Below are 72,089 nucleotides of genomic sequence, written 5' to 3' on the forward strand. Positions count from 1 at the left end.
GGCACATTTCTCTAGGAAATTGTCAGCCAGGCTTTTGCCTTCACTTGATAATTCATATCCTAAGAACAGGACTGTTAGATGGGCTATTCTAGATTTTTTAAAGTTGAATTTGTAACCCTCTGCTGCGAACCCAAGTATTATGGTGTTCACTCTCTTCAAGTGAGTATCCAAGTCATCGTCTGTTAGGTATATGTCGTCGACATACGATAATGCTTCGTCATCATATGTTTGTAGTAACTCTGTTACTCTCGCTGAGAATAATCCTGGGCTGTTCTTGTACCCCTGGGGTAACCGACAGAATTGTTTTTGAGCGCCATTTATTGAGAACGCGGACAAATATCTGCTCTCTGGTGCTATATTTTGACAAAAGAATCCATTAGAGATGTCTAATGTTGTTTTGTATTTTTTGCGCACTATGTTATTCATTAGTGCAGCACTATGCGAGTTTTGCACTGCAAAAGTTTTGCAACATGAGTTAAGGTGTCTGTAATCCAAAACTAGACGATATGAATTGTCTGGTTTGGAGACAGGAAACAAAGGGTTGTTCATTTGTGAGGTGCAAGTTTCAATCACCCCCTGGTATTCTAGTTGATCTAGAATTTCTTTTACCTGTTTTTTTGCTTCTTGCTTGATTGGATACTGCCTTTGTGCAGTAGGTTGTGATTTTAACTGGATTTTGTGAGGAGGAGAGTCCTCATCCCATCCTACATGATTTTTATATAAAGCAGGAGCTTGAGCTACTGCCCACTTTCTTGCAAGTGTATATTTTTTATGAATTGGGATATGATTTGAGAAGGCAGGCATAATTATTTCTTCGCCATGAGGGCAGTCCCTGACAAACTCTGGTGGCCAATCTTTTTCAGCTAGAAGGATGTCATAGCCCTTGGAGAGATTATCCCAAAATAGTCCCCTTATTTTTCTAGTCTTATCCCCTTCTATACGTAAAGTTATTTCATATATTTTGTGAGGTTTGCTAACTCTGGTGTCTGCAGTTTCCACTTGAAGGTATTCATTCGTGTCCACTGTCTCCAGATGATTCATAAGGACTTTGCGAGCTATGCTCACTTCTGCTGCGCTGTCTAGCATTGTCTGAGCCCATTCTCCGTTTTTCAGTTGTGTCCTCAGAATTCTCGGCATTGTTAATTACTTTAATACTGGCTACCTTCTTTTTTGGAAATTGTAATTTCTTTTTTAGATGAGCAGGTTCCTTGTCTTTGGACTTGACGTGCTCTTCTCTTTGTTCTGATCGTCCTCTTCTTTCCGATTTCTGCGAGGAAGTCTGAAAAGATTGAGAGGGGCGTGTATCAATTTCTTGATATCTATCAGGCTTCTTTATATTATCCCTATTTCTAAGGTTGTATTTTTTCCCAGAGGGCTCACTTTGGGGAAACCTGCGTCCTTGGTTCGGAGATCTTTCTCTCCGCCGAGGAGACCTTCCTCTGGACCGGAATTTCTTTTCTTTAGGATTGGATTGTTTGTTTCCATCCCAGCTCTTTTTTTGTGATGTTAAATTATTATTAAAAAATACTTTTTCAGGACTTTCAATCAGTCGGGGTTTTACTGGTATTCCACCTAAACTATCTCTACCTAGTTCCTCATACGATTTTTCTATAATTCTGGCAATTTCAGCTGGTTGGTCTGCTAAATCTGTCTCTTTCAACCTTTGGCGGATCGCCACGTTTGCTGCTTCTCCCTTTATGTTGGCTAGTAGTATTGCCGAGACCTGCTTGAAGTCTTTTAGTAATTTCATACCAAGAGTTAAAGCGGGTTCTGGACCGTATTCATCTTAAATTTGTTTTAGCACATCTGGTATTACCGAGATGGATGGAACACCATGCGTTTTTGTGTAAATGGAAGCAAAGACTGTACCCCAAGTGTCACAGTCCTCCACGTGCGGTGCGATTCCCATTGGAAGACAGATAGTCAGAATCCTGTGTTTATCCACAGGGGTGGTGTTTGGAAACACCGCCTCTATTTGGGTGATTTTTTGTGCTAACCAGAATGGTATTTGTTCCCGTTTAGCTGGTACTTTACCTAGGCAGGACTGTATGTTCTGTGGTGTAATTTTATTTGTGTTCCCCTGATGAGGGGTCAGCTGTGGAATTTTAATTGCTGGTTGAATTGTTGAAGTCCGCATTACATATTGGACTAATTGTCTATGTACTTTTATTAATTGTTTTAGTTGTATTAAAAGATCTGCTGCAGACATTCTTTCGATGTCTGGATGTGGTGTGTATCCGGCTAGGACCGGCCACGTTGCTCCTGGTCTACCTAATGGACCGAGCCTGGTGATGTGATTATTATGTTTTAGGGCGCCATTAAACAAGAGCAGGTGCTCTTGAAATTTAAGTGGTACTTCCACCTCCTCGAAAGGAGTGTACTCATTAGGAGGTTCCTCTGTTTTGTAATAGTGGAAGTGCTTTGTTACAGCATTTGCTGCTGGAAAGTTTATCCATGAATAGAATACCTCTGTCTGCCGATATTCGTGTGCCTCAATTACGAATATGACTGTGCCACCTCTCGGTGTCAGTCCATTTTCTATAAGTTTTAAAGTTATAGATTTTCTTATGTTGACCGGGATGAGTATTATCTCCGGGTCTGCTGCTTGCATAGTAGTATCAGCTGCTACGAGTTCAGCTGCTATTCTAACTGCCTCTCTTTCTCCTTCACTGTCTGACATTGTACTGTCCAGAAGGTTATTCTGTTTGTTTGCAGATCAGGCTTCTTATGGAAACAAAGATTAGATGCACAATATTTTGGAACAGTGTATCCTTCAACGTTGATTGAACCAAGAACCATACATAAGAGTTACCTCCTGCGAGGTTTGGCGGATATGACCTTTCACCCACTCCAGACGTCTTTGGAGTATTATGGGAAAAAAAGGGGTCTGAGTGAAAAAGCACGACTGAGTTACTCTAATGTCTTGCGTTAGTTTTATCGCCTTTCCAAACGTTTGGGCGCCATGTAGTGTAGTTCCTATTATCCCAATAGGCTCTGCGCATTGGAATAATACCTCCAATAGTATAGGCCTAGACCAGACGTTAACTAGGTCTTCTATTGTCGATATTAGACTTAAAGTTTTGGGTTTGCCAGCTAGCTCAGAGTTCACTAGAAACTTTCTGGAATAGGCAAGGAGGAGTTGAACCTCCCTGGATAGACAAGAAGGGATTTAGTTTCTGACAACCATAGAACATGACAACTTTGCTCTCCCCTAATCAAGAGTGTATCTCTAGAGTCGTGTGAAAACAAAAGACAACTTATTTTACTCAGTCAGTACGTGCATTCTTAGTCTCACCAGATTGTAGAGAAAAGGAAGAGACGGGCGTGTTCAATAAAAGATGTTATTTATTGATCAGTCTCTTTTCTCATACAAGAGAAATGAATCGATATTATCGCAATACTTATGGTTAAGTAAAGTGCATACAATAAAAGCAGAAGTATAAAATAATACTGTAAAAACATTTATATGGTTTCTAAGCCATATGGTGGTTTAAAATGGATAAAATAGATACATACACATATACATTTGACTAATCGTACTCAACTGGTGTTTCTAACTACACCTACCCCGGTGTACCTGACCTAAGCCTAATACGTGGGCGGGAATAGAAAGTAGCAGTTTAAGTTAAGTTTGTTTTGCCAAGTGACTGACTCAAGAATTCTCTGCAAGGGGTTATTCAGTTCTGTACCTGGAATCTAGGATGGTTGAGGGATGGTATCTCTCGTCTTTGGTCTCGATATTCCAGGCTGCCTGCAAGGGCTGCTCGGAAGCGCCGGAGCTGGATTTCTCGGCAGGAGAAAGCAGCGTCTCGTTCTCAGCGCGTCAGGAAGGCGGGGCTGCGCCAGCGGGGTCTGCTCTGCTCTGGGCTTCGGCAAGTCTGGCTGCTCCGATCTCGTCACCACCGCTTGTGTTTGCTTAAGGCAATACCGGTAATATTTATACCTGTAAGGTGCCGAGATTGACGTAAGGATGGACATAGATACGTCAATAAGGATGTCATACGAACTGGTCGTTAGCACATTCTTTTGCTGAAGTTCTCCGTGAAATCAAAACAATGGCCGCAGGCTTTTTCCCAGGTTGTCATAGGTTTGATTTGTTTTGAGAACTCCGTATGCCTTATCAGGGGCTGGAGGAATATTGCTTTGCCTAATTAGATGGCAAGCGTTATGACCTAATCAGATAACGCGCTCCTGTGCCGTGGTCTGGCGTAATCAGATAACGGTTTCTGCATCATGGGATGGCTGCTAGTTAACTTGTTAACCAGAATAGGGTCAGAAATAGGGGGATCGATACAGAACCTATAGGAATACATCACATGATCATGATGGAACTACTATCCTTTTTGATTACTGATTCAGATTTAGGTATGATATAGAACATGAACTAATTACACTACTACATTCAGTACACTGTTTTTTGGGGGGATGCACGAACATCCTCCATGTATATCTACATTAGGATTATCTATAAATCCGTTCAAGTTTGTGATGGTTTGCAATATAAACATAAATGGAGATTTGATGGAATATCAGTCCGTCATGTTCATGAGGAAACTTTCCTATCACATTCTATGAACAAGTTCCAAAATAGCGGCGACCATTGATGCACCTCGCCAGGGAACGTTTCGGTCCAGACCAAGGATAAACATGTGATTGGCAATCACAGCGAACCATTGGCATGTTACAAAAGGGTGTATTCCCGAGACACACTCCAAACTTCAGAGGGCAGCGAGCTGCAAGATTGAGAGGAGTCTATCCCTTGATGATGTGAGTGTTTTACATTTTCTTAGGGTGTTTTTTAACCCCCATGTTTAAAACACGAGGGGCAGAGAGTAGTTACTATGATGGTACAATGGGCTATTTTAAAAAAGTATATCAAGAAAACCCGGAGAAAAGTTCTCAACTATGGGGAATGACAAAGTATGCCCCCGGGCACTCCCACGCATTTAAAATTAAATGCATGAACTATTTACAATATGTTCAACATGACATTTACAATGACACACAACACAGAGAAGATTGTATTTCTTGATGTGGTGCTATATGTTGAAAATGACAGTATTAACTGTAGAATGTATAGGAAGGACACAGCTTGTAATTCTTTGCTGCACGCAGCCTCAGCTCACCCCAAGAAAAGATTTACTCTATACCATATGGAGAATTTTATGGGGCACGTAGGAACTGTAGCAAAGATTTTAATTCCATGATTGTACCATTGATATAAAATGGAGATATCTAGCAAGGGGTTATGACAAACAAGTTATCAACAAAGCAAAGAAGAGAGTATATACACTAGCTAGAAATGAGACCCTCCAGCCTCGAACTATTAAAGCTACGGAAGAACAAGCACCAGTGAGAATGATCACCAATTATCATCCATGGTCAAACAAAGTTTTCAATACTTGGAAACGCCACTGGCATTTACTAACAGCAGACCCACAGTTGCAGAGACACATTACAAAACACCCTAGTATTGCACATCGCAAACAGAAAACTATCCGCAATATGGTATGTCCTAGTTACCCTAAGATGAACACACTGGGTCATACATGGCTACATAAATGTAATTTGGGATCATTTAAATGCGGCAATTGCAGTATGTGTAAATTTGCCTTGACTGGAATATGTGATTTCCAATATAATGGATCTAGAAATTACCATATAAATCAACAGATAGATTGCTCCACTAAATTTGTAGTTTACATTATTGGATGCAAGTGTTTTACATTTATGTAGGGAGCACCATTAGGTGCCTAAAAGAATGCATTTCTGAGCACTTTAGAGCACTTAAAATCTGTATGAGAGATACATTATTATGAACCATGCGACAGAATGTGTAGAACAACGTAAACAAATGTCATTTAGGGGGCGTGGCCACGGCGGCGAGCGGAATGGCGGCTCCGCAGTGAAGCTCCTCCGAGCGGGCGCCCTACTAAGGCACACGGAGAAGTAGACCGGTGCTCTTGAACACTCCTCACGCCTGTAAATGCCTCCGGACGACGGCGGGCCGCAGTAGAGCCATTTCCGAGCCGCTGGAGCGGCTGGGCGCAGAGATCACGGCGGAGGGGAACTGAAGCCTCCGGGCGTCGGTGCCATCTTCCCTCTGCGCTGGAGCGCCGGGTGAGTCCCGCTCTGCCTTGTCGGTCGCGGCCCCCTCCCTCTCGGTCACACTCCCTGCTGGACTGTTGTGGGCGCCGCTGCTGCTGGGCGGTCCCCGCTTCCCGGGTTCCCTGATCCCTGGCTGCGGTCGGGTCCTTCGGCCCGGGCGTGTGAGGGAACCGGGGCCTGGGGTTCGGGCTTGCGCGGCTCGGGGGTGGTGCCTGCGAGGCCCTGCTGGGGGTGGGGGGGGGGGGGGGTCGCGCGGCTGCCGGTGGGGCTGGGAGCTTTATTCAGCGCTGCCCGGCGGCCCCGCTGTGCCTCTGTGTTCCACGCTACTGTGCTGCCTCGAGGAGCTACACCATAAATACTAAGTGCACACCCACGATTGAGGTGGCGACGCTCTTCACGTGGTGCCGGCTCGGAGGCGCTCCGTTAAACTACCTGTGACTGGCCCGCGTCTCCTTACACTTACTCTCCTGATCTGCGTCCACACTACTTGCCTGTCACACTTCTCTGCTGCAGTTGCCCAGGCGGGGGTTGAAGCCGATCGCCTGCACTACAATTGATCCCTGCTCTCCGCCATTGTCGCTGCGTCTGCGGCCCCGCCACACATCTGCAGCGATGGGGAAGAAAGACCCGGCCCAGAGGACGCTCAATTTTGATAAACCACCACTGCCTGCCGCGGATCCCCCTCCGGGCGCGGCTTCAGGTGCGCAAGGGGCACCAGATACTGGCGACGCAACGTCCATGATGGCCGCCTTGATGGGGGAGATGCGCGCCGGCTTTAAGGCGCTGGACACTCGCTTTGATAGTTTGGAAAAAAAACTGTCTGACATCGGCTCCACGGTGCAGGCTCACGATAGGCGCCTGGACTTAGCGGAATCAAGGATATCTGATTTGGAGGACGGGTCATCCAAGGCTCTGAAAAGGCTGGAACGGGTCGAGAAGATTCTTAAGGACGTGGCCATCAAGAATGAAGATTTGGAAGCACGGAGCCGGCGCAACAATATCCGAATCCTTGGCGTGGCGGAGACGACTGCCACGGGCCGGTTTGACATCTTTGTGGAGAAGCTCCTCATTGAACTGTTTGGCAAGGACACCTTCATGGCCGGCTTCGTGGTGGAAAGGGCTCATAGCTCTTTGGGGCCTAGGCCGAACCCGGGGCTGCCGCGTCGGCCCATCATCGCCAGGATCATGAACTTTCGAGATCGCGACGCCGCCCTCCGGGCTGCACGGGAGATGGGGGAAGTGCAGTGTCAGGGGAGTAGGCTGTCCTTCTTTCCGGACTACACTTTGATGGTGCAGGAAGCGCGACGGAAGTACACCAGTGTCAAGGCGGCTCTCCGCAATCTCGGCCTGAAGTACAGCATGCTGTACCCTGCCCGTTTAAAGGTGGAAGTTCATGGCAGGTCCCGCATTTTTGATTCCCCAGCTGTGGCTCAAGACTTCTGCCGCTCATACAAACAGGGTCCGGGTTCGGCTTCTGACTCCAGGCCTACATCTCCGCAGCAGCCGGACACACAAGCTACTCTGGCCGGGGCTGATTGACTGTGACACTCCAGCTGTGGTTTCATGTTTGTTAGATGGGGTGTGTTGTTACATCCGGATTTCCATGCTTGCTACTATCTCCAATTTTGTGCTGTTGGGTTGCCCACTCGGGGCATGGCGTTGCTACCCCCCATGGCATATGCCTATGTGTTTTGCTCTTTTTTCTGGGGCGTATCACGCTTCAATCTGCAGAAATGTCCTGATGCTTTGTATCACTGTTCCTTGTTGTTCTGCACTGTTGCTTTGAAACTATTTGGGTTCTGCCTCTCTTGGGGTGCGGGGAGGCTGGGTGGCGGGTGGGGGAGGGGATGTATGTGTTTTTTTGGTCCCTTTTTTTTTCATTGTCGTTTACTTGCGAGGCACATGCTGTTGGTTGCTTACATGATCGCTTATTGCTCACACCTCTTGATCTGACGCTATGGCCCGGGTAGGCTTGCAGGTTGGTCCGTCGAGGCTGACATTGATGTCATGGAATGTTAGAGGGCTAAATTCCACCCGTAAGCGGAAACAGGTTCTGCAATACGCTGAGAGGCATAAGTCTGATGTCCTTTTGATACAGGAGACCCACATGATTCAGGCGGACACGGCCTCCTTTGCTAGGGGCTGGGGTTCCCACAGAGTGTTTTCATGCTACAGCAGATATGAGCGTGGGGTGGCAATTCTGATACATAAGCGGATTCCGTTTGTCTTCTTACATAGCAAAACTGATGGCGAGGGCATGTATGCACTGATCTCTGGGCTGTTGTATGGCCATAAAATTGCTTTTGTGGTAGTCTACGGTCCGAATGTCGACTCCCCGGCCTGTTTTGAGGACCTGTACCTCTCACTTTTACACTCTGACATAGACATGCTGGCGATGGGGGGTGATTTCAACGTGCTGATGGACACCAGTAGGGATAGCACGTCCCCCTCCCCTGATCGCAAACCACTCGCCCGCTCAGCAGTGGCGTCCATATGCTCCCATTTCTCACTTCTGGACATTGAGGCCCAGCTACACTCTACCTCTCCTGTTTTCACACATCATTCCGGCTACCACAACACCAGCACCAGAATAGATTACTGGCTCCTTTCTCCGGGTTTGGCGGGTTGGGTCACGGATCATTGCACTCTTCCCCACACACTTTCAGACCATTCCCCCGTGGTCCTGTCCCTCGCAGTTCCTCGATTGGGCGGCTACGAACGGCAGTGGAGGTTTCCATGGGAGGGCGTTAACAGACCCGGTCTTTACAGAGGGGGTTCGTGCTGCGATTGAAGACTACTTCGAACTGAATACTGGATCGGTGACCACCTGGGCCACGCTATGGGAGGGGTTTAAGGCTACCATAAGGGGGGTATGCATCACCAAACATGTTGGGGCGCTGCGAGATATCCGTGCCACTCTGTCCCGCCTGGAGAGGGAGTTGTTGGCTGTCGAGCATGTAATCCTTGATGACCTTCCCCGAGCCACGAGGCACGTCGCCTTGAACTGCTCCTGGAGTTCAGGGACACGGCAGATGAGGAATTGAAGTATTTGAGCAAATACCACACGGCGCGCCAGTATGGTGAGGGTGATCGGCCGGGTAGGTTGCTGGCTCAGCTCTTGCGCCCTCCCCGACAAGCGGCGTATAATACTGAAATATCGGATGCGCAGGGCGATCGCCATGTCACTACCCCCGCCATTTGCAGCACCTTTTTGGCCTACTATCGGCATCTTTACACATCTACCCTTACGGCGGAGTGTCGCGACCCGGGACCGTACATTAATGAGATCGCTATGGTGTACCTGGAGAAATACATGCAGGACTTTTTGGCCCATCCCATCACGCCGGAATTGATCGCGGAAGCGATCGACTCCTTGAAGGGGTCCTCAGCGCCTGGCCTTGATGGCTTCACGGCTGATTTTTATCAAGAATACAAGGAAGAACTAGTGCCCATTCTTACGGAGGTGTACGCCGAGGCTCTGGGCTCTGGCATTCTTCCTCCGACTCTTCGCGAAGCGGTCATAGTTTTGTTGCCCAAACCAGGACGCGACCCCACGGTCTGCAGCTCCTATCGCCCACTTTCGCTTCTTAACCTGGACTATAAGATCTTAGCCAAAGTGTTGGCGATGCGGTTAGCGTTGCTGGTTAACACCATTATATCACCGGCACAATCGGGCTTTGTCCCTCAGAGGTCAACATCACTGAACCTTCGCACAATTTTTTCGGTGCTACACAGAATCGATCCAGCCACCCCTGCTGCCGCGGTCTTTTTGGACACCGAAAAAGCTTTCGACACGCTGGAATGGCCCTTTTTTCTGGATGTGATGCGCAGGATGGGCATGCCCGCGATGTTTGTCGCGACAGTAGAACTGCTGTACACTGCTCCCGCGGCCCGCATTCGCATAAACGGCACCATTTTCGACAGATTTACTGTATCTAGAGGCACCCGCCAGGGATGCCCCTTGTCCCCCTTGCTTTTTATTTTGACAATGGACCCCCTGGTGCGACACTTACAGGAAAAACATCTCCACAGAGGGCTGCAGTTCCGCACAGGCCCTCTATTGGTCTCGCTCTATGCGGACGACATGGTCTTATATGTCCGTACTCAGGAGACCAATCTACATCCCCTGCTATCTGAGATTGAACGCTTTGGCGAATACTCTGGCCTTAGGGTCAATTGGCACAAATCACAGTTGTTTCCCTTACCCCCGCCACCGTGCAATGGCCCTGCTCCCTCAAGCTGGAGTGGTGTGAGGAGTCTGTTAAGTATCTGGGGATACATATACACCTTGATACAGTGTCCATTATTCGCTTAAACTATGGACGAGCTCTTGACTTTCTGGAGGACAACACCGACAGGTGGCTGCGTCTCCCTTTGTCAATGGCTGGGCGCATCGCCATTGTTAAGATGGTTGTTCTCCCCCGGTTTTTGTACCTCTTCAACAATATTCCGATTCCTCTTACCAAGGTTTTTTTTACGCAATTGCATACCGCATTGCTGCGATTGGTATGGGGGGGTAAACGCCCACGACTGGCTTGGCGCACGCTAACTCTACCATACGAGCGGGGCGGCTTCGGGGTCCCGGATTTCTACCTTTACTACCTGGTCGCTCAGTGCTCCTACGCACACTCTTGGTATCATCCTGATGCCAGGATTCCGCATTTGAGGCCTGAATGTAAATGTAAATGTAAATGTATTGCGACTTATATAGCGCACGTATCACCCGAAGGTATCAAGGCGCTTGCTTAGGGAACCCGTCCTGGTATTCCCCTGTGAGATACCCCGGCAGGGTATCCACAAGGTGAAAGCCAGGCATCCCGCCGCGAGGGGCCATAGTGGAGATTAAGCAAGCTATTGCCCAGAGTCGCAGAGTATGACCCTGTGAGTCGAGTAGGCACCGGAGCGAGAATTGTCGAGTCCATGGAATTTTTTTTTTTTTTTTTAAGCCCGAGACCCGCCGAGGCGGGGAATTGAACCCTGGTCCACAGCCGATCTCAGCTTCCTGGTCTGCCGCCTCTAACCACTGAGCCACGCTTCTCCACCTGAAGCTGACGCGGCGCTCCCGATGAGCCTCGTGACGATTCTTCCCAAGGGTCTCCCTCGAGAACCACAGGACATACTCCCACTCACCACGACGACTTGGGCCTGGGACAAACTTAGGCGCTTGCTTCGCGTAGACACACTATACTCCTCTGCCCTCCCGCTGCCCAACGCCCACTGGCTCCCTATAACGGGCGAAACGGTGGTCAGCAGGTCGCTGTCGAAATTCCAGCTACACACGATTGGCGACCTATTCCCCAACGGCCACGTCTTCACAATCACGGAAGATCCCCGCTTTACGGACCGCACATTTATGGATACATTCATTCTTACAAGAGTGCGAGCGCTGTTGCGAGCTATTTTCGATACATTTCCTCTCCCGCCTGATGACACTCCGGCCCTTACACACATCATACAGAACACATCAGGAGCCCACATGGTGTCCAAACTTTACAAACTGTGCTTGCTTTCACTTCCCTCATCGGATGAAGCGGTCCGCACCGCTTGGGAACTAGATATAGGCACACAGATCACAGATGATCAGTGGGACGCGTGTTGTGTCATGACCAGGGAGGTCTCCATGAATAGCAGACACAAACTTATACATTTTAAATTTCTTCGGAGACTGTATCACACACCGGCGCTTTCACATAGGATCGACCCCACCAGATCCCACACCTGTCCTAAATGTGGCGCCCCTCAGGCTGACTTTGCACACCTTGCCTGGACCTGCCCGAGATAGTACACCTACTGGGTAGAGATACACAGAACGTTGGGTGAAATACTGAATCTATCATTGACTGTCACGCCTGAGATTGCACTACTGGGGTATGTGTCCAATTTCCCTCGTAAAACCCGCAGGTTGGCATCCATTTGCTTCCTGCTGGCCAAAAGAGAAGTGGCGCTGCTTTGGTACTCGCGATTCGCTCCCACGATCGCATCGTGGCCTAGGAGTGTGGCGTACTGTAATATGAATAGCGTGGAGTATTCGGAACAACTTCCAACCTCCTCCCGCCCCGTGGATATCTGGGGCCCATATAACCGAGAGGGCGGGGGTGGCACCCTCTCAATCCCTACATCCCAACACTCCGACCGGGGTGGGTTAGAACGTGGGCTCTCTTTCCTTGCACCCGCTTTTGAGATAGTCCTCGATGCGGCACACTTATTTTCCTTGTGAATGGTGGCCTGATTCTGGTAGGCCGGTGGTCCTTCGCCCCTCCTGGCACTGGAGCCTTTTCTCACTAGAGCTGCGGGCAGTGGTGCTGTGCTGGATTCGGCCCGCGGACTGTTCTGTCCCCTGCCACTTGTGTTGGCTCTTGATGGTTGCTTGTACCCTTAAAGGGTGGTGCCAGTCATCATCGGGTTTTTTTAGCCCTAAGATGGTTGTTACTGATAGTTATGTGAATTATCCTCCTAACTGACTTAAAGTGTTGTTCTCGCAAGACTTCCAATATGATTTCTGTTTCTTTTATACCCCTTTTTGTCATTTTCGTGCATTTTGATTTGTTATGCATCCACACCTGTTGCCTTATTAGAAAAGTAACACTGCTGTATACATGTAATCCTTCTATGCAATCATACTGGACAGTTGCGTGTTCATTTTGTGATGTTGACATCGCCACTTGCTATTCCCGTATACATGATATGTATCGTCTTGCTGACAATGTGGATTGCTTTAATGACCTCAATAAAGTGTTTATTAAAAATAAAAAACAATTGTCATTTAAACTCCATGGTTTGGAAACTGTACTGATTAACCCCAGTGGAGGAAATAGGAAATTGAAATTACGGCAGGCTGAAGCACGCTGGATTCTTAGACTACATGCGGGAGAACTAGGAATCAATATTGATAATGAACTGCAGTATTTCTTAGGAATTTGATACTGTTATGTATATTGTTTCCTATCTGCCTATGCATTAGCGTATATAAGTCAATATGTTATGTACGGCGCCAATTGTGGGGTCCCTGAAATCTTGAAATAATTTTTTTTAATGTTGTTCCATCATGTTTATCTGTTAAGCTTATGCGACTCATGAGAGGTTGTATACCCACTCGAAATATCAATGCTGTGTGTTTTAAAATAGATTTGCAGGTTCAATGTTATACTCAATCAATATATTGGCCCATAATTGGGATGAATGGGAGGGGTTTCCCTTCCTCCCCCTGCACTAATTATTTTCCTGCTATACTTATATCTCACTGTGGGAGATGGGTTCTTCGCTTAGACTGAGTGCAGATAGACTTGTACGAATGATATAGTTATGCGTGTGACTTCTTTCTCGTCATGTTTCTCATATGAAATAGTCATGCTCATGACTGTTCTTTCCTGTTATGTTGAAAACGGGATTTGTGTGTTTATAGTTATCTTTCCCGTTATTTTCGTATAATATTTTGTGGCTTTTCCTCAATTTATTGTCGCTCTTGTTTCGGGCATGGATTTACAGTGGTTAATGTTGACACGTCTAAGATGGCATATGTTGATTAACTCACGGAATAGGTCGCGTCTCAGGTTTAGGTGAGTTCCGCTGTTTACCGTCTTCAGTTATTACACTATTTGGATATAAAAAGGCACTTTGAGATGGCGCCGGTGCTACACGCCACTGAAGACACAAGGTATACTTTCTTTTACTGCAATGCCGGATTAAGGTATTTATTTAATAGTGGATAATATATGGCTTATATTTGGTTTATATGCGCTACGAATGATGTAATTTTTACAAGGAAAATTGTATTATCTAGGATATTACGGCTCTCATATACTATGGAAATAGTTTAAAGACTCAACGGTCAGCATTGACAGATTGATGTGATGTGTCTTTTATGCTAGATACCGCTTGCTTTGCTTTTTCTCAGGATATGTGGTCTATTGCGACCTCCTTTTGAATTTACGGTTCTGCTAACGTTTGGAATGACTTCCTTCGTTGGATTTTGATTATAAGGTATTACTCTCTAATGAGATGTTTGCTGCCAGAACCTAAGTTATAATATAATATATATATACAATTTATTTTTTATCCTTGCTTGTAGATGCACTCGATTGTAGCTTTTCAAGTAATTGAAACTGCAGGAAGTGGCATCTTGCTTCCCTTATACTAGTCATGAATTCATGACAAGTTTAGTCTGCTGGTTGACTATTAAGTACATCTTTGCTATAGTGACTTTGGATGTGTAATAATGGATGGCCACTTTGAAATTTATGCCTATGCTTGTAAGGCAGTGCCTGTTTCTCATACGAGGACTTGACGTCCTACGGCTTAACTATTAGATAGATGTGGACTTAGGATAGGATCGGTCATGGCCTAGCTATGAGCAGTCGATTTTTTCTCCCGGTGGACAGTTTCTTGTTACTTTTTAATGAATTGATCATTTTGTTTTTTCATTTTCTTAGGATTTTTTGGATAATTGTGACTTTACCTTGATTTTTTTAGTACAGGTACTATGATAAGTTTTTCTAGTGGTAAATGTATGAAGCAATTGTTATGTGCACTATGTGGTGTGGTAATTTTGGTATTTGGCTATCTTTCTCAGACTATATAAAGAAATATATATATATATATATATATATATATATATATTCTCCCCAACACCTTCCCAGAAAAGGAAAGTAAATAGCCGCACACCGCGATGGAGCCTGCATCAATTTATTAAAGGACAGCCCCGTCCTCCTGACATGTTTCGCTCGTTCTCCGTGAGCTTTTTCAAAGGGTTCACGCCGCTGCCATTCAATCAGGTATGGCCAGGAACTACATCACTTCTTTTTGTTTGTTAATTGTTCAATGGGCGTTTCTCTCCCTCACTTTATGTTGTGGTCAATGTAGTTTCTTAATTTCTTATTGTTTTTTCACCCTCCACTGGGTTTGTCGCTCATACCTTACATCATGCAAAGTCCATCGTGTCCTTGATAATTCACTTTCAAAATTATCTGGGAACCAATACCAGAGATTGGCTCCAAATTTAGCAAGACCCATGGCGCTTCTTTCCTCGGTGCAGTACTCCTTAGCCGAGCCCAGCCTTCATTTATTCTGCACACCTCTTCACAACCGGAAGAATCAAGTACGCACTCACAAAGTTCTTGCTCTTTCCCAAATTTTATTTTTTCATTATTTCCAGCATATCGGCACATAAAACCAACGTGTTTTGCTTCACACACACAGCTTGCTCACGGTTAATCCTTAGATATTTACGAGCCCCTCCTATTTCTACAAGGGAACCGCCAAAACATTTCATTCTCATTACATCACTTCCTGTTTCATAAGTCGGAAATGGTCTGGGAAATGTAGTTTTTTGCCCGTATTTAAACTACAGATTCGGGTTTCATCACAAAAAATGCATTTTAACTATTTCGTTCAATCGTTGTGATCAATTCATTCATATTAATATATTCGGAAACAATTTTCAGGAACATAATTGTTAAAGTCCTGTGTCTCTGGCTATGGTGTTTTATGCTGGATCGTCCTATTGTTATACATGCAATTTTTAAGAAAAACACTTTTGCCCACCAGTGGGCTAGCTATAAAGTCTTATCCTCGATAATACACCAATTGCGTTTACATAGTGCCAAACATGCTCTACTCAAATTCATCATTTGTTGTAAAACTCAAATCATGCCCTCTGGTGGGCTTGGCATATAATTCAAGGATAAATCCTATTTTAACCAGGCATTATCCATAGCTTTGCCCAATCATTTCATGTTTCCATATTAATAACACCCCAATCTTATTTATAGTTGTAATTGCATATTATTGGAAGTCTCTTTTCAATTTCCCACCTTTTTTTTTGTTACAATTCTTTAAAATACTGTCTCCTCTGTCATGATCCAATACTTCAACAGAACACCCTACTAACATTGATTCATATTAAAGATGTACATATAATTCCTCACTTTGATTGAGTCCCATCGGGGTCATTGTCCTGAAGTTTAAGATTTGACGTGATTCTCTGCATCTCAACGTTTTTCTCTGTCTCCACCCCTATCGTGTGGGAGGATTGTTTCTAATGCATAAAATTTCAACAGTGTCCAATCCCCATTGTGTGAGGTCTCCATATGTTTTGCAACAGCATTATTTCTGTCTTTGTTAACCGTCGCTCTTACATGTTTTAAGATTCTTTTTTTTAATTCATTCTTGCTGCTGCCAATGTATTTCAGTGCACATGGACATTCTATCACATATACTACATGGGTACTTAAACAGTTGATCAATTCCTTGATTTTCCATGTCTTGTTGTTAGGCATCAGTACTTCCTTTTTATTCACTGCTATTTGACACACCTTACAGTGCTGGCATTTAATGAATCCTTTTGTTTTCATCCACTGTATTCCTTTCTGTTTTTTGGTGTGATCTTTATGATGACTTTGTACTAGTCTGTCTTTGAGGTTTTTAGCCCTTCTATATGTTATCTGGGGATGTTTGCCCATTATTTTACTGGTTGTTGGATCCAGTTGTAGCAGTTTCCAATTTTTTCTTATAATGCTCACAATTTGCTTGGATTCTCTTGTGTAATCGAGGATCAATCTCACTTTCCTCTCCTCTGATTTGTTTGTGGTTTCTGTGATTTTTCGTTTAGAGGTTAAGGCTTCTCTTTTTTCTTTTGCATTAGCCCTTTTCCACCCTCTTTCAATGACTTTCTTGTTGTACCCTCGATTTTTGAATCTTTGTGCCATTGCATAACTAGTCTTTTTCCATTCTTTCTCCTCTGAACAGATCCGTCTCAATCTTAAAAATTCTCCATACGGAATATTTTAATTTACCGAGGATTTATGGAAACTGCTGGCATGTAATGTAGAATTCGTTGCAGTTTAATTCCTATGTAATGTCGTTTCCACTCGATCATTTCGAATGTATATTTCGGTATCAAGGAAAATTGCTTTAGTTTGACTGATGTTGTATGTGAATTTTAGATTGGTACTTGACGAGATTAGGATTTGGAAGTATGCTTCAAATTCTTGACTGGTCCCTTCCCATACAATGAGAAGGTCATCGATATATCTAACCCATTTGGCAATTTTATTCACATAGAAGTCATTGTCCGGGTGCCATGCAATTTGCTGTTCAAACCAACCCATTGTGAGGCAAGCATATGCCGGGCTGAATGAGAAGCCCATCGCACATCCCTTGATTTGTTGGAAAAACTCTTCCCCAAATAGAAAGATCTTTTGGGTTAAGCACATCTCCACCATATCTATCAGCATCTGATTATGTTTTTTGAATTTGATGTCTCTATCCTTTAAAAAGTAAGCACAAGCATTTAGTCCGATGTCATTCTCAATGTTAGTATACAGAGATACTACGTCCATAGTGATGAGCATGTAATTTGACTGCCATGGTAGTTCCTCTAGATGTTTCAGGGGATCAGTTGTGTCACGTAAGTAGGAGCTCAAGTTGGTCACAAACGGCATTAGGAAAAAGTCAATATAATTAGCCGTTCCTGAAAATTGTTTCCGAATATATTAATATGAATGAATTGATCACAACGATTGAACGAAATAGTTGGTTTTATGTGCTGATATGCTGGAAATAATGAAAAAATAAAATTTGGGAAAGAGCAAGAACTTTGTGAGTGCGTACTCGATTCTCCCGGTTGTGAAGAGGTGTGCAGGATATATATATATATATATATATATATATATATATATATATATGTCCTCCAAACACCCTTGCGCTCATGAGAGCACTCTCCAATGCTCCTTTCAATCAATGCCTCGATGCAGCACACACACCTTTGGCTAACAATTTCCAGTTCGGCTAGACGCGTTTCGAGGCAAACGCCTCTTAGTCATGAGCTTTTGACAAAGGCACGAACAAGCTCACCTGTTTATCCACTTCATTTTATTAGTTGAAACGCATCGAGCATTGGAGAGTGCTCTCATGAGCGCAAGGGTGTTTGGAGGACATTTTCATGCGCGGCTGCCCGAGCCGTGCTAACATGACAGGCACCATTTCCGAGTTGGGAAGGCTGAGGAAAGTGATGATTTCTTTCTTCAAAAGGGATGCTTACTACAAGTCACGCCCAGTGGGCGCAGTTTCAACTAATAAAATGAAGTGGATAAACAGGTGAGCTTGTTCGTGCCTTTGTCAAAAGCTCATGACTAAGAGGCGTTTGCCTCGAAACGCGTCGAGCCAAACTGGAAATTGTGAGCCAAAGGTGTGTGTGCTGCATCGAGGCATTGATTGAAAGGAGCATTGGAGAGTGCTCTCATGAGCGCAAGGGTGTTTGGAGGACATTTTCATGCGCGGCTGCCCAAGCCGTGCTAACATGACGGGCACCATTTCCGAGTTGGGAAGGCTGAGGAAAGTGATGATTTCTTTCTTCAAAAGGTCAAGATGTTCCAGGCAAATTCAAGCATGCACCCCGCAAGGCTCTTACCTACCAAAGGATTTGATAAAGCTTGTTAATATACATAAGGACATGAAGCCTACTAAGGTGTATCACTAAATACTCACCTGATGGAACTGCAAGCACCATAATGCAACGGGATGCTTACTACAAGTCACGCCCAGTGGGCGCAGTTTCAACTAATAAAATGAAGTGGATAAACAGGTGAGCTTGTTCGTGCCTTTGTCAAAAGCTCATGACTAAGAGGCGTTTGCCTCGAAACGCGTCGAGCCGAACTGGAAATTGTGAGCCAAAGGTGTGTGTGCTGCATCGAGGCATTGATTGAAAGGAGCATTGGAGAGTGCTCTCATGAGCGCAAGGGTGTTTGGAGGACATTTTCATGCGCGGCTGCCCGAGCCGTGCTAACATGACGGGCACCATTTCCGAGTTGGGAAGGCTGAGGAAAGTGATGATTTCTTTCTTCAAAAGGTCATGATGTTCCAGGCAAATTCAAGCATGCACCCCGCAAGGCTCTTACCTACCAAAGGATTTGATAAAGCTTGTTAATATACATAAGGACATGAAGCCTACTAAGGTGTATCACTAAATACTCACCTGATGGAACTGCAAGCACCATAATGCAACGGGATGCTTACTACAAGTTACGCCCAGTGGGCGCAGTTTCAACTAATAAAATGAAGTGGATAAACAGGTGAGCTTGTTCGTGCCTTTGTCAAAATCTCATGACTAAGAGGCGTTTGCCTCGAAACGCGTCGAGCCGAACTGGAAATTGTGAGCCAAAGGTGTGTGTGCTGCATCGAGGCATTGATGGAAAGGAGCATTGGAGAGTACTCTCATGAGCGCAAGGGTGTTTGGAGGACATATATATATATATATATATATATATATACATACATATATTAAAATTCTATCATGCTTATTATTTTAAGAGCACTTTTGCACGTTAGTGATGATTTTCTCTGACTGTTTTTTCTCTTCTTTGCTCCTTATAATGAATAATCACACCAAACTAGAAAGTTGCCTCTTCTATGGTCTGATTCATGACATCCTTACGCTGTGCGTCATATTGCATGCCCACTAATGGCAGAGACGCTATGGGTGAAGGACTTGCTGTACCATCAATGTAAAACACTGGAGTAACATGTTATAATCTAGTTGATTTGCTCTTGTTCTAGCCCTGATGAAGTCTATGGCTTACAGCTGTATAGACGAAACATGTGTTGGCATGGTTTGTGGCATGGACAACAAGTGTCAAGAAGATTAAAATATGGATGTATGCCTTAAAGATCTTGGAATAATGCAAGAAGAAAATATTGAGGACTGAGACTTGGACTTTATGTGTGCTTCTACTTTTTAGTTTTTTGCTCAGGTTGTCGAGTGTTAATATTTGTATTATATGTGAACTTAGGTCTACATTTTTACAGCATGGGGTAGTGGCTATATGGTAACCTTGAGCATTAACACTTATTGGAATATTTGAAACAGAGAAACTTGAACACTATCCTGCGCGGATTTCCCCTTCTACCTTTCTTGTTAAGTTTAACCCATTCAAGGGTGACTACTTGATGCAAAATGAATACAAGCATTGCTCGAAAACATTTACACCCTTTTAACACTAAAGGCCTAATTATGATCTAGGCGGTCTGGTTACTCTGTTACAGTGGTGAAGGATATTCCGTCCGCCGAATTCTAAGTGGGATTTAGACTTCGGCGAATGGAATATCCGTCACCATTCTGAAGAAGTTACCCGTCCGCCGAGATCATAAACAGACCCTAAGTACCGTGACCCATATGATATGAACAGCTTTACGGGGTTACATGTGCGTTGTGGTATGGAGTGGATGTTGCAGACTTGACGTGCATCGACAGGTTCAACAGGGTTTCTGTGCATTTAGAGACACCTAAAAGCTTGCAACAAAAACAAGCTGCCATATATATAATATAGAGAAACATAGGAGCATGTTCAAGGGTGAACGCTGGATACACTAAAACTGCAGGCCCTTCTTGAACAAATTTACGCGCTAAGCATTCTGACACCTGTATGACCGGCCTGATATGAACGCCTCTACGGGGCTACGTGTAAGTTGTGCTATGGTGTGAATGTTGCATACTTAATGCGCCTCGGCAGGATCAACCTGCTTTCTGTCCATTTGGAGTCATAGACTTACAGGCCGCAATCAAGACTAAGACCCGCTGACATTGTTATAAATCGAAAGAAATGAATTAATTGCTGTGATTTGGTGATTGTTATGTTTTTACTCCCAATAATAGTATGTGACTACAGGCAGATGCTCCCTCTCTTTCCCCAGTTTCAGAGAATATTATAATGAAACAAGATATGCAACTAAATCTATGTTCCACATACTCTTCTTTTGATCCTCACCTAGTTGTGCTGTTAGTGTGGTGATAGGGTGCTTGCAAACAAAGATGTGCTGGCATATTTTTAAAGATTAACGTACTAGGCATTGTTCTAGCTACAAAGATTTTACCAGAGATAATATGGTTTGTATTCCTTGTTCATTCACTATTGCACCCTGGTATGGAAAAATGACAATTGTCTTATTTGTATTTTTGTCATTTTAGAAAACTCCGAGTGTGGTTACATAGGAGTAGCAAGTAAGGTCACCTCATAAAAGTATATGGCCTCTCACTTAACACTGCCTAAATAAAAGGGGTGGGTAGGTTCAAGTGTGGGATATTAGTACTGAGGAAGGCCGAACGACCCATAGGGAGATCATAACAGGCTGAAACATGTTGACAAGATAGCTGATACTTTGGATGAAGTGGCACTAACATCCCCATTTCATCACTGTTTTTTATTTTTAATCTTACCTGGGGGGCTCAATATTAAAAAGGAACCTGAAACTTCACTAAGGTAGTTTTAATGACATTATTTTCTGCATGTTGGATCTCTTTAGAATGTGTGTATTTTCATTCCTCTTTACCCTTTGCTCCATCCCAGGCATTAATCTGCTCAGGGATATTAAAGCACACCAAGTGGGGAAGCATGCCACTAATAGTGGGTGAGGGCATTTTATACAAATTTGTGGTTTTCCTTGAGAGGGTTTCATTCTTTTATTACCAATTAAAGTAACAATTTTCACCATGACCTAGGCCTAGCAGAAATTAAATTGTCCAGACTTCAATCCTTGGGTAATTCATTTGCGGGAATAGCCTGAGTGGAAGCAGAACATACAGTGGTTGATGCTTTGGACACACATGAATAGGGTTACTCTTGGTAATATTAACATCGATAACACATAGAAGGCAATAGATGTAGTGGATTGCTAGCATAGTTGCTCAAAAAGGAAGGATCCTCGTCTATTATATTATCACTTAACAAGACCAAGGGTACTCAGGCCCTTACACAACTAGCAATAAAGTCTACTCTTGCACAATAGTTAGGTTTCTTATATTAACGTGCAACTCCTACCTTTATGATGGAACAAGCAGCTTCCATGAAATGACACCTCTAAAAATAAGAACTCACATTGGTTCTTGATGACATGCCGGTGGTGAAGGACCTAGGAATGGATGGACTCCCTCCTGAGATTCATCAACTTGTTTGTGGAGAACTGATAGAGGAGCTTCTAGAAGTGTTAGAGGATGCCTGGGGTGATGTGAACTTCCAAGATACCCTGAGCCGTAGTTCTCATTAAACCGAAACCAGAGATCCCAGGTCCTTAGGTCCAACAGACCATTGTTCATGATTAACACAGATGTAAAAATATTATATAAAACTCCCTCGAACAGAATAATTCCAGTAGTTGCTAAACTGGTATATACAAATGAATGTCGGTTTATTTCCAACCGCAACACAAAGATGGACATTCGTCACCCACATCTTGTAATGAATAGCATAGTAGATAGGGACATGGATGCCTCCCTAGTGGCTTTAGATAGAAAAAAAGATAGAATGGGAATACAGGTGTGCAATGTTGAAGAAAATGGGATTTGGTACAAAAATTTGGAGCTGGATGAACTTGCTCCACTCTAAAACAGTCTCCAGGGTGAAGTCAGAGGTTCTGTTATCTAACGGATGGACAGTAGAGAGGGGCACAAGACAATAGTGCCCTCGCTCACAATTGCTGTTTGTGTTTACAGTGAAGCCCCTGGTGTTATGTCTTCGTACATCTATAAAGCTCTTGGGCATCAAGGTAGGAGATATGACTCACATGTGTGTGTTAACCAGCCAATGGATCCGATTCCTGTATTATCATGAGAACTACAAAAACTTGGTAGAATATCTGGCCTTCAACTAAACAACCATAACACATTATTGTTCCCATGGCGGCATATTCAGAATTGGCCCCTACGACTTACTCGATGTAGGTGTGACATGGGAGTTGGAGATATTTGGACTACAGATTTCTCACACCACAGACAGACCACATATGTACGTTTTGCAAAGTTCTTCAGGGACTGAAAACTTCAATACGTGTTTGGAATACACTACCTTTGCCAGTGATGGGCATGGGAGCATTGGCTAATATGGTCTTCCATTTGCGCTGCTTATATAATTGACAAAACATACTATACCCAGATCAACATCAACAGGCTATTAACTTTCCTGGTATGGGTGGGAAAAAGAAGTTGAGAGGAGTTAGCACACCTGAAAAAGGATAAATTCGAAGGAAGGTTGGGTCTCCCTCATTTATAGCTATATTATAGAGCTCTACAGTTGCATCGTGCTGTGCAGTGATTACTGCAACTGGGAGAAGAATCTCCTTAAGGGTTCTATAAATACTAACTTGCTCCACTTCAACTGATGTATGAGATGCATCAAGCAATAGTTCTTCCTAAGATTGTTGGATTGGTCGCTGCAGCATGGAAAGAGACATGAAAGTTAGTTTCTAAACAACCCCCTTTCTCAAATTGGCTACAGAACTTGTGGTTGCAGTTGTTTTGCAATATATTTGAAGGCATGGCAGTGTCTCAATGGAGAGAAGGCAAGTGTCTCACACTGGGGGCCTGTATATGGGAGACACGATTATCATATTGGAAGATGCTTGAGAAACATTTGCGGAAAGACAGGGGCAGTATTTACAATTTGCTAACTTAACAAAGACTGCAAAGGATCTACGGACGGAATTCCTTCAAATGCTGTCCATCTCTGATACACTTCAGGTGGTGCTTGAAGGAAGTGGTGGGGGTAAATGAATATCCCTGTTAAATAAAGCCGTTAAGCAAGATAGAGTGATATTTCCCTTGAAAGTGAACCAGAACTGGAAAGCTGATCTACAGGAACCTATCGCTGATAGGGACCTATCGCTGATAGGGAGTGGGAAACTACCTGCGCATTGGTTCAACTGTTAGCTAGTAGCAATGCTCTATATATATTGCATCTCACCTATCTCACCCCAATAAGGAGCCATAGAATGTAGGTGGACAGGTCTCCTGCTTGTCCTCAGTGTGGTAGTAACAATGCTGAGTTTCTTCACATGGTTTGGGAGTGCAGACCCATCGAAATGTATTGGGAGGAAGTGACTAAGATCCTGAAAAAAGTGACTTTGAAAAATATAGAGACCACAGAGCAACAATATGTGTTTGGGCTAATTCCTAAACCCCAGAAAGGCAAAATGCAATGCACGTTTTCAATGTTGGGGGTTTGTCCATGGAAAACAGTGTATAGCCATTCACTGGCTCTGTGGGAGAATTTCTTGTCGCTGCTTGGCTGAGAGACATAACTAAATGGGCACTTGCAGAAGAGAGAAGATTGAAAGAGGCCAGATTTGATGATAAAGCGCCTGAGGATATTGCACAATGGGCGGAAATGACAAATGTTTTCTGTAGAGTGATAGAGTCAGTTAAAAAATAGGTCAATTAAGGATTCAAAAGCTCCTGAGGGATGACGGGTCATGAATATGCATATAATGTACACTGTTGGTTGAGAGTCTGCACACAAAGTACGTGCCGGGAACATGAATACAATGTCTGTAAGGAATATATTTATTTCATTGTTAAATGCTTACGTGTGGTGTGGAACGGGGGATAGGTGAACTTAGGCTTCCATCTGCAATTAACGGACTTTGTCTGGAGAATGGACCAATAATGCTGCATTTTATTCTTCTGTTTTTCCTCCATTATGATAAGTTATTTTAATTGCTTGTAATATGAATAGTTTGGTATTTAGGTTTGCTAATGGAATAAATATTTTTAAAAAAAATTAAAAAAAGTATCAGCTTCGATCACACACTAAAATCTTAACCTGGCATCAACTGTGAAAAATATTGGGTCATTCTGCCTTTTTAGAGGTATTTTGTAGGGTCGTAAATTACTTCATGTAAGCACCAGAAGTGATTTAGGACCACACTTTATATCGCCTGACGTGAATACTTGACATGAATACATTCTGCTTCACAAAATATACTTGGTCAACCAGAGATGCCATTGATTTTGTCATTAGTGAAATAATATATAATTTCATCAGTGATGTTATCAATGCCATTTAAGATATCATCAGTGATGTAACTGAATGTCATTTATGATGTCATCAATTATATTATTTGTGAGGTTATGAGAACCATAAGGTGAGAGTCTTAGTTTGCATTGCTAACCATGACTGTGTGGTGGTGAGCCTAAGCAAGGCCTACCAGTGCAAGGGATTCGCCCTTCTCTGCACAGAGTCCTCAGACCAATAGGAACAAGTTGGCACAGAAACTGGAATAGAAAAGACAGAGTTCATTAAACCTCACAATTTGGAACTACATTCACACAGCACGCTTCGGTATTGTATGAAGTAGCACACAGAATGGAAGGAGCTTGGACGAAAACAAGGGAAAACATGGCGGCCGGCTAGCAGCAGGTCGCGGGTGCGGAGCAAGGGTGCAGCAGTGGAAGCTCTAAAACCAGCCTCTCCGATCTGTGCTTAAGCGGGGCTATTTGGCAGAACTTTCCGGTCGTTGCGGATTTCTAAACAAGATTTTCTAAAACAATATCGGCTTGGTTTGGAGGTTATAATGTGTTTTTTGTTCGGGCTGATCCGGGGGTTAGGAGTTGCAATCGGCTGATCGGTTCTGGCTTCGAGGGATCGGCTGCCGGCTGCCGGCTGCTGGCTGTTACGGCGGTTTTGGCGTTTTGACGTTTTGGAAGATTGTTTACGGCGGCTGTTGGTGGCGGTTCCAGAGAAGAAATTGAGAGAGTAAGGCAGCGGTATTGAGATTGTGAACACGAGGAAAAAAGCTTGCACAGAGGTAAAGGGTATGAGAGTGGATATATGCGAGTCTTTGGCTTCAGGCAACGCCGCGAAAATAGTGGTGGACAACTGTATGGCGGGCAGCCAGGAAAAAGATACACAGGGTATGGTGACTGATAACGCGGAGCAAAACGAAGTGGTTATTGCGGGGGCAGTTGTTAGTCCAACGAGGACAGACCTGGGGCGTTGGGGGAGGGCGGCATTTGAGGTGGGAAGAGGCCGATGAGCAGCAGCAAAAATTGGATACAGAAACAAAGGGAGCTGTGGAAGGGGTAGTGTGTTAAAATTAGGAGAAACCGAGACTGAAATACCGGCTTCACAGGCTTCACAGGCTTTGGATGTACAAGAACTGGTAGAGAAGGTAGATTGCAGGGTAGTTGGATACGCACTGAGAAGTGCTGGGAGAGGGGTTGGAGGGGAAGGGGTAAAGCAAGGCTGCGGAATTAATAAACTCAAGGAAACAAAATACAGGTAGTTACTACAGAAAAACTGCAAAGCAAGAAGAGTCTTAAGAGAGCAAACAAATCAGGTAAAACTAAGCTAGCAGAGGTCAAACCAAAAATTACCCCCTCTCTTAATTCTTATTTTATAGTCATCCCAAAAACTCTAATTCTCAAGCCCCTTATAAATTCCACAGAGACAGTAGAGCTTTCTCTCTCCGACGACGAGGAGGGTAAAGGGGGAGAAATCGAGGATTCATTATCAGATTGGTCTAAACATTTAAGTCCTAATCGATATCAAATGCTTATGCCGGAAATGGAAGAACAGAGAATGGGGGATCAGGAGATTCAGGAAAACAGTTTAGTCGAGTCTAACTTTCAAAGTTCGATAGGAATAGTGCTGGAGGAAGCAAAGAATCCAGGAGTTCAAGAAGAAACTCCTAATCAGCTGGATTGTGCTCCTACAGAAGATAAGGACGATGAAGATTTAAAGATGTTGAATATGGATATTTCAGTAATTGCCCTACTTAAGAAGTTAGATTTAGACATGCATAAAGGCTTCGAGATTTCGAAGGTAAACCTGGAGAGTATCCAAGCTTCATGCACAATATTGGAGGCCAAGTTAAATGCACTAAGCTCCCGTACAGAGGAGTTAGAAGCCGAGACCAAAAAGTTGCAAAAATCAGCTGCAGAGAACCGCAAGGAAATTGATGAAATTAAAACCAGAGAGAGGGTACAAGAAGATAGACTGGAGAGGCTGGAAAATATGCAAAGGCGCAATAATTTAAAAATGTTGAAATTACCGGAGGGAAAGGAAGGTTCGGATATAAAAAAGTTTGTGGTACACTTGTTGAAAAGAGAGTTGGATTTGGATGTTGGGGAAGAGGATATATTGTCCGATATTCAGAGGGTCCACCGAGATCCTTTTAGGTTGAATTCAAATCGTATCAAACCCAGGAAGATTCTTATAAATTTTTTGACTTTTGATTTAAACAAAAAAATTCTAATAACCGCCCTGAAAAAACTGTTTATTCTATTGGATGGAGTAAAAATTGAAGTTAGATCTGACTTATCTCCCGCCACCGCAAATAGGCAGTGGGAATTAGGAAAACGGATCGATCCTTTAAGGGCACTGGGAGCTACAGTGCAGCTTAAATTCCCAGCAGTTTTTTAAAGTTATGTGGCGGAACAAGATGTACTCCTTTAGGGTAATAGAGGAAGTGGATACTTTTATAGCGCAATGTCAAGAGTCAGGGCAGCAGGATGGTGTATAAGCTCCAGGGATAAGAGGATTGTGCACCGAACGTTACCTTACTTCATAACAGGAATTATTGCAAAAATGTGTATCTAATCTGCAGCACCTTTTGCTGGCATCCCAATGGGCTGTTTGCCACTGGGAAGAATGGGAGGGTTTTCCAGGGGGGGGGGGGTGGGGAGGAAAGAGGGGTTTGGGGGTTGGGGGTTGGAAGGGGTAGGGGGGAAAATAGGAAAAAATTTCCTCATTAGCCGATTTAACATTGCAGCAACTTTTTTTGAATGGTATGAGTGGCGCTAATACCATGGACTTAAAGATTTTGTCATGGAATGTTAACGGGTTACGGGTTAAACATAGAAGACGAGCAATATTAAAATATTTAGAAGATTCACAAGCTCAAATTATCATATTACAGGAGACACATTTAACGGGAGATGAATGTAAAGAAATGTTGTTGGCTCAGAGGTGGATCGCATATTCAGGTTACACGCCTCAAACTTTAGTTACGAAAGGTGTAGCGATTCTGATTAGACAAGGCCTAAATTTTTGTGTTGAATGTTTTAGGGCAGACCCGAGGGGTAGGTGGTTGATTTTGAAAATAAAAATAGCAGGAGAATCATTTGTTATAATAGGCTACTATGGTCCAAATGTGGATGATGATGTTCCCTTAGAAACAATAGCCCGGGAGTTTGTAGACTTTACGGGAAAAATTATCATGCTAGGTGATTTTAATGTAGTATTAGATTATAATTTAGATAGATCTGTAAACGCTAGGGGTTTAACAAATTCTAAAATGACTGCAAAAGTAAGGTGGTTGATGACTCAATTTGGGCTTTGTGATATATGGAGGGTAAAGACAGGTAGACAGTTGGGATACACGTGCTATAATAAAAAATACAGACACAGATCCCGTATTGATTATTATCTTCTGGATTTCAGATTGAAGGATTTTGTAACTGAGGTGAGACATGTGGGAGCACATATATCAGATCATTCAGCTGTTTTTTTTAATATAAAACTAGAAATGGATAGGGGGGACACAACATGGAGGCTGGACAGGACAGTTCTCCTAGATGAGGATAGTTTAAAAACAATCAAGGATGAGTTAGAAGGTTTTGTAGATAGTAACCTTGGTTCGACAAGTACTGATATGGTTTGGGAAGCTTGTAAGGCGTTCTTGAGAGGGAGGTTGGGAGCAGCTGGAGCAAATAAGAGGAGACTTTATTACAGTAAAATTACAGAACTGGAGGAAAAAATTCGGGTGGCTGAGGCAGAGGTTATTAGTGCCAGGATTTCCGGTAGTTACGATCGAGTCTTGCAGAATTTGGAAAACTGGAAATTAGAGTTAATGGCAACCCTTAATTACAGAATTAAAGAGAAGTGGGAAGCAAGCAAGGTGGCACATTTCAGTTATGGAGAGGGATGTGGGAAACTTTTAGCCTGGAAGGCCAAACAAGAGCAGGTTCATAGTTGTATTAAAGAAATAATATCTCCAGAAGCTAATCTAAGCATTACAGACAGCAAAGAAATCGTGGAGGTATTTTATAAATATTTTCTAAAAGTATACAAAGAAGAGTTAAAACCAGAGGCAACTGCAATAAGAGGTTGGTTACATTTGTTAGACCCACTCCCGACTGAGTTTAAGCAGGTATTAAATAGGGAAATATCTTTGAATGAAGTCGTAAATACTATTAAAGAAGGGAAGAAAGGAAAAGCGCCGGGACCAGACGGCTTACCTTTAGAGGTGTATAAAAGTTTAGTTGAGATAATAAGCCCTCTACTTTGCCAACTTTTTAATGATATCTTTTTAGGAGAGGTATCTCTGCCGCATTCATGGAATGAGGCTACTATTGTTTTAATACCGAAACCAGGGAAATCCCCTAAATATCCAGATTCGTACAGACCTATTTCGCTATTAAATTGCGATTACAAATTATTTGCGAAAATAATGGCGGATAGACTAAGCACGGTTATTCCCAAGTTGGTGCATGAAGATCAAAAGGGTTTTATTAAGGGCAGGTTTATGAAGGAGCTCACTTTCTCTTTAATTGGTGCAATAGATAAGGCCACAACAGAGAGACGACCCTTGGCGCTTATAGCACTTGACGCCGCCAAGGCGTTTGACCGGGTTAACTGGGACTATCTAAAGGCCTTGCTGGCGCATCTAGAACTTGGGACCAGGTTTACTAAAGTACTGATATCCTTATATGACTCACCAACATCAAAAGTACTGATTAACGGGATATTAACTAAATCTATTAGGGTAATGCGAGGAACGAGACAGGGATGCCCACTGTCCCCTTTATTATTTGACTTGGACATAGAGCCCCTGGCGTGCAGGATTAGAAATACGGAAGATATCCCCTCGTTTAGTTTTGAAACATGGTAAAAAAAAATGGGTCTTTATGCGGACGATATTATTATTTTTACCCCCAATCTACATCAGTCACTACAAGCCATATTAGATATAGCGAAAGAATTTGGATCAGTTTCAGGGTACAAAATAAATAAGGATAGAACCGAAATTATGGCATGGAATTTGGATACATCCGGAATCAAATGCAAAATGGAGATGAGGTACTTGGGGGTAAGGATTACTCATAAGCTGGAGGAGCTAGCAAAAACTAACTTTCTCAGGATAAAAAGAGAAATAAGAGTCATGTTACGGGGATGGGGGCATCTACCACTTAACTTATATGGGCGTACTAACCTGATAAAGATGACAATTCTGCCGAAACTGACATTTTTGTTTGAAACCATCCCTTTAGAATTTAAAAAGGATTGGTTTAAAAAGGTGATGAGTGAAATATGTTCTTTTATTTGGGCCTCAAAGGGGTCTCGGCTGGCCTGGAAAAAGATAAGGAGACGGCTGGTTAAGGGGGGTTTGGCGGCCCCAGATGTTCAGATTTACTTTGGGGCTTTTCAATTAAAAAATTTGAGGATGTTAATGGATACACCGCCAGCCTCGGATATTGGTAAAATGTATGCGGCAATGCTTAAATTCTGTAAATATAATGATCATGGATTTATGTGTAAATTTTCCGACCCAAGATACTTAAAAAAAGTTCGGTTGAAACTGCTGCATGATGCTGCAGTACTGTGGTATAGTATAAGGAAAACTTTGAAGATTCCATATTACAGTTACAGGGCCCCAATCTGGGATGGACCAGGTTCACCTATGTGGGCACTTGATGCTTTGGCGATTCCTCTTAAACTTGCAGGGGTAGTCTGCTGGGGAGACATATTTTTGGAAGGAAATTTGATGGACTGGGCTCAAGTTCAGAGTTTGTGGGGCCAGGGATTCTCAAAATTTAAGTACTTGCCAATCCGCAGCTGGGCAAGCAAAGCAGAAAATATGATTGGATCCAGAATGCTCTGGAAGATAAACTAATGTCAAGAGGCTTACACAAGAAGGAAATATCACTCTGGTATTGGTCGATACTCGAGGCGGAGGATGGTGTACTTCTACTTCCGGAAGCATTGTGGAGGGATTGCTTGCCAGACATCGCTACGGAAACTCAATGGCAAGTAACAATGACTACACTTTACAAAACAGTTAAATCTGCAAATTTAAGGCGGTATCATTTGTTTACAACCCACAGGGCTTACTGGACCCCTCGCAGATTATCCAAGTTCAGAGCCGAAGGGGTAGTGGAGTGCCCGAAGTGCAGATGTGTAAATGTGGATGACCTACACATGTTTGTGGAGTGTCCGAATATTAGAGAATTCTGGGAAGCTGTAAGTAAAAGTTTGGCGGAGGTAACAGCCCAAAGGATAGAGGTAAGCCCTGAATTAATAATAACAGGAAGATTTGATTTACAGAGTAAAAATATAGATGATAAAGTCAAACTAGTGTTATATGGGATACTCCTGGCTCGCAGAGAGCTGTGTAAACTGTGGGTATCAAATGTGTCCCCGACGCTTATGGATTGGGTGAGGGCCATGAGGAATATAGCAAGAATAGATTCTATGGGTCGGAATGAGAAAAAATGTAAATATTGGTTGCCATTTTTGACACTCTTCGGGTGAGGGAGATAATGGGTAGTAATAGTGTAATGGTAGGGGTATTAATAATGAGTAATGTTTAAATGAAAAATCCAATGATTAAGGTCTTGGCCTATCTCACCTGCATTGAGTCGAAATGGTAACAGTAGTCGTTCGAGCGCCGGACTGTAATCAGGGTCTGGTATGAAAAGAGAGTCCGTAACCTCGAAGGATGCTGTAAGAAGCCATTTTGGACAAGTAGGTACATGAGGTAAAAGCCCATGGGCGGTACCGTTTTTCCATATAATGGGTGGCGACAAGGCTAATGAGGATAAAAGAAAAAAAAAAAAAAGAATGGAAAGAGCTTGGTCCTTTTTATACCCACACAGCGGCTCAAATGAAGGTGGTACATGTACAAAATGCTAGTTTTAGATACATATTTGGACATACAGAAAATGCACAGTCAACAAGTGGGAGGAGCTAACAGTGGCGGTTTTTGGCAAACACATCCTGACTATTACATTCTAGTGGCAGCTGCAAAGACAGCTGCAAGCTCAACTGAGCATGTGCGAAGGTGGAAGATGCTAAATATATCTCGTCTCTAGGCAGATTTCAAGAGCAGTTAACAGGAAGGTAGGACAGAGCACATGGCGAGCACATGGTAGCACATGGCAAACAAAATGGCTGACAGAAATACAAAGTGGATTCCGCAAAACGGACAAGATAGTCTCTAAATACAGGATGTCTTCATAGGGCCGTTTCTATGTATTTTGCCGCCCTAGGCGAGAATTGAGAGAAGCCGCCCCCTCCCTTTTACTACCATAACTCTCTCCCCATGTCGTTCAGGCTAGAGAAGCACACTCTCTACTGTCGAACCTTTCTATGTTACTCTCATTTACTATATGGAAACACAATCACAACAGTCAGTCCTGCAAACAACCTCAATGAAAGGCCCAGGCTAGATCGTTACGGTAGCCATACACTCACAGAACTATGTACACGGATGCGCAATAGAGCCTTGTATTTAAATACCACTGAGGCGTCAAGTGCACCTCGTTTTCAAAACCAGAAACAACAAAAATAGTATCTTGCACCATCTTTCAAGGCCAGACCTAGTGGTTTTGCCAACGCTTGTTTTTTTCTCTCACTGAGGCACCTGAAATAGTTATCATCTGCCACTGCATGGGGTGCCACACATTTGGCTAAATAAGGAGCCGGGATTACAAATCGTGGTCTCCTGCTCAGCAGCCGCAATTTTACCGCATCCGTTCTCTGTAACACACCAGACTACTATAAAGAAGTTAATTTTCAGTTTCTTGTAAAAGCCCATTTTTTACACAACATGATGTAGGGGTGTGAATGTGAGGAGTATTTTAAGAGCTCAGCAGTTTGACGTATGAAGAAACAGGGGTACTGGATCAGAGGCGCAACTAGAGTCAAATTTCGGGGGGGCTAAGAAAAAATTTCGAGGGGGGCTAAATCTTTAGGCAATCGGCAAAGTCGAGCTGCAGGGGATCTTAAAAGGGGTGAAACAACAACAAAGCCCCATTAACATGCACAAGGTCTTTTAAAGACCTGTGAAGTACCTGGGTGCGGCTGTGAGCGGGCCCGAGAAGTGTCTCATCCCGGGCTGCCACACATGACGGGAGGGGCTGAAGCCCTATGAGGCCAATGGGTGTTGCACGCCTGACTGGGATAAGTGAAGTAGTGTGGCTCACTGGTTAGAGGCGGCAGACCCGAGAGCAGAGGACGGCCCGGGACCAGGGTTCGATTCCCGGCGCGGCAGGTTTCTGGACCAGGGTCAGCGGACTCGATAATTCTCTCGCCTCGGTGCCCACTCTGATCAGCGTTCACACTCGGCAACTCTGGGCATTAGCTTGCCTCATCTTCACTAACGGCCCCACCAGACCGCCGGGGATGCCTGGTCTCACCCTGGAGATACCCATTAAGGGACCATCTCTCAGGGAAGCCAGGAAGGGTTTCGCAGCGGTCGAAGCGCCTTGGGACCCTACGGGTAAGTAGTGCGCTATATAAATGCCTATACATACATATACATACATACATACATACATAAATGGTTATCCCCAGGACCACACTGTTGATGAAACGGGAAGCGGGGTCTACCTGTTGGCATGTGGAACTCCGATGCTAGCTGGTACAAATGGTCTGCTTTTCACTATATATGGAATCGAAGTAGTTAAAATAATTTAATATCCGTTTAGAATCAAAGCATACAAATGTATATGCGAGCAGGTCACACTGTAAAGGATCAATCTTTGCAGTGTCCGAGTGCTAAATTTGATCTATATCTCCTTCTGAAAGCCGAATTTTTCATGATAGAAATCGATGAATGATTAGATGGATCCATGAATGGCTGGATAGATGGATTATTCTGTGAGTGAACAGAGGAATGTTAGAAGTGAAGAATAAACTGTGCAGATAAATCAGTTCATGGAAACATAATCGTTTAAACGAGAAGTGATTGCATGGCTATGTTGTGAATGCATTAATAAATGTGCGCAGGAATTAATACATGGATGTGTGAATTAACAAGATAATGAATGCATGCGCAAAGGAGTTCGATGGCACGCAATGTGCACCATAGTCTGGTTGCTAAAGATGAGACCCCGTAGATGAAAAAAACATTTTGCAAAACTCAATTTCTAAACAAGATTCCTCCCCCCACCTACAGCTGTAACCCGCTTAGCTAACAGCAGTGCTCACCTGAGAGCTCATCCCTTGTGTTCTGGTGCAGGCCATCCCCGAGTTCACCCCGAGTTCACCCCCGTTGCAGGAGCGGCACTAGGCGGCAAGGGCTGCTGCTTCTTGTAGGCTCTGGCCCCCGAGTAGCTCCAGTGCACCTGAGGGCTGGCATAAGGCGAGTGGCAGTCCATTGCTCTGGCCAGGGCAGGTGAGGAGGGCAGGGGGCGGATGCTGCTGCAGCCGCTCTCTGGCAGTTTGTCCCCCCCCCGGAGTGGCAGCAGCCATGTAGCTGGAGCCAGGGCTAGGGGGCATGTGGTGGGCGCTGGTGCCGCCGAGCCCTTCTAGGCCCACGGAACCGTAGTCACCCGAGTGGCAGCCCAGAGGGTCCAGGGTTGCCTGAGAGTCGAAGGCCCTGAAACTCAGGCCGTTGACCATGCAGTACTTGGCACCTGGCGGGCTTCAGAGCCTGGCACTTGCGCCGGACCATCACCTAAGGAACCCTCCTCGAACATGAACTCGGAGGCCGGTAGTGGCCCTTGCCGGGCAGGGCCAGGCCCTTGGACAGCTTGAGGAAGCACTCGTTGAGGGAGAGGTTGTGGCGCACCGAGTTCCTCCAGCCCTGGTAGGCACTGCGGAAGAAGGGGAAGCACGCCTGCAGGAACTGGTAGATCTCGCTCAGCATCAGACGCCGTGCGGGCGCGCTCTGGATGGCCATGAAGATCAGCGCGATGTAGGAATAGGGCGGCTTCTCAGGCCGGCGCACAGCTTTTTGGCTTTGATGAGGCTGGTGGCTCCATGGGGCAGGTGGTGGGCTCAGCAGGCCCTGCTGTGCGGCTCCACCGGGGCTGCAGGGCCGCAGCGGGGTCCACGGGGGCAGGTGCTGCTGGTGCGCAGGGCCGTTGCTACCATTAGGCAAGACTCGGCGGGCGCCTAGCTTTACCTTCGTAGGTTCAAATTTAAAGAAAAATTCCCCTTTTCGCCGCCCTAGGCGGCTGTCTAGTCTTGCGTAATGGTAGAAACGGTGTCTTCTGCTAATGCTTAACCTAATTGCTGCCAAATTACAACAGACAACCCTTTCAGCATTAGCTGAAGACATTCGTTTGTCTGGGGTAATCTAGATATGCATCCTGTACACTGATGCTCATAATCTCAGTGATCTCTTTGTTAAGTATTTGTTGTGCTTTCATTTCTGAAATATTTCTCTTGGCAGGTGTACAAGCAGTGATGCACATGGAGCAAAGCATAGGACCACATTGTATACAAGCACAGCATGTAATTAATATAGCGAACAGTATACATAAAATAGTCAGTAATTTCCAGCCCCAAGTAGCAAATAGTGTCCAGAACCAGGTCGAAAAAGTCCATGTACAAGTCTCTGGGTGAATTTCTGCAGCAATCTTATGCAGTTTTGATATTGCGTCATATACTGAAGGTGAGTGATCTGGTATGAACACGCAACAGCTGCTACCGATGATGCGACATGCACCACCTCGATCAGCCAAAATGACATCAAGCACCATTCTGTTTTGGAGTGCTACAATCCTTGCAATTTGCAGTTCCTCTGTTGTGTCCCCAAGTGCCATTGCTGTCTGATTGGTAACGGCTTCCACAACACGAGTCAATCTCCTTATTTTCCTACTTGTCAATGCAGCACCCACAAAGATAAACAAACCCAAATTAAAATCGACATATTGTTGCAGAGTGGTATCAGTCTCATCAACCTCATCTGTACTTATTGTTCTTTTGTATCTGTTCTTGGAGATATCATTATATAGTTTCAAGTCCTGGTGATATGATGGAGGGGCCAAGAACACAGGGGGTAACAAGAATGATACTTAACATACCCCAGACCATCCAATGGGGAGTTGATAATAATATCCCTTATTACCGCATACAAAGTAAGTATTATGCAAGGCTGTAAAAGGGGTGTTGTTGGCACCTTCAATGGTTAGAATTACAGTACATTCTCTCCTCCATACTGGAATTCTCCCATCACTACTAATACATAAATCTGCTTTGGCTCTTGTCACAGAAATTACAAAAGGTCCATTGTTCTTGGTATTTCCCATATTCGTGAAGACAAATGGGGTCGAAATATTGTCAGGTTTATACCCTTCCCATTCCCATTTAGTTCCTTTAGCTTGCGGATAACTTTCTTTATCTTGATAGCAGACTTTATTCAGACGAAAGTTAATCCCACCTACCGAAGACTTTCCAGAAGCAAACAAAAGTGCATACCAAGCTTGACATGAACCATTATGGGAAAACGGCAGAGGAATAAAAGGTGTTCCTCCCTTTTTCTGGTGGGCAGGTATCATCCCACACACCCAACAGTTGGTGGTATTCATGGCATTATGAGTATGATGCAGCATCTGGATGAATGTATTATTTAGGTAGTATTATCGATGCTTCTGCTCATGGTAGGGAAGCGTGAAGTAGTGGTGTTCCATTAATACTGTAGTAGTGGCAACAAAAAGCTGTCGAGCAGGATTTGAGTATAGTAAATTTGAATTTGGTAATTCAAATTGGCTAGTATGGAAATCTGGGACGCCCGATACTTTAATTTCAGCGCCAGCACCAGGGCCGAGTGGGGGCTAGGACTCAGTGCCCCAGAGTGTCCCGCAAGCAGCCCACTGCGTCATCGGCCGCGCCAGGAGGCGCCACCTTTAAAAGCTCCTGTGGGCTCCCGCAGTGCGGGACGCCTGATACTTCAATTTCCGTGCCAGCGCCAGGGCCGTGTGAGGGCTAGGACTCAGTGCCCCAGAGTGCCACGCAAGCAGCCCACTGCGTCACCGGCCGCGCCAGGAGGCACCACCTTTAATAGCTCCGGCGGGCTCCCGCAGCGCGGGACACCCGATTCTTCAATTTCAGCACCAGCGCCAGGGCCGAGTGGGGGCTAGGACTCAGTGCCCCAGAGTGCCCCGCAAGCAGCCCACTGCGTCATCGACCGCGCCAGGAGACGCCACCTTTAAAAGCTCCGGCGGGCTCCCGCAGCGCGGGATCCCCGATACTTCAGTTTCAGCACCAGGGATGAGTGGGGGCTAGGACTCAGTGCCCCAGAGTACCCCGCAAGCAGCCCACTGCTTCATCGGCCCTGCCAGGATGCGCCACCTTTAAAAGCTCCGCCGGGCTCCCGCAGCGCAGGAAGCCCGATACTTCATTTCAGCACCAGCGCCAGGGCCGAGTGGGGGCTAGGACTCAGTGCCCCAGAGTGCCCCGCAAGCAGCCCACTGCTTCATTGGCCGCGCCAGGAGGCGCCACCTTTAAAAAAAAAAAATAAATAAATAAACCTTTAAAAGCTCCGGCGGGCTCCCGCGTGTCGGCAGTGCCCGGGCGAAGCCCGGGCCAAGGTCGGGCCCGTCCTTGCCCGTCACAGACTGGAACAGGCCAGGCTGGGCTATCCCCCTTTTATTCACCTGTGAACTGTTTTATTACTGCTAAAGAACACAAAGGTACTCTGTTCCACCATTATATTCCGCTGTGGCATTCTTTAAGTGATATCTAAGCAGGGGTCACTTATTATAATTTACTATTACCCTCTTCCCCTGGTGGTCCCTTCAGTTGGAATACTAGAGAACTTTTCTTCACTTCTTGTGAGCTACAGTGATCCAAACTTGTTTGTATCATGGGCAAAAGGAAGGCTATGGAGGGGTTGCTTGTAACTGGTGGCTCGCAGTCGGGGGCCGGGTGTGGGAAGAAAGCAAAAATATCCCATAAATGGGCTAAAAATAATTGCGTAATGGACAGGATTGATTCCCTTGTTCTTAACTGTGAAGATATCCTAGGCAGAGAGATCTCCATGCCTACTAGTGATGCACAATCTCAACCTCTCAGCCCTGCCTTTCGAGCTAAGTCCACCATTCCTACGATGTTCTCCAAACATGATAGGGGTAAAGCATCCAAGCATAGTAATGAAACATTGCATGCATCTAAGCAGGTACAGATAATAGAACCCCAGCCCAAAGATACACCATCCCCTCATACAAAATTTCCATGAATTAATTGGAGAACTGGGCCTTATGGGCCTAGCGGCGCAGGGCACGCCTGATATCTCCGGGTTCACCTGCCTTATCAGACAGAGACACTCGACACTCTGTTAGGCGTAGAAAATCAGGTTTATTAGCAGCAGCTAAGCACAGTGGTCCTAGAAGTACACCAATGGTAAGTTCTCAGGAGACTGCCACTTCATTCCGTGGTGATCAGTCTTTTATACAATACATATTTACAATACCCACTCCCAAAACATACAGAACTGACAAATGGGAAAAGTACGAAAACAAGCTATCGGGTATCTTGTATACGCCCTTCTTTCAGACCCCTTGTTCTCCCCTCCCCTCAAGTTAATCAATACTAGTGTATGTAATTCAATTTGGTGGTAATTCAGGTGGCAGGATGTATTTGCGAGCCTCAAAGGACAGTTGTGTAAGAAGAGAATACACAGAAAGAATAGCGAAGGCCAGTTAAACAGGATAAGATATAGGAAGAATGGTGAGACCCACACAGCCAACTAAGACAAGGATCAATCAGTCTAAACATGGATTAACTAACTCGGCCAGTTCCTGACATTGGTTTCTTAAACAATTACAAAGGGTTACTTTTTAACAGGCAAGCAGCTGAAAAGGCAAAAACATCATGTTCGCCGTGTCGCCTGAGTGAGGGCAACACAAAATGGCGGCTGTCACAAAATGGCGGCTGACTACGAAGCGAAGTCGAAAATCACGGAACCTCAGCCCCTCCTTTTGCCATTACTCAGGCAAAACACAAAGGACTCACGCTAGTCTGAGTCAATGTCAATGGTCATGAGGTCATTGAGCTGTTGCTGCAACATCATCTTAATATTTTCTGTTTGCTGTGACACAGGCTTTGGAACACACAAGGTGGCACAAGGACCGCAGATAGCGGGACCACATTGCAAACAGAGACAACAAGAGAAAATGATGGCTAAAATCATTCCAAGGAAAGTTAACACTTTCCATCCCCATGTGGACAGTAGTCCCCAAAACCATCCCATCACAGACAAATCTCCTGAGTCTTGATGAATAGACTCGGAAATGACACGTAGCTTAGAAATGGCTTGGTATACTGTAGGGACATTATCCGGAATGTAAATGCAGCAACTAGACCCAATCAATTTACAAACTCCTCCTCTATCAGCAAGGACAATGTCTAAAACCATTCGGTTTTGTAAAGTCATAAGACGATCCGCCTGAAGTTCAGCCTGAAGTTCAGCCGTCAAGTTACTCAAGGCTCCGGAAGTTACATTTATCGTAGCCTCAACAACACGAACCAACTGTCTAATGTTTCTGCTATTGACCATTGGGCCCCAAAAGGGAAGAAACCCTTTAATAAAGTCTCCTCCCTCTTGTCCAGCTGTGTCTCCAGAATCAATAACCCCTCTACTATATCTTTTCCTGTGGTGTCCTGAAGGAGCAGTGTATGTAGGGGGAAGAAGGAAAGCTATATAACATGTTCCTGAAAAATAGGCAGGAAGCCATGTGTAGGCCCTATCATGACAAACAAAATATGTACCTTGAGATGGTACTAACGGAGAAGAAATCAAGGGGGAATAGACATAGGTATGGGAACAAACACTCTTTTCCTGTTTATTCTTATTATTCTGACCAGTTACTTGCAAGTACAGGATACCTTTATGAGGGACAGTCCAAATTGGTGAGGATCTTCTTTCTTTAGCCCTGTCAGTGAGGCTAGTAATGTAACGAGTCACATTTCAACCATCATATGCCCGTTTCTCGTCCACGGGAATCTTACTAATGTTGGCAATTTTAGCCATAGTCACTATTCCTTTTATGAAGGGACTATGACTATAGTCTGATCCACCAGTATAGATATCACCAGGAGGATATCGAAGTTGGTTCTGATATGCATTGGAAAACATAGCCAAATAAGCCCAAGCGGAACCTTCATATGAAAATGGGAGAACTAAATATGGCATCCCTTTCTCAGCGTTATGGGGCAAAAGCCCACAAACCCAACAATCAGTAGTGTTAACTACCAGTTGATGCTGATGTAACAACTGGATGAAAGAATTGTTGAAATATTCTGGTCTCCTAACTTGTTCATGGTTTGGGAGTGTGTAGAACTTATGCGGAGAGTCAGTAGAAGAAGAGAGCAAAGAAACAGAAGTCGGAACAGGTGCTTGCTGCATAGTGTGAACAATCCAACCCACAAAAGCAAATAAAATACATAAACACACTAGAATACATAGTGCTACTCCACATCCACTAAATAGCAATTTCTTGTATTTGTTTCTTTTCACAATCATAACATCATTCCCTTCCATCTTAGTATCCACTTCTCTAAAGGCGTTGCTCACGGTAATCTTCCTAGATCACTTAGGTGTGATTATTAGGCGTCCTATGACACTGCAAGTCCTGTTGACCTAGTCACTATTCAGTTCACAGCCCAAGACTCCTGCCGTGACCCTGAAACTTGATGGATAGTGGAAAGGAAATGTCTTTTTAAAAAAAAGGTAATCAAAGAAAAAGAAAACACAGTTCAATTGTCTTTTGACAACCTAGGTCTTAGGTTGTACCGTGTCTTGCCAGGTATCGTTTGGTCCCGGAATAGAGTCTCTGGGTTAGTCGTATCCAGCATTAAATGTGGTGGTACAGCTTCTTGTAGTACATCATCATCCTCTTTCTCAGAACTTGTCCAGTCCAGGCGTGCACTACTAAAAGGTACAAATAGGGATACTTTCTCACATTCACTATTGCCAATGCCTTCTTGAACCCACTGATCACAAGGTAAAGGCAGGGGTACCCTCTTACAGTGCACGCCGTGGACCCACTTTTTCTTTCCGGCGACTTTCACAGCTGTACGTGTTGTCAAAAGCACTTGTCGCGGCGGCCCCCAACGAGGTTCCAAATTCTTCTTCCTCTGAAAAGTTTTGAGGTACACGAAATCCCCGGGTCGAATGGAGTGACCTGGATCTGTGGAGGCCTCTGGCAAAGTGTTTTGGACCTGTTGATGAATAACACGTAATTTAGTGGTGAGGTCATGCAAGTAGTCAACCAACAATGAGTATGGAATATCGGAATATTTCTTTGGTCGAGGGACTCCCCAAACATTAGCTGGGCGTCCGAAAACGACCTCTTAAGGACTGAGTCCTAAACGAGAATGCACAGTTGTTCTCATAGAAAGAAGTGCCAAAGGTAAAGCGTCAGGCCAAGCAAGGCCGGTGCTGGCCTGAATCTTCGCTAATTTGAGCTTGAGAGTGCCATTATAGCACTCTACCAAACCCGCTGACTGAGGATGGTTAGTCGCATGGAATTTCTGTCTAATCCCAAGACCCGCACACACCTTCTGCATAATTTGACCCACAAATTCACTTCAATTGTCACTCCAGACAATGCGCGGCAAACCAAACCTTGGGAAGAATTCTTTCGAGAGGACTTTGGCAGTGGACAAGGCAGTATTATCCTTTAGGGGGTAAGCCTCTATCCATCTGGAAAAGGCACAGACCACCACTAGGACATACTTTAGGTTGTTGGAACGTTCCATATGGATGTAATCTATTTGTAAAACCTCAAAAGGATACGTAGGGGGAGAAAAATGACCTGCCGGAGTTGGGGTTCCCTTTCCTGGATTATGCATTAAACAAACAATACAATGCTTCACTACATTTTCTGCACATTTCGGAATACCTTCATTCTGCCATACTGGAGCCAGAAGCTTACATATTCCTTTCACACTGATATGAGCTGGACCATGCGCCATAGTAACTACAGGTAGTACATAGGCATCTGGTAACAACCATCGTTGGTGTTCCGACAATAGAGGAGAGGAGTTGGCCTAACGGCTAGGGCGCTCGACCTCGGACCTGGAGGAACTGGGTTCGAGTCGCGGTAACGACGCCAAACATCCTGTGATTCTGGGCAAATCACTTAATCTCCCCGTGCCTAACAAAAAAAAAATAAAAATGAATGTGTGTCCTCATGTAACGTAACTGGTGCTATGTAAAGCGCTCTGATACCCGATTCGGTTCGGGTCTAGTTCGCGCTATATAGAACTCTGCAAAAAAAAAAAAAGAATAATAATAAATTCCGTCCAACATCCTGTCTCATCCAACATTCCCGTACTTTCTCTCCACTTGCTCAATTCCTTCTCAGTCGCTTCTGCTTGAATCATTTTCACACTTTCCACTGTGTCTTCACACATACCTCCTTCTCTAACCCAATTTGCAGGGCCTGCAACATACATATGGCTCTTAATGTTTCTCGCTGTTTCCTTCGCTACTTCGTCTGCGAATGCATTCCCACGACCTACATCATCAGTGATCCTTTTATGCGCACTGCACTTTACAATTGCTATAAGGATAGGCAAGGCAAGTGATTCAAGAAGGTCAGTAACCAACTGACCATGCTGTATTTTAGTCCCATGGGAAGTAAAGAATCCTCTTTCCTTCCACAAGCGACCAAAACTATGAGCCACGCCAAAGGCGAATTGGCTATCGGTGTAAACAGTCACTCTCTTTCCTTTCGCTAACACACATGCTCTTGTCAGTGCAATCCACTTAGCTGCTTGTGCTGAATTGTGTGTGATACGTGCAGTTTCTACTATTTTATGCAAAGTGGTAACAGCATAGACTGCAGTCGTATCACCATTAGGAAGCTTAAAACACGAGCCATCTACCCATAGGATCCCATCTGGATCCACGAGTGGTGTATCTTTTAGATCTATTCTGCCTTTAGTTTCCTCCTCCGTTCGGAGAAGACAATCATGCTGATTTTGTGTATCCTCCTCTTCTGGAGTAGGTAACAACGTTGCTGGATTCAAAACATTGCATCGTTTGATGTGTATATGGCTAGCTAAAAGCGTCAACTCATACCCAGACAAACGAGCACTCGTGAGATGTTGCGTTTTCGTTCTGTTCAAAAGAGTATCTACTGCATGTGGTACTATAACAACAAGAGTATGATCTAATACCAATCCAGCAGATTGGCGAATAGAGATTGCCGCTGCTGCTGTTGCTCTGAGACAACTAGGTAATGCCTTGGCTACTGGATCCAAAGTAGCCGAAAAATAGGCACATGGCCTTTGTTTGTCTCCAAATTGTTGTGTTAAAACTGATAATGCACAACCTTCTCGTTCATGCACATAGAGTGTAAAAGGCTTACTATAGTCTGGAGTACCCAACACAGGAGCAGAGCACAAAGCAGTACATAGATCAGAAAAACTCTTTTGACATTCATCAGTCCAAGGAAGAGGTTGGGGTGTATCTTTCAGAGTAAGTGCCAACAAAGGTTTAGCTAGTAGAGAAAAATTCGGGATCCACTGTCTGCAATAAGAGGTAATGCCCAAAAAGGCACGCACTTCCTTTTGCGTGGATGGTACAGACATTCGTGAAATTGCATGAATACGTTCTGGAGTCAATCGCCTTCCCTCCTTCGACAAGAGATGACCTAAGTAGGTAACCTCTTGGCGGCAATATTGTAACTTAGAGGGTGACACCTTATGATGTAAAACAGACAAGTGGCGCAAAAGCAAAATAGTCGCATCTTTACAGACATCTTCCGAATCAGCAGCCACCAATAAATCATCCACATACTGGATTAGAGTAGCACCGGAAGGCAAAGAGAAAAAATCCAATTGGGATTTCAAAGCTTGGCTATAAATGGAGGGACTCTCACAGTAGCCTTGAGGTGCACTTTTAAATCTAAAGCTTCGGCCTCCAAGAGAGAAACCAAAGAGATCTCTACTTTCCTCAGCAATAGGAATACTAAAGAAAGCATTCTTAAGATCGATAACTGAGAACCAAGCAGCCGAAGCAGGTACCATTGTGAGCAAAGCAGTAATATCTGGGACAACAGGAAACTGAGGGACAACAATTTTGTTGACCTCTCGAAGATCAATCACAAAACGATACACAGGTGGCTTAGAAGGATCGGTACGTTTAAGAGCAGGCAAAACACGACTGTTGCAAACGTTTCCTCTCGTTTCTTCAATGACACCTTTCTGAACTAAATCATGCACAGTTACCAACAGAGCTCTTTCACCATCGCTAGAAATCTTGTATTGAGGAATACGTGGCAACTGAACATCTGGCTTGACAGTAATCACGTAAGGTGGTATTCTGAGCAAACCAACATCATTCGGACCCGTGGCCCAAAGCGTAGCAGGAAGTGAACACAATTCAAGTGGTAGTTGATCTTTAGACAAATACATAGGAGAAATCAATTTATCTCCCAACGTAAGATGTACACCAGAGGGGGAACAATACAACGTTGCATGTAGACGTTTCAATAAATCCAAGCCCAACAAATTCTCACCGCAACCAGTCATTAAAATGAGCGGGGCTTCCTAATCGTAAGGACCAATAGAAATGGGTAAGGGACATGAAACTGGGTTGCTAACTGGGGCGCCAGAGAATCCTACAGAAACATTTATTAAGCCAGACAAAGGTGCCCCCGGGAGTTTGGAGTGAATATAAGAACTTCTCATTGCACCAGTATCCAAAAGAAACGGCTCTGAAACACCCAATGTAACAACGTTAACATAAGGCCCATCCTGATCCACTGGAACTGATACCACTCCCTTGCTTTGTCTACGGCTGTCCTAGCTAGTGGAAAAGTCAGAATTGTCGTTCTCAATACAATAATCGTCATTGTAATACTGTGAAGACTGAGAATTCTGCTGATCAAAATAATTCATAGTATTCTGTGGGGGTAAGGAAGGCTGTCCTTGAGACGGCGCACCTCGTCCTCTACCCCTGGGTGCTGACTGAAAACCACCACGACCTCGTGGCCCTGATAGTCCACCATTACGTTGCAATAAAACCGGACAACTATTCTTGAAATGACCTTCCTCTTTACAATAGGCACATTGATTAGGACCCAACAAAGCTTGTGGAACAAACGATGTAGGTTTCTGTACAATCTCTGAAACTGTGGAGGCTGTTGTGATTGATTCTGAGCAGAACGAGGGGCATAAGCTTGTTGCAAAAGAACATTAGTTTTCAACTCTTTAGTCTTTTTCTCTGCTTTATCCTTTTCTTCCTTATCCCTGTTCTCATAATACTGAGCAGTAGCTAATATCTGGGCAGATGAAAAAACGGCCCACGAACTCTCGGAATCTTTCAATTTATGCAATAGTTCGGGAAGTAAATTAAACACAAATTTATCCACAAATAATCGCTGTCCACCCTCCGTATTCATATCTTGACCACTATGGTCGATGAATGTTTCCTCGAAACGAGTAAAGAAATCAGAGACACTCTCATCTTTCTTCTGTTTACACGCAGCTAACTTATCCCAATTAACTCGGAGGGCAGGCATCATCGTTTTCATTAGAGCTATTATTCTACCAGGCAATTCAGTGATCAAAGCATCGGGTTTAGCACCACCTACTTGTAGCGCATCCGCGGCAATTAAAGCAACCCAAGTACCACCCAAAGCTTGATCGTGATCTTCCTTACGAATCCGAGCCCATAATGCTTGAGGTACTACGTTACCCATCAGCAAACCAATATCTGCCAAATTCATAACGCACGCATCAACAGTCTGGGACAACTCTTTATAATACCCAGCAGGATTCTTACGAGGGTCCGGTAGAGACTGTTTAAGCGCTAGAACTTCAGATCTTTTCCAAGGGACATGTACCCATATACGCTGAAAATGAGCAGGGACACCTGGAGCATTACCTGACTGTGGAACCGCATCTCTCCATATAGGAGGAACTTCTCGCATAGGGTAGTGTTTTACTTTATGTCTCACCGCAGGATCCGGCTCAAGAGAAGCTTGAGAGAAAAAGGAAGACCTAAAAGTGATAAGTGTTCGAACAGCATCCTCGACATCGGAACCCACAATATGACCCTTATCAAAGTTAGCCTGTGTATCAGATAAACCCTGAGGAGGTAAATCTAAACCCATATCACCCCATCCTTTAATCAGAGTATTACACATAACATTAAAAACATATCTCTGCGAAGGCGCATTCCACTGAAGGAAAGTATCCAAGATGTCGTGAACATTATACAGTGGACCTCTCATGATCCAAATGCGGGCGAGAGAGTCTAACCTAATTCGTTCCCCAGTATCCGGAATTTGACTACGGCATTGTCTTCGGGACGAAGCAGGAGTCAAATTAAGAGACCCGTAGAAAGGTAACAAAAGACCATAAACGGTCTCAACCAATCGTTGACGAGCTGTAGGAGAATCAGACAGTAAAACTGGAGACATCGTGTTAAGCACAGCAGGGGAAGAACTATCAGTAGTAAAAGAAACTGACGGTGAAGGAGACTGAGGTACAGAAATCGGTGGCAAAGGAAGTGGGGGCGGAATTACTGGAAGAGGCAATTGCGGAGCAACTGGAATAACTGGTTGGACAATAGGTTGCTGAACAATAGGTTGTAATGGAGGTGCATTAGCACCTAATACATAAGGTGGAGGTAATGGCAACAAATGAGACATTAAAGGATCTTCATCAAGATCTTTACTTTTTGTGGGAGGAGGCAACACTGGATAACATCTATCTATCGCCATACGGTGCTGTCGTTCTGAAACGTCAATCATTTGATCAACTTCATTATTTTTAAACTGTTGAGCAGCCTGTAGGATCATCAGATCCTGTGCTTTCCTATCTTTTTTCGCTTCTTTAATTTCTTTCTGTTTGGCTTCCTTACGCCAGAGGTGGAAAGAGTCAAACATTGCCGGCCGGGCTTTTCTTTTAAACAAAATCGCTTCTAAATTGTCTAATATGTCAGGCTCAAAGCTACCATTTTGTGGCCACTGCAGAACACCATCTTTCTTTGTATATCGAATCCATGTTTCATTAAAAATAATAGGACCAAAACCATGTTTAGAATAGGGCTCATAAGTGGGAGTTCCAACCGGAGGAATTGGACAAGAGTCCTCGAGCTAGGAATCCCTGTTACAACTAAAACAACAAAATTTCTTAAACGTACTAAGTCCAGCCATTTTGTAACGAACTGGACTAATCTCAAACTTCAAGGGGTTTAAGACAATTATTACAGCACAAACGTACTTACCCCTCGGCTTCGACTAATGCATTTGTCGAATAAAAACCAAAACAAAAAGAGTGGGAGCTACCCACGTATACTTAACTAAGTATTTTTTCACGCCAACAGGTGTCCGTCTAACATCTCGCGATACCAATCATCACCAGGGGGCCAAGGCAGGGCGACAGTCAGGGCAGCAGTCGTCTGCAGCCGTCGGAAAGGAGTAGCCGCACTGAAAAAGACCTTCGGTCCACTTTCGACATACAGGGGTCGCTTGACGTGGTTCGCGAATCCTCCAGAATTTTCTTGCGAGGCTCCTCACGATCTTCGGGCTGAACCGCTACCACTGAAGTCGCCCCACGTTAAGACGCCAATTGGAGAACTGGGCCTTACGGGCCTAGCGGCGCAGGGCACGCCTGATATCTCCGGGTTCACCTGCCTTATCAGACAGAGACACAAGACACTTTGTTAGGCGTAGAAAATCAGGTTTATTAGCTGTAGCTAAGCACAGTGGTCCTAGAAGTACACCAATGGTAAGTTCTCAGGAGACTGCCACTTCATTCCGTGGTGATCAGTCTTTTATACAATACATATTTACAATACCCACTCCCAAAACATACAGAACTGACAAATGGGAAAAGTACGAAAACAAGCTATCGGGTATCTTGTATACGCCCTTCTTTCAGACCCCGTGTTCTCCCCTCCCCTCAAGTTAATCAATACTAGTGTATGTAATTCAATTTGCAGGTGGCAGGATGTATTTGCGAGCCTCAAAGGACAGTTGTGTAAGAAGAGAATACACAGAAAGAATAGCGAAGGCCAGTTAAACAGGATAAGATAAAGAAAGAATGGTGAGACCCACACAGCCAACTAAGACAAGGATCAATCAGTCTAAACATGGATTAACTAACTCGGCCAGTTCCTGACATTGGTTTCTTAAACAAGGACAAAAGGTTACTTTTTAACAGGAGAGGCAAGCAGCTGAAAAGGCAAAAACATCATGTTCGCCGTGTCGCCTGAGTGAGGGCAACACAAAATGGCGGCTGTCACAAAATGGCGGCTGACTACGAAGCGAAGTCGAAAATCACGGAACCTCAGAATGAATACGCATTTATATAGCGCATGGCTACCCAAGGGCATCCCAGCGCATTAGTGACACCTAATCATTCTTCACTGATCAAGGAACGAGAAAGGTTTTCAGCAGTTTCCTGAAATGGAGACAGTTAGGTTCAAGACGAATAGAGTCGGGAAGCTTGTTCCAAAATTTTGCGGCATGAAGTGAAAAACGTCGGCCACCCATCCGTGCCCGTTTAATACTAGGGACTGTCAGAAGTTTTTAATGGTTAGATCTAAGAGTCCGGGAGACCTGATATAATTGCAGCATAGGCTGAATCAGAGGGGGTCAATTGATGGACTTATGAACAGTGCACATGGCCTTGAACCAGATCCTTTGCTGCACTGGCAGCCAGTGCAACTGACAAAGTGCTGACTTAGCGGAATTCCGCTTTGGTACATTCATTAGAAGTCGGGCGGCGCAGTTATTATTATTATTATTATTATTATTATTATTATTATTATTATTATTATTATTATTATTATTATTATGCGTTCTTATATAGCGCTCGATTACCCGTAGGCATCTCGGCGCTTGCCTTGGGAACCCGTCCTGGCTTTTTTCCTGTGAGATACCCGTACTGGGCATCCCCAAGGTGAAAGCCAGGCATCCCGCCATGGGGGGGCCGTAGTGGAGATTAAGCAGCTAATGCCCAGAGCTGCAGAGTGTGAACCCGTGATTCGAGTAGGCACCGAAACGAGAATTATCGAGTCCGTGGATATTTGGGCTCAAGACCCTGCCGCGTCGGGAATTGAACCCTGGTCCCGGGTCTGACCTCTGCTTCAGGGCCTGCCTCCTCTAACCAGTGAGCCACACTTCTCCACTCCGCAGTTCTGATCAAGCTGCAAAATGTTGATGATTCCATGAGGTGCGCCCAGGTAAACCGCATTAGCGTAATCTAGCCGCGATAAAATAAGGGCTTGAACCAACAGACGTCTAGCTTCAAAAGGAAGGAGAGGCAGAATCTTCCTTATCAATCTGATCAGACCATAACATGTAGCAGCAACTTTACGTGACTGTACTAAGAAGCTAAGATTAGGGTCTAACCATACGCCTAGGCTCTTAATTTGTTTCTTAGGTAAAGGGGGAGGGCAAAGGTAGCTGGGCCACCAAGGATCTAAATTCATGGGGGCCATGCCCTGCTTGCTTCTGAAGCCCGTCTGGGTGGGGTGTAGGCTTTTGTTATTCTCCACAAACGCTGCTAATATGGAATTTACATGTTTTTCATCAAGTTTACTAATACCTGGCAGTAAAGAAATGGGGCGATAATTCGCCCAGTCCTCAGGGTCTAAATTGGGTTTTTTCAGTAGAGCTTTAAATCTTGCTTGTTTTCATAAAGGCGGGACCAGTCCGGTTACAAGGGAGGAATTAATTACATCACGAATAACTGGGGAGACAGTCTCCGAGACCAACTTAAGAATGGGGGGGTCGCGGCGTCGGCCGGGGATCCCGACTTAAGATTCCCCAGGAGTCGCTGCAGATTGGATAGGGCAAGCGGCGCAAATTCCTCCAGCTGAACCTGTTGAAAGGGTGGAGGAAGTTGTACTTCAGAGTCAGTTTGCTGAAACAGCGAATAGATGTTAGAAACCTTAATGGCGAAAAAATTTGCTAATTCATCACAGCGTTTTTGAGCATTCACCGGTTCAGTCAGAGGACCAGGAGGAGTAATCAGAGATTTAAAAACTTACAAAATTGCCCTGGGAGAATTGGAAGCAGAGACAATCTTCTCCTGATAATAGCTGGCTTGTGCAACTTTTATTTTACTTTTATAGAGCCTAAGTGCAGTTCTGTAATTGCATTTACTGGCCTCAGAAAAATCCTTCCTCCATTTCCGTTCGGACTGCTTGCATGATTGTTTAAGCAGTCTGAGGTTGAGGGAATACCACGCTTTTTATTAATGCCAACTCAGTGGCAGTATTCTTTCTTAGGGAGGGTGAGGTCCAAAGAAGACTCCAGCCAGCTATTAAAATACTCATTCACCCTAAAAGGATTAGAGCAGAATGCAGGGGTCGAGTTGTTAAGGTTAGTTGCCCATTTTTCCACTAAGAGTTTAGACCATGTGCGACCCAATTTTTTAGTCCTTATAAAATATTGTGACTGATCTAGGGGTTCCAAACAAAGGATAACAAGAAATGGTCCAACCAAGGTATTATAATGGTCTCAGCCAAAATAATGTTATCAAGATTAGTGAAAAAATGGTCAAGTAAATGGCCTAATTTGTGGGTAGGGCCAGTAACAATTTGTTTCAGTTGAAAAGCTTCAAGGCCTGCCATGAGATCATGCAAAGGGGAGGTGTCGGGTTCATCAAGGTGAATGTTGAAATCACAATTTATAGCAATGTCTGGAAGATCATTGCAGAAATTGGCATGTGCTCCTGGTGGACGATACAAAAGGATTCCTGAAAAAGTACAAGTAGGAGAGAAGGCAATAGCAAAGGAAACGCTCTCACAGTCCGATAGAAGACACCTAGTTGATCTACAACTATAAGTATTTTTGTATATAATGGCAATCCCCCCACCCCGGCCACTGTCTCGTCTGACAATAGCGTAGTTCGGTGGGAGGGCCCGGACCACATCGGCATCCAAGACCATATTTGTCCATGTTTCAGTGAGAAAGAGAGCGTCAGGGCTCCTCTCTTCTAAAAGAAGGCAGATTTCACTCGCATGCTTGGGGAGGGAACGGCAATTAAGAAGTAACAAAGAAAAGGATTTTACTTTCCCAGCTTCTGAGGGGGGGACTCAGAAGGCTTGAATTTAAAATTACAGAGAGGACAATAGTTATGTTCCTCCTCAAAAGACATAATATGTGTACATATATTCGTCCTCTGACCTCTGACCCTCAAAAGCTGCTCCCTGTTGTAGCAGGAATTACCGGGGGGGGGGGTTTAAACAGGGGTTCCAACCCCCTAGCCCCGTCCTGGTGCGGAGGGGCGCAGACGGACTTGCCTTTGGCAGGCCTTCGGCGTGCCCGCTGCGCACATCCGCTGCGCGGGGGTGGGACATACTGTTTAAACAGGCAGGTGTAACTAGAGCGCTAACCTCCCTGTCCCCGCCCCTCGCCAGCAGGCAGAGGAGCAATGGAGCCGCCTGCACCCTCCACACAATCGGTGCAAACTGCGGTGGACCATGGGTGCGCGACGGAAACAGGAGAAAATTAGGCAGGTAAGAGAAAAGTGCAAATAGTAATGATAAAAGCACAATGATAAAAAAGTAATTTAAAAAAGACCCCCAACCAAGCTGATTCCGAGCACAGGAAGCCTGCCTGTAGTGTGTCAATAACGCGGCAGCTGAGTGGACTGCCTTAAATAAGTTAGGCTCACTAGAGCACTAATCTCCCTGTCCCCGCCCCTCGCCAGCCGGCAGAGGAGCAATGGAGCCGCCTGCACCCTCCACACAATCGGTGCAAACTGCGGTGGACCATGGGTGCGCGACAGAAACAGGAGAAAATTAGGCAGGTAAGAGAAAAGTGCAAATAGTAATGATAAAAGCACAATGATAAAAAAGTAATTTAAAAAAGACCCCCAACCAAGCTGATTCCGAGCACAGGAAGCCTGCCTGTAGTGTGTCAATAACGCGGCAGCTGAGTGGACTGCCTTAAATAAGTTAGGCTCACTAGAGCACTAATCTCCCTGTCCCCGCCCCTCGCCAGCCGGCAGAGGAGCAATGGAGCCGCCTGCACCCTCCACACAATCGGCACAAACCACGATGGACCGGGGTGCGTGGCGGAAACAGGAGAAAGTTAGGCAGGTAAGAGAAAAGTGCAAATAGTAATGATGAAAGCACAATGATAAAAAAGTAATTTAAAAAAGACCCCACAACCAAGCTGATTCCGAGCACAGGAAGCCTGCGTGTAGTGTGTCCATCCTTACTCAGTCCACCAGAAACTCTGGTGCTTTGCACCAACAGGTTCGCAGTTCTAGCTGATGTTACCAACACTTCGGAAGTCGGCGATGCTGCAACCCTGGTGGATGACTCATCCCAGGGACTGTACCAGCTAGTAGCCTTGCTTAGACAGGAGATAGGGGTTCTGAGAGCAAAGATTGATGAACTGTCTGCTGTGATAACATTTTTGACTCCCAGTCAGACAGTTCATAATCAACAGCTACGCTCTCTGATAGACGAGCGCATACGCTCGCAGCAACCTCCCTCTTATCTGCAGGTTCAAGGCACTCAAACAAGTGGACGCCCACTTATCCCCTTAATCACAAAACTGGACACAGTTCCCCCCCCCACACAATGGGCAGAGTAGGTGCACAACTTTGCGTTCCTAGAATCCAGTGCCGCAGCAATTTCCAGCCCCCCGTATGGTAACCAATAATGCATCTGGACCAATACATGTAACAGCCCCGCATAAATCGGCTGGGAATAATTCCCAGCAAACACCACATATAGAAGGGAACAATGTTTACATGATAAATGTTCCAAAACGAGGCATTGCAGCAGGTTATGAAAGCGAGGAATCATTTATAAATAAGTCAATACACTGGATTCGACATGTTAGGGAGTGTCGTTCACTTATTAGGGAGGACATTGTCAGGGCAAGGAGGCACACACAGCACGTACACATTTGCAAAATTTTATCAAGCTGACTCTAATCAATGCCTTTTTGACTGAGAATCTTGTCTCCCTTGAGTTTCGCACCTGCCCCCCGACCATCATTGATTCTGATCAGGAGGCTCCCACTGACCTTCCCCCCAGGAAGAGCTAACGATCGATACCCGCTGGACTTACCAAGTGTATCCTCGTCTCTGGATGCCAATGATTGACTACTGCTTGAGAATATACCAGGACAGCAACTACAGACACCCCTGCCACCAATGTTTTTAGCTCATCCAAACAACCCAGAAATGCTGCAGGCACCTACCACAGTCCAAAGTTATGATATGCATACTAACTTCCAGCTAAAAATTATGTCATGGAATATTGCTGGCCTTAGTAATAAGCTATCTTTACCTCATTGGAATGATCTGGTAGGGGGTTTTGATATTTGTGCCTTCAAAGAAACATGGAGCATGACTCCCTTGTACAAATCGGGCTATAGTTGTTTCTGTATTCCTGCTACTACCAAAGGGAGGGGTTGTCCCTCAGGAGGGTTGATTATTTGGGTTAGTATTGCCCTCAATTGCACCACACTTAAATACAATAACTTGAGCCCCGACATTATGAAACTTACCATCAAGTGTAAGGGGGGGTGAGTTGGACTTTTTAAATGTCTATATAAGGGGGCTAAGAGGGGGCAACACTACACCTGCTCTTACGATATTGGAACAGGGCCTTTCAGATTCTTCGCCGAATTCAAGATATTTAGTAGCTGGTGATTTTAACACTACATTTGAGCCCCTTAGCGAAGAGGACATAGTCGGGATGGAGGAGGAAGATAGAGGCTAGGGTGTACCACCCTTGTCCATACCCCCTGTAAAGCAATGGTCCCGGTTGGTTATTCAATTGTATGCACTGACTTTGGAATATGGGTTAAGGGCAGTAAATGGTAGGACTCGTTCTGACGCCCTAGGGGCACCTACTTTCAACAGGGCAACTAGTCCATCTAGAATTGATTATATACTAGTGGATGTTAGGCTTTGGGGCTGTGTCCTAGACATGATGGTGGGCAATACAACCGACAGTGATCATAACCCTCTCTGCATGTCGCTGAAGTCCCCTTGGACACATCCTTGTCATATATCATCTAATCATACCTATTCCCTGACTAAAGAGATGATACTCTCTAATTCTAGAAGAGCTCTGAAATGGCCTAAGGTTGCCCACGATGAAGCTAAGATGGTAGCCATCAAGCGAGCTCTTTGCGAAGGCATGAATGAGCTAAGAGAGGGATTAGTCCAAGGACTGGCTAACGCTTCTAGTATACATGCCCGTACTGTAGAGCAAATTCTTATTCACTGCCAAGACCCTAATAGGCCCATTATACCTGCCAACCAAATTGCAAAAGGTAGAAAATGGTTCACAAAGGAGTGTAGACTCAAACGTACGGCCCTGATAATTGCGATTAGAGACAAGAAGAGCTCAGAAATCAAAGTCGCAAGGCAGGATTATAGAAAGGCCCAGCATCAAGCAAAGCAAAGATAGATTGGGATGAAAACCGATGGGTTGAACTTAAAAGTGCGAGTTTAGCAAAAGACAACCACTCGCAGACCTAGTATGACCACTTTTCTAACTTATACTCCAAGCCTATTAACCTTGTCTTGGAGGACCATCTTGTTCATCCTTTATTCCCTCCAGAGGTTATCTGCGACCTATTTACACTAACTATCGCTGGAGGCTGCCCGGTCCCAGATTCATGGAAGGGAGCTGAGGTAGTCCCAATTTTTAAAAAGGGGGCCAGAGAAGACCCTTCCAACTATAGGCCAATCAGCCTTATAGATGCAATGCATAAGCTAGTTGGCAGGGTAATATTGCAGAGAATTCAATTGTGGGCAGAAGAAGAAGATATCCTTTCACAATTTCAGGCTGGCTTCCGGTCCAAGATAGGGACAGTGGACCAGGTCTTTAGATTTCTCATGATTTACTGGAAAGTGGTGGTACTTGGTGGGGGCAGTCTTTATGTTGCTTTTATCGATCTGAAGACTGCCTTCGATCTGGTGCCTAGAGACAAGTTGTGGCTTGTATTAAAAGGCATGGGCATCCCTTCATTGATTCTCAATATACTCATAAGGCTACATGAGGGAAAGTATGCACAGATTAGGTGGGGCATGCAGGGACAGCTTACCGGTAGGATTCCAGTACACAGGGGCGTTCGCCAGGGTTGCGTGATGGCACCCACCCTGTTCTCATTATATGTGAATGGGGTGGTCAAATTCCTACAAGAAACACCCGCAGATGCCCCGAACCTGGAAGGCAACAAGGTGCCAACCCTCCTGCTTGCTGGCGATACGCTACTGATCTCAAAGACACCCGGAGGTCTTCAGAAGCTTTTGAACGGGTTCCACCTTTTTTGTAGTACTTGGGGTCTTATCATAAATACATCTAAAACCAAGTTTATGACCCTTAATCCCCATAAATCTTTTAAGAGTAACATCACTCTCAATGGGATCTGTCTTGAGAGAGTCAAAACCTTTGACTATCTTGGAATACGCCTCTCTGACAAAGCCCAATGGAAATTACATCTGGCTGAAATGCTTCTGTCTCACAAGCGGGTGGCAGGAGAGATAACTAAAGAACATCGCCTGTCATACAGCAGGCCTATTGGAACTCATGGTGTACACGCTATACCATAGCTACTTTCAAGACAATGATAAATGGTACCTTCAGCTATCCGGAATGGCGATGGGAAATTGTGCGGCTCCCACATATGCCAACATCTACATGGAGAATTTTGAAAAAACTCACATATATGCCAACGACACCTTCTATGACAAAATCAAAATGTACGTACGATACATAGATGATCTATTTATCATGTGGTCCGATTCTCAAGAATCACTAAACAATGTACTGACTGAACTCAACACCAAAGACGAACGCATCAGTCTTTCATGGCAGATAAGCGACACAGAAATCTCATTTCTTGATGTCCTCATTAAAATCACCGAAAAAGGAATCACAACCGACCTACACCGAAAATCCACCGACCGCAATAACACACTGCATTTCACCAGCTTCCACCAGGGATCTCTGAAGAAACACTTGCCTTTTTCGCAAATGCTACGTGTTAAACAGATAGTATCGGATGAACAGACTTACAACAACCGAATCAAGGAAATGCATCAACGCTTCCTAGATAGAGGTTACCCGGTGAACATCCTAAACGAAGCAGAAATATGAGTTGCCAACATCACCAGACAACAAAGCCTTTCCAAAAACATCAAACAACCCAGCGAACGCATGGTCCTGGTTTCCAAATTTTCTACGTCCAGCAGCCAATTTAAGAAAATCATCCTCAACCATTGGCCCATCCTACAACTGGAACCAGATTTTCGTGGCATTTTTTACACTCCTCCACTGTTTGCCCACACCCGTGGCAAGAACATCAAAGAAATTCTCTCCACCCAAACCACCACCAGCCAGAACTTCAAAGGAACCCAACCATGCTTAAACTGCAACAATTGCAATTGTATCATTAGAGGCAACCACATCAAACATCCCATGAAAGGCCACCCCATTAAACTACAAGTAAACGCCACATGTGCATCTATGAACCTCATTTATGCCCTGAAATGCCCCTGCGGCAAAATGCATGTCGGTAAAACCAAAAGAAAAATTTAAATTCGTATAAACGAACACAAATCAAATATTCGCACCAAACAAGAAAAATCTAACGTTGCGATGCACTTCCATGAGTTTCACCACACTATAGCACAACTGCAATTTACAGTATTGGAAACCATCATCCGTACTGAAGGCATTGACAATCGCAAATTTCTACTAAAAAAAGAACTGGAATGGATATACCACTTGCAGACTCTCAAACCACATGGATTAAATGATCGTGTTGAATACAGTTGTTACCTCTAACTGTCTATCGTTTATTTACAACTGCTTTGCTCTTTATTCATCTTCACTCATGTTTGTACTTATGTTTTTTCTTTGCTCTTTCCTATTTTTCCATTCACCCGAGTTTCCCTTACCCACCCCAAGATGGCCCCCGCATTCACTCGTTCTCCCGCTCCAAGATGGCCCCCACACCCGCGTTTCACTCAGTCCTTTTTCTTTTCATCTCTGCTCTTTATTTACACACCTCCACGCATCGATCCCTCACTCCCGGATCGTCGCTCTAACTCTGCGACCTACACGGCTTTTGCCATGAAGTAAGTCTTGTAACCGCATGCAGGTTCTCTCCAGGGAACCGCGCCCACGCAACCTCTTATCCCGTTTTATGCACTGTTACTTTCCTCACGCCTACTGCCGCCTAGTTGATTTTCACCCTTGATTTTTACCCCTGACTCTTAGTTATGGTCTTTTGGTAAACACTTTGTGTACACACTTATTGAACTGCATCCTTGTAACTTCGGGACACGACCCAGTCACTACATTGATCGACACTTTTAAAGCATTTACTCGCCAATAGCGTTTTTTCAGATCTCCTTCCGTCCCTGATATGGGCCTGTTTCTTCTTTCTTCGCAGCTCTCCTTGACAAAGGGCGTGCGGCCCGAAATGCATTGGAGTTCGCGTTTATCATGTACATGTTACAGTGATATGATGGCAATATCATTGAAATATTACCCTTACGAATGAAAATTGATGAATAAACCTACTTTACTTCTCTGAAACGTGGAATCATTTCGATGAACATTTACGGAGTGCCTCTCATAGGAGATGTATATGCAAATTCTTGCGTACACTATATAGCTTCATATTTCCTGGCGCCTGACGGAACCGCCATCCTTTAGGGCACCCATCCTGGTTTAAACACACCAGTTAAACACGTTGTGCACCTCCCATCCTACCTTCCTATTGCCTATTGCCCCAGCCCTCATTGTGTACGAGGCCAAGGCAGTCAGTTCGGCCCTCTATGGTGCCAAACTATGGGGTTTTAATAAGCTTGATGATCTTGGTAGCTCGGAAAACAAGTTCTTTAGAGATCTCCTTAGGTTGCCCCAGGGGACACCTCTAACCCCCTTGTTATATGACTTGGGTAGGCAACACATTCCGGTCCAGGGAAGACATGGCTTGGCAGTTTGAGCTGGACTGTTCCCATGAGGCACAGGGTCAGACTGATTTGCATATAGCCATGTCTGAACTGGGGTGGCAGAGTGGGCTACAGAACGGTGATGGATCAAACCCAGATCTTTTGACTGGGTGTGAGTGTTTGATTGGTTCAGATGCTCCGTCCATCACCACCCCCTTTTGTATCGCTTTGGCCGCCATAAGTGTGGCAGGGTATGCTCAGACGTGAGTCCCTTGCTCACTTTGCCACTGGATTCAAGCAAGCAGGGCTGAAGACGGCTGTAATGCCAGAAACCGGTCCTCGGAAGCTTGTTTCCGGTCCAGGGAAGACATGGCTTGGCAGTTCGGGCTGGACTGTTCCCATGAGGCACAGCGTCAGACTGATTTGCATATAGCCATGTCTGAACTGGGGTGGCAGAGTGGGCTAAAGAACGGTGATGGATCAAACCCAGATCTTTTGACTGGGTGTGAGTGTTTGATTGGTTCAGATGCTCCGTCCATCACCACCCCCTTTTGTATCGCTTTGGCCGCCATAAGTGTGGCAGGGTATGCTCAGACATGAGTCCCTTGCTCACTCTGCCACTGGATTCAAGCAAGCCGGGCTGAAGACGGCTGTAATGCCAGAAACCGGTCTTCGGAAGCTTGTTTCCGGTCCAGGGAAGACATGGCTTGGCAGTTCGGGCTGGACGTTTCCCATGAGGCACAGGGTCAGACTGATTTGCATATAGCCATGTCTGAACTGGGGTGGCAGAGTGGGCTAAAGAACGGTGATGGATCAAACCCAGATCTTTTGACTGGGTGTGAGTGTTTGATTGGTTCAGATGCTCCATCCATCACCACCCCCTTTTGTATCGCTTTGGCCGCCATAAGTGTGGCAGGGTATGTTCAGACGTGAGTCCCTTGCTCACTTTGCCACTGGATTCAAGCAAGCCGGACTGAAGACGGCTGTAATGCCAGAAACCGGTCCTCGGAAGCTTGTTTCCGGTCCAGGGAAGACATGGCTTGGCAGTTCGGGGTGGACTGTTCCCATGAGGCACAGGGTCAGACTGATTTGCATATAGCCATGTCTGAACTGGGGTGGCAGAGTGGGCTAAAAAACGGTGATGGATCAAACCCAGATCTTTTGATTGGGTGTGAGTGTTTGATTGGTTCAGATACTCCGTCCATCACCACCCCCTTTTGTATCGCTTTGGCCGCCATATGTGTGGCAGGGTATGCTCAGACGTGAGTCCCTTGCTCACTTTGCCACTGGATTCAAGCAAGCCGGGCTGAAGACGGCTGTAATGCCAGAAACCAGTCCTCGGAAGCTTGTTTCCGGTCCAGGGAAGACATGGCTTGGCAGTTCGGGCTGGACTGTTCCCATGAGGCACAGGGTCAGACTGATTTGCATATAGCCATGTCTGAACTGGGGTGGCAGAGTGGGCTAAAGAACGGTGATAGATCAAACCAAGATCTTTTGACTGGGTGTGAGTGTTTGATTGGTTCAGATGCTCCATCCATCACCACCCCCTTTTGTATCGCTTTGGCCGCCATAAGTGTGGCAGGGTATGTTCAGACGTGAGTCCCTTGCTCACTTTGCCACTGGATTCAAGCAAGCCGGACTGAAGACGGCTGTAATGCCAGAAACCGGTCCTCGGAAGCTTGTTTCCGGTCCAGGGAAGACATGGCTTGGCAGTTCGGGCTGGACTGTTCCCATGAGGCACAGGGTCAGACTGATTTGCATATAGCCATGTCTGAACTGGGGTGGCAGAGTGGGCTAAAGAACGGTGATAGATCAAACCAAGATCTTTTGACTGGGTGTGAGTGTTTGATTGGTTCAGATGCTCCGTCCATCACCACCCCCTTTTGTATCACTTCGGCCGCCATAAGTGTGGTAGGGTATGCTCAGACGTGAGTCTCTTGCTCACTTTGCCACTGGATTCAAGCAAGCCGGGCTGAAGACGGCTGTAATGCCAGAAACCGGTCCTCGGAAGCTTGTTTCCGGTCCAGGGAAGACATGGCTTGGCAGTTCGGGCTGGACTGTTCCCATGAGGCACAGGGTCAGACTGATTTGCATATAGCCATGTCTGAACTGGGGTGGCAGAGTGGGCTAAAGAACGGTGATGGCTCAAACCCAGATCTTTTGACTGGGTGTGAGTGTTTGATTGGTTCAGATGCTCCGTCCATCACCACTCCCTTTTGTATCGCTTTGGCCGCCATAAGTGTGGCAGGGTATGCTCAGACGTGAGTCCCTTGCTCACTTTGCCACTTGATTCAAGCAAGCCGGGCTGAAGACGGCTGTAATGCCAGAAACCGGTCCTCGGAAGCTTGTTTCCGGTCCAGGGAAGACATGGCTTGGCAGTTCGGGCTGGACTGTTCCCATGAGGCACAGGGTCAGACTGATTTGCATATAGCCATGTCTGAACTGGGGTGGCAGAGTGGGCTAAAGAACGGTGATGGATCAAACCCAGATATTTTGACTGGGTGTGAGTGTTTGATTGGTTCAGATGCTCCGTCCATCACCACCCCCTTTTTGTATCGCTTTGGCCGCCATAAGTGTGGCAGGGTATGTTCAGACGTGAGTCCCTTGCTCACTTTGCCACTGGATTCAAGCAAGCCAGACTGAAGACGGCTATAATGCCAGAAACCGGTCCTCGGAAGCTTGTTTCCGGTCCAGGGAAGACATGGCTTGGCAGTTCGGGCTGGACTGTTCCCATGAGGCACAGGGTCATACTGATTTGCATATAGCTATGTCTGTACTGGGGTGGCAGAGTGGGCTTAAGAACGGTGATGGATCAAACCCAGATCTTTTGACTGGGTGTGAGTGTTTGATTGGTTCAGATGCTCCGTCCATCACCACCCCCTTTTGTATCGCTTTGGCCGCCATAAGTGTGGCAGGGTATGCTCAGACGTGAGTCTCTTGCTCACTTTGCCACTGGATTCAAGCAAGCCGGGCTGAAGATGGCTGAAATGCCAGAAACCGGTCCTCGGAAGCTTGTTTCCGGTCCAGGGAAGACATGGCTTGGCAGTTCGGGCTGGACTGTTCTCATGAGGCACAGGGTCAGACTGATTTGCATATAGCCATGTCTGAACTGGGGTGGCAGAGTGGGCTAAAGAACGGTGATGGCTCAAACCCAGATCTTTTGACTGGGTGTGAGTGTTTGATTGGTTCACATGCTCCGTCCATCACCACCCCCTTTTGTATTGCTTTGGCCACCATAAGTGTGGCAGGGTATGCTCAGACGTGAGTCCCTTGCTCACTTAGCCACTGGATTCAAGCAAGCCGGGCTGAAGACAGCTGTAATGCCACAAACCGGTCCTCGGAAGCTTGTTTCCGGTCCAGGGAAGACATGGCTTGGCAGTTCGGGCTGGACTGTTCCCATGAGGCACAGGGTCAGACTGATTTGCATATAGCCATGTCTGAACTGGGGTGACAGAGTGGGCTAAAGAACGGTGATGGATCAAACCCAGATCTTTTGACTGGGTGTGAGTGTTTGATTGGTTCAGATGCTCCGTCCATCACCACCCCCTTTTGTATCGCTTTGGCCGCCATAAGTGTGGCAGGGTATGCTCAGACGTGAGTCCCTTGCTCACTTTGCCACTGGATTCAAGCAAGCCGGGCTGAATACGGCTGTAATGCCAGAAACCGGTCCTCGGAAGCTTGTTTCTGGTCCAGGGAAGACATGGCTTGGCAGTTCGGGCTGGACTGTTCCCATGAGGCACAGGGTCAACTGATTTGCATATAGCCATGTCAGAACTGGGGTTGCAGAGTGGGCTAAAGAACGGTGATGGATCAAATCCAGATCTTTTGACTGGGTGTGAGTTTTTGATTGGTTCAGATGCTCCGTCAATCACCACCCCCTTTTGTATCGCTTTGGCTGCCATAAGTGTGGCAGGGTATGCTCAGACGTGAGTCCCTTGCTCACTTTGCCACTGGATTCAAGCAAGCCGGGCTGAAGACGGCTGTAATGCCAGACACTGGTCCTCGGAAGCTTGTTTCCGGTCCAGGGAAGACATGGCTTGGCAGTTTGGGCTGGACTGTTCCCATGAGGCACAGGGTCAGACTGATTTGCATATAGCCATGTCTGAACTGGGGTGGCAGAGTAGGCTAAAGAACGGTGATGGATCAAACCCAGATCTGTTGACTGTGTGTGAGTGTTTGATTGGTTCAGATGCTCCCTCCATCACCACCTCCTTTTGTATCGCTTTGGCCGCCATAAGTGTGGCAGGGTATGCTCAGACGTGAGTCCCTTGCTCACTTTGCCACTGGATTCAAGCAAGCCGGGCTGAAGACGGCTGTAATGCCAGAAACCGGTCCTCGGAAGCTTGTTTCCGGTCCAGGGAAGACATGGCTTGGCAGTTCGGGCTGGACTGTTCCCATGAGGCACAGGGTCAGACTGATTTGCATATAGCCATGTCTGAACTGGGGTGACAGAGTGGGCTAAAGAACGGTGATGGATCAAACCCAGATCTTTTGACTGGGTGTGAGTGTTTGATTGGTTCAGATGCTCCGTCCATCACCACCCCCTTTTGTATCGCTTTGGCCGCCATAAGTGTGGCAGGGTATGCTCAGACGTGAGTCCCTTGCTCACTTTGCCACTGGATTCAAGCAAGCCGGGCTGAATACGGCTGTAATGCCAGAAACCGGTCCTCGGAAGCTTGTTTCCGGTCCAGGGAAGACATGGCTTGACAGTTCGGGCTGGACTGTTCCCATGAGGCACAGGGTCAACTGATTTGCATATAGCCATGTCAGAACTGGGGTTGCAGAGTGGGCTAAAGAACGGTGATGGATCAAACCCAGATCTTTTGACTGGGTGTGAGTGTTTGATTGGTTCAGATGCTCCATCCATGACCACCCCCTTTTGTATCACATTAAAGATCTGGCCAACCTTCACCCTTTATTGTACTGGGCACACCTCAGGTGCACTGAAGAACTTTCAAATTTTGCTAAAGAATTTACTGAGGTAATGGCACTGGACACTAGCAAAAACATAAAATGGATTTCTAGTGTTAAGGATTCGCTGGTAGCCCTGGGGTTTAAAGATTCATGGGCATCCCAAAACCCCCCGACAAAAGCTGATCTCAAACGTGCTTATTGGGCTTGGGTTGATGCTAGAGATCACTGTAATCCAAACCTAGGTAGGTTCACAGAAGAGTTTTTTCATCATAAACCATCTAGAGCATTTGAACCCTACCTAGATGTGATCCAGACCCCCAGAGACAGGACTTTATACATTCAATTTAGATTAGGCACTATTCCATTTGCCGAATTCACTATGAAGTGGCGTTCTGGCAACCAGACCACTAAAGAATGCCCCTCCTGTGGGAATACCAGAGAGAATATCGCACACCTCATGTTTGCCTGCCCTGCTTACTCCCGTATTAGATTGAGTTGGCTAGTGCCGATTTGCAAGCAGCTAGGCACTTCTAATCATTGTGACACTCTCTGTATACTGAGAACAGATCCTAGAACCTTGCATGTTTGTGCTGTTGCTAAGTTTCTGGTACGAGCCTGGTCAATAAGGCACAGGGCTACACGAAGGGTTCCCAAAAACTGACTTGGCGCCAAAATGCGCGCACGTTATAAGATTGAAGTTGACATGCTGCCTTTTGATTTAGATAATGAATTTCTCCATTTTATATTGACCCCCCTGTTTTAATTTGTCTCTTTTAATTATACTGCTTATTGATATAGCCGTCACAAGCTTTAAATTTTATTGATTCAGTGAGAATTGTGTTGCATGTTTTTATCTATTTGACATTTTTATTTAAAATGCTCCAAATTTAACTGAAGAAGAGAGATTCTTGTTATACCCTTTTATCTATATATGTATCTTTGGGTCTACATTGAATTTGTTATTGCTTTTATGATATTTATATCGAAATAAAGCTTGTTTGATTGATTGATTGATTTGCACAGGATAATTTGCACATAATTTATGATCTTATTGGGTGTAATCTGTTCTCTTTATATAAAGATATAAATTGTAGATGTGTAATTCAGATGAATTAAATTTGCCCATATTATTTCACGCGGTCCTTGGAAATGAAACATTGTTTTTAATATGGCTGTGTAATTGATGATTTTACATGGTATGATTTTAATTAACCGCTACCGCGCTAGTGGGTTTTCCCGCTGTGCGCTGAAATTTAAAAAACGCGCGGTTTGTGACAAAGCCAGCTCGTCATCCGCGTAGCGCAGGTAACGCCCATGACGAGCTGGCTTTGTCATCCGCATGGAAGGGGTTAATCAAGTAGTAAAGATTTGAATTGAATTGAATTGAATTGAATCATCACAGCACTTGTTGGTAGGACTGCAATTCCCTCATTAAATACAGAGGTGTGTGGGGAGGGTCAATGACGGAAAGCAAGATGTCATCTGCGAGCATTGGGAGCTTAGTCAGTTGGGCCCCTAGTTTTAAGCCTTTTTCGTATTTGTTTAGTTGAATTCTCATTGCAAAGGGCTCCAAGTGATCACAGTTTCTCTGTTGGCAAGGTGATATCTTGGACAGCTGTGCTGCCATGTGCAATGCTCTCCTTTTAGGACATCCATAATCTCTTGTGTAGAGGTATTTCTAAAATTTGTGGAAAGTACTGGCTTTATCTCTTTGTTCAGTACATAAATAACTGGTCATTTGGATGTTTATCTTCAACAATCAGACTGCTTGCCTGAAGTACACTCAAAAGGATAGCCAGAAACCTACTGGGTGGCTTTCTAGTTCATGAGAAATGTTGTGGAGTTTAGCGAATAGATCAGCTGCTCTATCAAATTGCAACGTTCTGAATTGGCTCCTCTTCATTATGACCTTCCTCCACATTTCCTGTGATTGTGTTTGTGTATTATTTTCAGTTCACGTAGCTCCCTACGAAGAAAGGTGGACCTTTAGGGCCTCTCTCTTCTTTTTTTAGTTGGCTTGCTTCTGCTATGAAATTTCCCCTAATCACAGCCTTTAGTGCCTCCTATGCAATTACTTTCTGGGTCTTCATGGGTCACTATATTTGATGTATTCCTCTATACTTTTCTTTACGTTATTTTCTACTGTGAGTTGTTTCAGTAGTACATCAGTAGTACATCTTGTAGACTACAATTTCCCGTGGCCTGCAGATGGTCAGGTGAGTGGCAGTGCAACATACAGGAAACGGGACCATGATCTGACAGTTTGATAGGTTTCTGGGTCATCTCCTGGAGCCTGAAAAGCAGTTTTTATCTGAAAAAAATTCTTCTTTTCTTGCATAATTCATGTTGACTGCTGAGTAGTGGGAGAAGTACCACCCCAGCGGAAGTCTAACCCTCCAAGCAACTAAATATTCCCAGATCTCCAACTTCTGCCCTCCTTGTTAGTGAAATCTCCACTGTCTCCCTCTTGTTTATTTTGGTTCCTATCCCTCTTTCCATCACACATGAGGTTTGGATCCCCCAATATTCACTATGGGGCTCAAGGCCTTAGACATCATTACCTGAATCCTGCAGCAAAGATACATTTCCTGGCCATCTTTAGGTGCGTAGATCAACGCTATCACCAGCAGCTCATCATTCTGTGTCCCGCTGATTGCTATCCATATTCCCTCTTTGTCTTTCATGCTTCCATCTACCTGGATAGTGCAGTTCTGGTTGATTAAAATACCAACCCCTCCCATCTTCTTCCCTCCAGACGAGGAGTATTGCTTGGGAAATTCCCAACACCTAAGGGGTTGTTTGTCCTGGTGCAATAGGGGAGTCTCCTGGAGGAGTCCTATATCTAGGAGGAGGAGTTTGTATATAATTCCCCTCCTCTTTTCAGGGTTGGTTCCCCCTGTAACATTGTATATTGTAATCTTTAGTGTATGGATCCTGCGGTCTGTGTGAATATGTTAACATCTCGTACCTATATACCATATTTCATTCTGAATGTTTCATTGCGTGTGTGGGTGTCGATGTTCCCGCCCTCTTCCCTCCCTTTCAAATCCCAATCATCACCTGAGAACTATGAAAACATAACCATTAACAACCACATAATGAATTTTGAAAAGCTTTCATAACTACGATCTTACAGACCAAGGTCCATCTAGCCGGGCTAAAGCACACATTCAAAGGATCTTCCCAATAGCGTCAAGAGGGGAAACAAGTCATAAGGGTGCCATCCCACTCACATAAATATATAGGGTCTATTTATGAAGGTCTGCAACACTTTTGCGCCTTCAGTGGCGTAAATAATGCTCCTCTCACTTCCTGCCTACAACCCCCAGGATCCCTTGGGGCAACGCTGACCTGACGAGTGACCGCGCCAGGAGGCACATAAAGCCGCGTCAGGGGCCGAGTCCCCTGGTGCTCTCTTGACGCCGAATTTGGGGCTCTACCTGCTGTTTGCTGTGCCCGCTGTTCCTTTCCTCACGGCCGGGCTTGGCTCCGCCCCGCCTGCACTGTGAACGACCGGCCGGGCTTCGCTCCGCCGGTCCACCTCTCGCTTCCTGCCTACAACCCCCAGGATCCCTTGGGGCAACGCTGACCTGACGAGTGACCACGCCAGGAGGCGCATAAAGCCGCGTCAGGGGCCGAGTCCCCTGGTGCTCTCTTGACGCTGAATTTGGGGCTCTACCTGTTGTTTGCTGTGCCCGCTGTTCCTTTCCTCATGGCCGGACTTGGCTCCGCCCCGCCTGCGCTGTGAACGACCGGCCGGGCTTCATTCCGCCGGTCCACCTCTCACTTCCTGCCTACAACCTCCAGGATCCCTTGGGGCAATGCTGACCTGCCGAGTGACGGCGCCAGGAGGTGCATAAAGCCCCGTCAGGGACCGAGTCCCCTGGTGCTCTCTTGACGCTGAATTTGGGGCTCTACCTGTTGTTTGCTGTGCCCGCTGTTCCTTTCCTCACGGCCGGGCTTGGCTCTGCCCCGCCTGCACTGTGAACGACCGGCCGGGCTTCGCTCCGCCAGTCCACCTCTCACTTCCTGCCTACAACACCCAGGATCCCTTGGGGCAACGCTGACCTGATGAGTGACCACGCCAGGAGGTGCATAAAGCCGCGTCAGGTTCCTCGTCCCGCGAGGGCGTGCGCGGGACGTGCCGGGAGAAGCCCGGGACAAGGGCGGGGCCGTCCTAGGCCGTCACAGGCCGGTGAAGGCTGGGCTGGGCCACCCCCCTAACATGTCAGGCAAGACTTGTATTAAGGAACTGGGACCTATTTCATTTTACGTATGTTTTACATCTAGGTGGAGCACACGTATTGGGGAGACACAACCAGCTGAAAATAAAAAAGGGCTAAATTAAGATATAAACATCAAACATGGCCTTGTCGTGTGGCAATGGGGGAAAAGCCTCACGGATCCAAATAGGCGGTAGTGTAACAGGTACGCTTGACAACTGTATTACTCGAGCAACAGTGGTACTAGAGCGAGAGATTGTGCTCACTGAAAAACAACTATCGCTAGATCTCTTATGTTCCAAACGGTCATCGTTGGGCAAAATCCAAAATGCCATCACACCAGAAAAATCTACCACGATAAGAACTAGTGGGATTAGCTCGAGAAGTCCAAACTTAGGTCAGGGAAGTTACAATACTGCTTCCTCCTCGCTCATCACCTTAGATAGTACAGTATCAACCGATGTAACCCTTCCAATTGTTATAACCCCAAAAAGGGGGGCTGTGCTGGCAAATGCGAAAGTATTAGAGAAATCCAAGAAGCAAGTAGGAAAAAGGAAGAGGGTTCGGGACAGACAAACAGGTAGCAAGTCAAAAATTGCAAACATTTTTAACAAGCCGGTAAAAACAGTCCCTAGAAATGATAAACCATCTGACAATATACCTTTGGTACAACCAACTGACCAACCCAAAAATATTTTGAGCGGTGCCCCAAAAGACTCCTTATGTTCCATGCAATATTCTAGTGATCCGTCAGGTTTCATAGCTCAAGTGGAACAATTGCTAAAATCGCTTGTGCTCCCACTGATAGAAAGAATGAAGGTCATAAACCAGAACCTGGATCAAATCCAACGGGAAACCACAGAGAACACACTCCTACTGAAAAGTCTCTATGCTAGCCTCCAGAAGGGGGAGATTATGAACCAGCAGAGCAAATCGAATACAATCTTATTGTCACCCCCATGTCTGGCACCAACTGTTGGAAAAGCAGGAAACTCCACTGGTACACAGGGTCCTAAAGAAGGGAGTTTCATTAAACAGAGGGCTGTCAGCAAACCAAACACCATAGAGGATATAATAAGACTGTAAGATCTGCCACCCCCCTGTTAACAAAAGCCGAGGGCAAGGGCAAGGATCACAAGTGTCATTGACGTACCACCAGAGGCAACGCCTCTGGTGATAGTTCTTGGCAACTTACCCCCTTTAGCTGAAGGCTATAAAGAGGACTATAGACAGCTAAAAAATAAGGTGACTCACTGGTTACATAACAACACCAGGGAAGGAAAAGGAGTTGGTCACAATGTTATTATGGTCCGTCGAGTCTCATGGGTGGGAAAGTCTTTGAAAACAGAAAATGGCGACTCCATTGTGATTAATTTCAATTGCCGGTTTGTAGCAGAGAGGATGCTTAGGGATGCAGAATATTTGGGGGGATCCATCGGCCCAGGTATAGAGATCTTGCCCCTGGGTTTTTTCTATAGGTCACATATAAAAGATCAGAATATTTGGGGTGATCCATCGGCCCAGGTATAGAGATCTTGCCCCTGGGTTTTTTCTATAGGTCACATATAAAAGATCATCGTAACAGCTGGAAAAGGGGGCTAAATGACAGGCCACTCACTCCAAGGGGACACCAGGGATGGGGCACTCCATTGATGAGCCTGCCAACGGTACCAACATGGGGCGGGCAGGGGGACTATTTCCCTTTAGAGGCAACTAATCGATATGCAGCCCTTTCTGGCCTAAATGATTGTGACTGACTGGCTGAGGATGACACTCTCGATGTCCATCCTGATAGCTCAGTTGGAGTCAATACCCCTAACTTGGTAGCAGTGAGTAGCCCTGGGGGTAAGCCTCTAGGTAAGGTGACGAATATTGATAAAGATCCACTTTTGGTGGATAAGGAGACAAGTAACGAGGGTTAAACAGGGGAACAGACGGTAAATTGTGAGGTGTTTTGCACCACTACAGAAGTGGGTTTTTTCCCCCAAATCTAGTTTCAAAAGTAAGAAAGGCACCTTTAAGAGTGGATGGATTAAAATCATTTAACTTGGATACCAGTGGGGAGGGAGGGAAGATAATATCCTGTAATATTGCAGGGCTATGTTCTAGACTAAATCGCCAGAATGGCTTACTTTTGTAAATGGTTTTGACGTTTGTCTCTTTCAAGAGACTTGGGCATGTGATCCCTAGTTTCTCCAGGGTTTCTTGATTTTTTTTGTACCTGCAATTAAGGGTCCCATGGGTCGGCCGAAAGGGGGGTTAACGATATGGGTACGACAAGAGCTCTTTGATGGAGTCATAGAGCTACCCACCAAGAACAGGGATATTCAGCTGATTAGGCTATCATTGGGCTCCTTGGGCATCTTGGACATTTACAATCTATATGCTAGAGGGTTAGGGGGAACTAAATCTCAAGTTTTGGCGGCTCTGGATTCCCTGATTGGGTTACAGCCGAGCGAGAATAACATAATCATCGCCGGTGATTTAAATATGACTTATGAGCCACTTACAATTGGTGACTGGCGCGCAGGAGATGAAGAGAATTCCCAGTGGGGGATTCCAAATTAGAGTTAAAACTGATTGATAAATGGACAGATAACATAATCCACATGAATGGGATATGCTGTGAGAGAGGGCTCAGAGCATTGAATGGCAGAACCCCGAGTGACGGACAAGGTGAAAGCACTTTTGACAATGGTTGCTCAAGAAGTAGGATTGATTATGTTATCTGTAACCTGGCAATCTGGCACCTTATGAAGGACATGAAGGTGGTGGCAAGGCAAAAGAGCGACCATAACCCCCTATGCACTATCCATAGTTTGTGGGGGAGAGAGGAAGGGGGGCCGAATAGGGTTGAACAGGCTTTATTTGAGATTGTCCCGACAAATGATATGAGGCGGGTAAGGTGGGGACTAGTTATGATGCAAGAAAGGGTTTTGGAAAATATTAATGAGAAGGTGGACAACACAATTACTGCCATGGCTAGCATCCAGGGGGTAGAGGACGATCTGTGGCAAATTACCATTCTCCACGATAGATTCTTTGAAACTATAAGGGGTCACTTCATTAAGGAAGTACCAAAGTCAGCGGGCAAAAAACCACACCCAATAAGAGTGGGGTGGTACAATAACGCTTGTAGAGCGGCAAGAACATCCCTAGGTGTAGCCCTAAAAAGAAGAGATCCTAACGCTGTAAGACTAGCTAGACAGAATTACAAGAAAACTATTTGGCAAAGAAACTATGGGATGAACACCATTGGCAGACTCTCAAATCAGCCAGTACCTAAAATGACTCTAAAGTCTTCTGGAATATTGTTAAGTGAGGGAAAGGAGGCCGTCCCGAACCGCCCGTTAATTATGTAACACAGAAAAGCTGGGTAGATCACTTTGGCCCACAATATGCATGCAGTCATGAAGACAGGCCTAGGGAACCCATAAATAATATCTTCTGTTTAGAACTACCCTTTACTAATAGTAATGTAAAAGTGGAACTGAAAACTGTCTTAAGGGGAAAAGTACCGGGACCAGATGGGGTCCCAGCAGATGTCTTCCTCTACGATAAAATGTACTGGGACCGGTATATCATGGGGCTGGCCAATGCTGTGGCCCTGGGAGCCCCAGTACCAAGGTCATGGCAAGGTGCCGTAATAATTCCTATATACAAGAAAGGTGATAAAACGCAGGCTGGGAACTATAGGCCTATAAGCCTGATTGATACGGTACTAAAGGTGAACGGGAAAATGATTTTAGATAAAATCTTAGATTGGGTAGAAGAAGAAAATATCCTGTCTCCTTTTCAGGCCGGCTTTCGCAAATTAACGAGTACCACTGATCAGATCTTCCGTTTTACTTTATTGCATAGGAAGACTGTATTACTAGGGAAAGGTAGCATCTATGCAGATTTTATTGATTTGCGAGCAGCTTTTGATTTGGTGCCACGAGCCAAGTTGTGGAATGTGTTGAATAAGTTAGGTATGCCATCAGATATCCTTACGCTAGTAATGAGGCTACATGAGTTGAATCATGCACAAATCCAATGGGGGGGCATTGGCAAGTTACTCCTGAATTTCCTTTAGAGCGTGGGGTCTGCCAGGGCTGTGCCATGGCCCCTACGCTCTTCTCACTATATATTAACGGGGTAGTTGGACGTATGTTGTCAGAATCAGTAGATGCCCCCACTCTGGCTGGAATGAAAACCCAGATTTTATTATTTGCGGACTACACTCTTATCATATCAAAAACTCCTAGTGGCCTCCAGCGAGCGCTGAAGATTTTTGAGGATTTCTGTACTGATCATGGGCTGGAAGTAAATGTGGCAAAAACTAAACTTATGACATTCAACCCACATAGTAGTTTCAAAGGTAATTTCTTTATGAATGGGCTAAAAGTGGAAATGGTGTCGGATTTTGTCTATTTGGGCATCCATGTGGCCAAGGGCTTTAAGTGGGGGAAACATGTCGAAATGGGGCCTTGAAACTCCGTCAAAATGCGGGAGCAGTACTCGTAGAGCATAAGAAATCTCTGACCAAGCCAATACAGCCAGCTCTCCAAGTGTATGAGGCAAAAGCCCTAAGCTCTGCACTTTATGGTGCTGAGATATGGGGATACGATAACCTGACACCATTAACACTTGCTGAGAATACATTTTTGCGTAACCTTGTTAATCTACCTAAGAGCTCACCAATGAAAACACTGCGATATGATCTAGGCAGGAAAGCCTTGGTAGATATTGCTAGATTGCGCCCAATATTATACTGGCGATGGATTTGGGTAACCCCTGAACTTGCCCACTATGCCCAGGGTTTTTCGGATGTAATTAAAAATGATCATTTTCACAAGATAACCTGGTTAAAGGATCTTTCTAAAAATCTAGCGGAAATGGGTATGAAGGGGTTGTGGGAGAACCCTGAGGTAGTCCCATTCCCATAGAAGGTTATACTAAAAGAAAAATATTGGGAAATGATTGCGTACAGAAATTGAAATACTGCTGATCCCTCTACTATGGAGGGTCGTTTCCTGGAGTGTAAAGCTGTCCCAATTTAGAGCCATATTGGGATGGTATTACAAAACTGGGAGAGAGAAAGCTCTATTTCTAACTTAGAGCGGGGTCCCTTCCGATAAGATTGTTAACAGGAAGGTGGTCTTCAGGCAGTTCCAATATGTGCCCGGTTTGTAAGATTGACAAAGAGACCATCGCCCATCTTCTATTTGTATGTATA

At 45.2% G+C, this 72,089-nt stretch overlaps 1 pseudogene; it reads right to left on the reverse strand.

Moving 5' to 3' along the window:
- Positions 1-28,809: 28,809 nt before the first annotated feature.
- On the reverse strand, positions 28,810-45,738 carry LOC144783287 (forkhead box protein F2-like; annotated as a pseudogene).
- Between the last annotated feature and the right edge of the window lie 26,351 nt (positions 45,739-72,089).

This window comes from Lissotriton helveticus, chromosome 9 (assembly GCF_964261635.1).
Source record: "Lissotriton helveticus chromosome 9, aLisHel1.1, whole genome shotgun sequence".
Classification (NCBI taxonomy): domain Eukaryota; kingdom Metazoa; phylum Chordata; class Amphibia; order Caudata; family Salamandridae; genus Lissotriton; species Lissotriton helveticus.